Below are 72089 nucleotides of genomic sequence, written 5' to 3' on the forward strand. Positions count from 1 at the left end.
AGACCAAGATCACCCTGTATGTTGTGTGAATGCGAGCATGCCATCCACCGATGTCCATTCTTAGATGAGGCAAAGAGAGTTTTGGAAGATCGCCTGGTTTCACCGTTGCGACTTCCTCCTGGATACCAAAAACTCGCGCCTAATCCCTCGATAGTTGAAAATCCAGTTGACCCGCTCAAGTGGTCAGCTGAAGTGTCGGTCATTGAGAATGAACCTACTGAATCCAGACCAGACGAAAGTCTAAAGGTCGAAACGGCAGTTGACCTGGTTCTTCCTTCAGAGGTATCATCGTCCAATGACTCCGTCATTGAAGACCCATCTTCAAATGACACCCTCACTAAAGAGGATAAGGATGACACCGTCCATATTCTTTTCATCAACACAGACTCTGATGAGCATCAGGGCAATGCGCCCATTCCTTTATCGCAGGAAGGAACATCGTCAGAGTCGTATCCGGCCGTATATTCGGTCCCACCACCAAGCAACCTAGTTGTATCCTTTGATTGGAATCAACTAGGCAGACCCCGGTTACCAGCCAGTATCCCATTCAGAATCATAGTCCAAATCTACAGAATGGTGATGGCTGGAACTATCATTGATGAAGGGGCATCTGTGAGTATCCTTTCCTCTGTTGCTTGGAAAGCACTGGGTTGCCCGACGCTTTTACCTGAGATGAGAAATCTATCAGGTTTTGATAAAGGAACCAGTCACCCGTTAGGGATTCTCCCCAATGTTCCAGTTACATTGAAAGGGAAGACAATTCGCATGAACATCATGGTCGTCCAGGGACCCTTGGCATATAACTTACTCCTCGGACGAGACTATATATATTGCATGGAGGAAATAGTGTCCTCGCTCTTTAGAGTCATGTGTTTTCCGCACGAAGGAAGAATGGTCAAGCTCGTAGACCAACTTTCATTTCCAGGATCACGCATTGCAAATAGTCAAATACCATCCCTTAACGGTTTATTCACTCAAGGAATGCCACCTCCCCCGGTTCTACTTCCCGATGAATGCGAGTAATTCGAGAAGAAAAGAATGGGGACCCAGGGGGCATGCACCCTGGCCTGCCTCGGGCAGAGAAAACCTTAGGTATAAAGTTAATTTCCGCAGAAGAATGGACTAGTCCATACCCCGTCCGGCAGTGGAAAGGAGGGTTGTTCTAGGATAAAATTCTTTTGTCAAAGTTATGAAGCGAAGCGGTCGCTCCCTTTGTCTAAAGAGGTGGGCTCTGCTAAGGAGGGGCTCTATTTTTGACAGCAAGAAGCACCATCTTTGAATTTCAAGCCTCACCCATTAAAACAACGGGTTTTAAAGGATAAGTAGGGGCAGTCTTCAAAGAAAGAGAGGAAATTGCTGTAACAAGTGGGCACCATCCTTAGCAACCTAATGATAGACATCGCCGAAAAGAGAGTTAGTTTGTGGCAGCAAACAAAACCATTTTTCGGATAATAAGTAAGAGGGCAGTCTCTAGAAATTATACTTTATACCTGGGGGCATGCAAACCTTTTGGAGTGCAAGCACGGGACGACTATTTATTTTTTTAAATTTTTAGGTCCTCCCTCTTAAACCTGTAGGTCTAACCCGTTAAACTCGTAGGATTAGCCGTTTCCAGCTTGCATAAAGAAAGGATGAAGGGCAAAAGTTAAAACCTGCCAAATTGGAGTAATTAGTGAGGTATTGCTCCTTAAATAAGATTACCTCACCTAAAGCATTCCTTGTATTAAGACTGGTATAGAATCGAGCAGTTTTTGTGCGGAAGTTCATGCTCATTAAAAAATAAACGCAAGAATCGAGCAGTTTTTGTGCAGAAGTTCATGCTCGTTAAAAAATAAACGTAGATTGTGAGCAATCTTTCCCTAGCAGTTCAAGCTCATCCAGAAAAAATGAACCGGTAAACCACCTCGAGAAATGTGACCTTTGAAAGCCATATTAAAAACCTTTGGTCGTGTTTATATGCCATCACCTCCATCCGTTCATTTGGCCAATCGTTCACCTCCATATGTGTGTTTACCCATTTTGAGGAACAGCTGCGAAGAGTGATTTCATTTAGCCATCCTTGTGACACTGCCGTGATTGGAGAATTCCAACCTGTACCTGGAATCTGCTGCTAGCCCTGTTCATCACTCGTTCCTCAAAAGACGAGTCTTCTTTGAGCTCTTTTCACTGACTCGTAAAATATGAAAAGTTTGCCGAGTTTTGGCCTTCCAGCTAGTTAAAGCAACCAGAAAGCTATCCCCCCTCTAGATTTTAATCTTTTTGGACCTGAGGGATTATTGCACAAAAAGATCGAGCGCTTGTTTTGTTCGGCTCGTTAAAGCAAATCGAAAACTCATCCCTTCTGTATTGTTTTATACTTTTTCGGACTTAAGGGATTAGAAAACAAAAAAGGAATTATGGAGTTAACTTTTCGTACCTTTTCAGACTCTCTAAAAATGAAAAGAGCCGAGTTTTCTTTGTCGTTAGACTCGTTAAAATGATTAAATAGTGACAAACTTGTCTTTAGACGAGAACGAGTTTCCCTATCGCTAGGCTCGTTAAAACATAGCGATGGGCTTGCCCGAAGGGCAGGTTATAGAACAAGCATATGTTATCCTCCTCAAGCTTGACAAAAATAAAGAGGTACCGGTCAGCAATGACTGGGGAAAAATTGGGAGAACCTCACAGCATTAATGGTAGCAAGTCGCTCTTGAACATGACACTTTGTCCTCCGTAGCACTTCGGGTTGGGTTGTTTCATTCACCGATCGCAGAATCATGGTCCTCGCCACACCATCCACAGTTGGGGTAATGCTACCAATCCATCACATCAGTGTCGTTATATGTTCAAGAGATGTGGTTCTGTAAAGAGTCAACCGTGTTCCACCCACTACCATACATTATCCTTCATCCACTTCATGACCGCCACCCTGAATCATACATCACAGTTTGTTTTCACCTCATCACAATCACTAGCTCCGTTCCGTGTCACTGATGTGGGATTCATTAAGGCCCTCCTTTGACGGATCGCTCCTTGTCGACATCAGCTCATTATCCAAGGAGTTGATCTAGGAACACCCCCCTCAGTACTTTGAAGCTTGCATGCCTCAATGGCAAGTTTCTCACTTCCGGCGACAGGTATACATCAATGACCTTCGACCAGAAGATTTTGCATGGTGGTCGACGCCAAGTCCTTTATTCCCACCATGTAGATTGTACTGCCGTACCTTGAGGGTCATCATCCTTATCGGTGATTCCTCTCGCGCTTGTTAACGGTTTACAAAATTGACCGGTAATCAAGCGATGTCTTTCCATGTTCGACTTCAAGAAATTCTCACATGGATTGACTTGTACATCGAGTGAAGATCGGAAGAGATTGAAGACCCCGGATCTAGTTTCATCCATCCGGGCTGCGATATATATTCAGGACATAAAGACATTTGATATGTACATCATTGCAGCAGATGATCACCCTTTTCGAAGGATGATAAATTCGGCAGAGAATTATCAGTCTAGAAAAAGATGATAAATTCGGCAGAGAATTATCAATCTATATCAGACGATCGTCTGTTCTATGTACCAAAATGTATTTATAAAGCTGAGCATGGGAATGCCCGCCTCAGCCAGATCATGAAAAATGTATGAAAAATAATGTATTGTATTGTATCTTATTACAAGACACTTCTCAGCAGATTGAGCGAACTTCGGATCCTCTCAATAAAGCATTTCACCCGATAAACGACCTCATGCTTTAGGGGGCATCTGTTATAGACAATTTTGTGCCTTACAGCAACAAGCATGAATTGTGAATAATCCAAGGGATCCAAAGTTCCCTAAACATGATGTTCCTACCCCTAGAGGAACAAGGTCAGCAAGCCAACAGCTCTCAGATCAGTTCTCCACTTGAAAACACTCAAAAACAAGCAATCCTGAAATCAAAGCAGGTGCTCCACTAGGCTTCTGCGCTAAAACACAAGTGCTCCATGGTGTACCTGCGTTGCAAAGCAGGCAGAACAAAGCCCACCTGCGTTGGGCGAGTTTGGACATGTGGCACAGTGAGTCATTGCCTTGGAATCTTCCAAAAATGACACTTGGATCAGGTATTTCGCCTTGTGATGAGTCAGAGGCTTTGTTTCTCCAAGTGGAAGCAAGGTTCACCAAGTGGACTCAAGAACTGAAGATCAACTAAAGATTAACTGAAGGGAGAGAGGACACAAGGCAACTACACATCAGTTGCAAGCTGACTCATCCTTTCTCAATTCATCTATATATTGAGCTCTCTCCTATGAGCTCAAGAGGCTGGAATTTTGTGCAAAGTAATGATATGCTGTTGGTTTCATTCTTGAGTTATTGGGTGATTGTTTGAGAGAGGTGAAGAAGAGCAACTCTTTTCTGCTGGGAGGTGTTGCTGGGTTGGAGCCTGCAATGGTTGTAATCCTCTCAGAACCTTTTCTTCTACATTAATAAAAGCTATTGAGGTTCTTCTATGTGCTCTTGTTTCATTTATATATTGTGATGATTGCATATTTGGTTTACACTAATCCATGAACCAGTTATGATTGCATGCCTCTTGTAGTCTCCTTCTTTGTTGTTTTGCAGGATCTCTCTGTAGCTGGGCGAGAAGAAGGACAAAGAGCTAGGAGTAAGTGGCCAAAGAGAAGAGTTTGGATTTGACATTAAGCGCAAGGCAACGGTTAGTGCTTCCTCCACTCTCTTTTGCTTTCATAAAGAAGTAAACTTTCAGTAGTTTGTCTTACAGTTGTTGCTAAGGAACTGTCAGCCTTAGAGTGGGTTAGGGTCATCCGAGTCGGATACTTTTCCCTACAACACTATCATAACCTTGCCTGATTCCCAATAGGAGATTCTTCTACAGAAGTTTCCGCCGATATTCATGTTGTAGATTCATCTACAGCTAAATCAAAATCCGATGGGAAGAAGAAAGGAAAGAAGAAGAATAAAACGGACAAAAATTCAAAGGAAAAACCTGAAAAGGCGGAATCCAACGATGAAAAGCGCAAACCTCGTTATCCTTGTCTCATTTGTGATGAAGAACATTTTACAAGAGACTGCCCTCATCGTGCAGAGGTTGCGAAGATTGTCAAAGGCTCGCAAACTCCTGTTGTCTTGAAGGATCCATTTCCAAGTCAAGACAGCAAGATGATAGGTTCTTCCTCGAGTGCCAATGAAGAACCCATATTGATGATGTCCCATGTAAGGATTGCGACTCGATCGCAAGATTATGGTAGTAAAAGTCCTGTTGATGGTAAAGAAGCAGAATCTTCTCATTCTAACCCATCAACCTCAATTCCCGGTTCCGATCCACTACAGATCGAGAAACCTAACCCGAACTTGGTAATCAAACCGCCCGCCAAGGGTATACTTCGAAAGTCATTTTTCAATCCACATGCGAGAGCGGCTCAGAATTATAACATTGTTGAGGATTTAGCTGTTTCACCCTCAGCAATGTCGGCTTTGGAAGTGCTGCAATCATGTCCAGCACAACGTAAATTACTTTTGTCGGCTATAGGAGCTGTTGACGTTTAGGACCTGAACCTAATAATTTTCGATTTAGAAAATAGTACACCGCGTTTGCCTCATCAAATGGCTTTCCAGATCCCAGTGATAGTAAAAAACAGGCCCATTCATCGGACTGTAATTGATGAGGGAGCCTCAACGTGTATTATGTCGATACAGTGTTGGAGATCGCTTGGTTCTCCTTCACTAAATCAATCCCCGACAATTCTTAAGGCCTTTGATGGCCGTGGGTTTCATCCTTTTGGCATTCTACAGGATTTGACTATAGGGGTTGAAGGAAAAACCGTTAGTCTAGATGTGGAGGTGGTTGATTCCCCTCTAGATTACAACCTTCTCATGGGTCGAAGTTGGTCTTATGCTATGACAGCGGTCGTTTCATCGGTCTTTCGAGTAATTAAGTTTCCATATAATGGAAAGATCGTAACAATAGACCAACTGGCTTACTTTTCTTCCGACCCAGCCTCTTTTGAGAGTATACAACATGTCGGTAAAACGACTATCCCATATAAGGATGTTGGAGTAGGATTAGTTAAAGATGCCGGTTTACTGGGAACTTTTCCTTTTCCTCCAATAAACGCATCGTCTTCGTTTGCATCCATTCATATGATTACATCAGACACCATTGTTTATGATGATCCTTGGATCATTCCTTCTGAATCTGAGATAGACTCATTTGGTGATGCTATGCCTTTGAGTCCATATGAAATTGCTTATGAAGCCGTGCAGTCGTTTGCCAACCCATCTTCAACCGAAATCGACTTAATGAATGTGGTCCGTGAAGAATCACTTTTCACATCAAGCTCGGATTCAATCACGTTTTCTGAACTTGTTCACTCTGATGAGAAAATTCGTGAAATCCTATGTGTAGATGATTTACCATGGGAAGATATCCATCACAGATCTTCATTTTTACCCAAGAATGATCGTTTTGAAAATGATTTTTCATCAATTTTTACGACTGAGTATGTCAAGGAACCTCATAATCCAATGAAACATCCTGATTCAGAGTTAAAGTTGGGAAACATCTCTCGAACTATTCCTATTGACATTTCGGTTAAGCCTGGAATTGTTGAGAACATTCATATAGGTGCCTCGTGTACAGAAAATGAAATTCATATATATAAGGCCCTATTTCAAGAATTCGGCGACGTGTTTGCCTAGTCCTATGAGGAAATGCCAGGAATTGATCCCGTGATTGTTGTTCATGAGATCAAGACTTACCCGGACGCTAAACCCGTCCGACAACGTTTGCGTCAGATTCACCCAAGAAAAGCTGCTGCAATTAAAGCAGAAGTTGAAAAACTGTTGAAAGCAGGTTTCATTTATCCGATCCCGTTAACGGATTGGGTATCGAATATTGTTCCGGTTAACAAAAAGCAGGGAACAATAAGAATATGCATCGATTATAGGGACATTAATCGAGCTTGTCCAAAGGAAAATTACCCAACTCCCTATATCGATCAAATCATTGATGATTGTGCCAGCAGCGAAATATTTTCCTTCATGGACGGTTTTTCCGGATACAATCAAATCAATATTCTACCTGCCGATCAACCAAAAACAGCTTTCATTTGTCCATGGGGGAAATTTGCTTATTGCAAATTACCCTTTGGGCTCAAGAATGACGGAGCAACTTTTCAAAGGGCGATGTCTTATGCATTTCATGATATCAAGCACATTGTGCAACCTTATCTCGATGACTTGCCTGCTCATTCCTTACATCGAGCTGATTACCTCGTCCATTTACGAGCAATCTTTATGAGGTGTAGGCATTATCGGATTCGGTTGAACCCACACAAATGTGTCTTCTGTATAGAAACGGGTAGATTGCTTGGGTTTGTAGTTTCTAAAGCCGGCATTCGCGTTGATCCCTCGAAGGTCGAAGCTATCATCAAATTGCCTCCTCCTTCGAGTCTTCTCCAACTCCAAAGTTTGCAGGGGAAAGCAAACTTTTTACGATGATTCATTCCTAACTACGCCGAGGTTACAAAGGGTTTTACACGGTTGTTGAAACAGAACACTCAATTCTATTGGGATGAGATAGCTCAGAAATCTTTTGATGCACTCAAACACGCATTGACCCATGCACCGTTGTTGCATCCTCCCAACTACAACCAGGATTACTTCTTGTATCTCGCCGCCTCTCATTCCACCATTGGAATGGTCTTAGTTTAGGAAGATGAATTCGAAACAGAACATGTGATATATTACCTTAGTCGAACGTTAAATCCAACTGAGCTAAAATACTCACATGTGGAGAAATTGGCATTGGTAGCCGTTCAAGCTATCCAACGTTTTCGTCACTACATTTTACTATGTAAAACTACAGTAATTTCGGATTGCAACCCTATGATCTACATTTTGACAAAGCAATTGCTAGGGGGCAAGTACTCTAAAAGGATCGTTATCCTGCAAGAGTTCGACTTGGAATTTGAGGAATCCAAGTCTAAGAAATCTTTAGTTTTTGCGGAGTTAATGTGTGACTTCCCGCGTGCTGACATGGAAACTGTGGTGGAGGAGCCCATTGCGAACGAATCCTTGTTTCTAATTAGCACTTTAGATCCATGATATGGGGATATCATCATTTATCTCCAGACCCAATCCTTTCGGCCAGAAATTTCAAGGTCGGAACGTCAGAAAATTCGATTCCAGTCCCAACAATACATAATTATTGGAGATACTCTTTATCGCCGTGGGGCGGACTCTGTTTTTCGACGTTGCTTAACTCACGAGGAAGTTGAAAGGGTTCTAAATGACTGTCACTCTGGAGCGTGTGGCGGTCATATGTATGGGTATGCCATAACCCAAAATATATTGCGCGCTGGCCACTTCTGGCCGTCCTTGTTTAAAGATTGTATTAACGCGGTCCGAAAATGCCACAACTGTCAAGTGTTTGATCGAAATATGCGCACTTCACCTGCTCCTCTCCACCCTATAATTTCCGTTGGTCCTTTTTCCAAATGGGGTATCGATTTTATTACATTTAACCCTCACTCGGCCGGGGGGCATGCGTATATCATCCTTGCGATAGATTATTTTACTAAGTGGGCCGAGGCGATGCCTACATTTGAGGCAGACGACAAAATAGCTGCAATTTTCGTGTTCAATCATATAATTGCTAGGTTTGGTGTCCCACAAGCGATAATCACTGATCAAGGGCGTCATTTTCGAAACGTTATGATGACAGAACTTACAGGCCAGCTTGGTTTATGTCACGATAGCTCAACTCCTTATTATCCACAAGCTAACGGTCTAGTTGAGTCCATCAACAAAGTTTTAGTTATCATGATCCGAAGAATCATTGGCATTCATCGGTCAAATTGGCACAACATGCTATTTTCAGCGCTTTGGGCGTACCGAACCTCAATAAAAACATCAACAGGGTTCACTCCTTTCCAGCTAGTTTATGGTTTGGAAGTTGTGTTACCCATTGAATGCGAAATCCCGTCATTGCAAATGGCCATCGAGTTACTTCCAGCCACTTCCAAAGAGGAAAAGCGTTTATTATACTTGGCTCAATTAGATGAGAATCGACGTGATGCTGCATTGGCGATCGAGACTCACGCAAAATGTATGAAAGCTCAGTATGATCGAAATGTGACCCCTCAGAATTTTTCGGAAGGAGACCTAGTGTTATTATATGATCAAACTAATGATAAATTAGGTGCTGGAAAATTCGTTCCTATGTGGCATGGTCCCTATGTTGTCAAGCGAAAGCTAGCAAAAGGGGCCTATGAATTGGTAGACTTTGACGGGGACTCTTTAGGTAAACCCAGAAATGGTCTCTACCTGAAGAGGTATTATGCTTAAAAGATGGGTATGGAGATTTTTAATTAGGTTAGTTTTTCTTTCTAGCTGGTGTGTTTTAGTTTAAAAAGTGTGCTTAGCTTAGAGAGTGTTTTTCGTCATTATTCCTGCTTATCTTGGTTTTAATTTTGATATTGCAGATGTCGATGCCTCTCCAAACATACATTGGATTTGCTGATGCTGCTTGTCGTAATACATGGAACGTTTCTTCCGCAGCCTGGGTTATTTATTCTCCCTCTGACGAGTTAGTTTCTATGCATGGGGTAAGCCTCGGTCAAACAACGAACAACATTGCCGAGTATAGTGCAGTGATTGAGTTATTATCTGAATCTATTTCATTTGGGATTCGGAGTTTGATAGTGAGGTTAGATTCTGAACTCGTTGTATTACAGCTTAATAGAGTGTATGCCATTAGAAATCCAGTGTTACTGAGATTGTTTTTGAGAGTGCGTCTCTTAGAACGTGAGTTTGATTATATTGAATATCAACATATTCCAAGATCTTTAAATACATTAGCAGATGCAATTGCTTCTCGAATGTTAAGTAGACATTTGCAATAATCATACATGTAAATTTAAAACCATTCCATAACATGATTTACAAGTAAAGCCGGTAATAGTGATATATATATAGGAGTGTGTCAAAAATACATCGTCCTCGATCATAGGTTGAAAAACACCTTATGATCGGCAAAAATGATAAGTACAAAAAACAAAAATGTCATATGTGCCCACAATAGGTGATCATCCTATCACTAGTGATGATCTCTATAAGAAACCACTGCCCGGGCCACCTTGCAAAGGAACCTCCTAAAAGGTCCTGGGACTCCAATCACATAGCGCTGAAGTCAACGAGGAATGTCATCTATAGTGGTCTCGGGAATATCTCTTGTCAAATGCTCAAGATGACCCTACAACTCGGCCAAAACCTCTGGTGATTCGTCTTGTGGGGCTGGCGCGGGTACAACTGGTTGTTTCCTCTCGAAAGGCCGGAGAGCGGCTGGTCGCTATGGACCCACATCTGCATTTGAAACTTTTGCTATCAGTTTTGAGACGATGGAAAAATATATAAAAAATTAAAATAGGAAAAATGTTGAAAAGGATTTTACCTGAGTCATCCCACTGCTCTCCTGGTGGAAGAGCTATGTCTGGGTCACCACGAAAATCTACCCCAGCGTAAGAGAAGTCCTGGATAGAAAAGACCTGGTTTTCCACCCATTGGAAATACTCAGGTTTGAATCGAACAACCTCTGTCCCCTCGTCTGGATGACAGGCCATAACTGCAACCCATCGCATCAGTTTGGGCTCTCGAGGAAGCCCAACTCCAACAGTAAGGTGCTGCAAGATCAACATGGAACCCTCTCCAGGCCAAAACTCACGACCAAAGCCCCATAACCAAAGGTCTTTAGTCGTCCTTCTTTGGCCCTGGTCAGTTGGCCTTTCAAATTGGCCAACACAGCATCGCACCAGTTGAAGATGGTGCCTCGAAAGCAATCAACTGCCATACGCATCTGGGATCCGGTGGCAATATGTAATGCGGCAGCTCCGCAAAGTCTGGTGACAGTAAACGCAATCACCATGAGTTCAGGACGGGATATGGTCTTTATGTCTATCCCTTTGTCTCTAGCCTGGCTGTTGCAGTACTCTAGCCTGAGGCTATCGACAGACTGGCCACCTGGCCTAGTCCCAGATAGAGTCAAGTCTTCGCCTCTCTTCGGCAAACCAGTCAAGAAATATATGTCTGCCGGCTTGATCTCAAGCTGGTGGCCGCCAATGAAGAAGCACTGGTCCTGTATGCTCCACCTGTCAACCAGCCACTGTAAGAAATCCACCTGAGCTCTCATGCCAGGAATGGTCCAGAATTTGTACAAGTCGCATGCCCTCAAAGCATCAAGTGAAGGTTGATGATTCCATGGGGCAGCATCCACATCCTCATGCTTTCTTTCAGGCCAATCTAGCATGATGTACTCTCTGCATCAAGTAAAAAGATTAATTAAATTGCTAGGAATTATTTTGTTTGGTCGATTTTTGAGAATTTTTGGGTTAAAAACCCTCGCGACGGGGTACGCACCTCCAGGTTAGACACAGTGTGTGGGTACATGCTTTGTCTACATGGAAGGTGCGGGCCCCTGGCTTTTTCCCAATGGAGAAAAAGTCGGGGCCCGCGGGTTACCAGTGTTACACCTGCGGGCCCCCGCGCGCGGAATTTAAGCCTAAAAACCCTCCAAAAAATAAAATGCATGACTAAAACAAGAAATGAAATGGTTAAAAATGAAGAGTAAGTTGATGTGGAATACCTGGAGAAGACGGCGTTCGATTCCGACGGTTGGATTTTCCGCAATCTTCACGGGAAGTTTTCTGAACAAAAGCACTATTTTCTCACCCAAACTCAAACGGTAAAAATGAATTGTCAAAACCCCTTTTTATAAGTTTTTTGAGTAAATGAATTGCAAATTTGTTTATGTTTCACTTTGAAAAGGTATTTTGCGACATTTTTATCCATTTCAAACAGGTATTAGTAATGTTTGTGTTTTTGTGCAAGATAACAGGATTATCCAGGCGAAATCTATCATTTTCGACGAAAAAACATGTAGAGTCATCTTTAAGCCCTTTTCTGACTCCTAAAACGTGAAAAGATTTCCAAGCGTTTCTTTTACTCTCGTTAAAATGGAATTAAAAGACGGTCCACTTACAGCTCTTTTCTGACCGTAAAAACATGAAAAGATTGCCGGATTTTTGTCGTTTCAAATTCGATATTGGTTATAAAACGACGTGTCATTGATCGCTTTTTTACTTTTTCAGATCAATGGCACTAATTACGAAAAGTACTCCTTGGTCGTAAAAGATCAAGCAGTTCTCTCAAGTATTATTTTATACTTTTTCGGGCTTGGGAGACACAAATTTATGGAAAAGGTCAACCCTGGAGTCTTCTTTAGTTTTTTCGGACTCTCTAAAATTGAAAAACGCCGAGTTTCTCCTATACTGGACTCGTTAAAATTTCACAGTAAAGGACCTGTTCAATTACAAACATGAACGAACCACTCCTTCTTAGGGTTCGAATTTAAACTAAGTTGGACTCATCCGAAGGATGAGCTTATAATCAAGCAAATGTTATCCTCCCCAAGCTTGTCAAAAATAAAGAGGTACTTGCCAGAAATGGTGGGGGAAAAGAGAGAAAAATGAGCCTGATTGTCATACTTTGTAACCACTCTTGAACACGACACTTTTATTCACCTGGGTTGGGAAATCCTTTGCCTAACAGTTGATCAAACCACATTGAAAGTCTTCAGCCGGTTTCTGGGTATTAGCTTTGGGTCAATTGTCACCAAACCATTTGTCGTGTCGTTATGTGTTCAAGAGGTCACTGCCAATAAGCCATTCATTTGCAAAATATCTATCATCCATCTTGACCATCCCTGATTCAGTCCTTGCAACTAAATTTCTTCAACTTGATCTATGATTTCGTGTTGTGGGTTTGCCTACGACAGATCGCTTTCTATCGACTTCAGCTCATTATCTAGAAAGATGATCTAGGAATCGTCAGTACCTTGGAATCTGCATGCCTCAATGGCAGGTTTCTCACCTTCGACGATAGTTTACATCATTGACTTTCGATCAAAGGATTCCGTGACATGTTTGACATCAACACATCTATTCACATCTCATGGATTGTACTGGGTACTTTGAGAGCCATTGACATCACTGGTGGTTTCTCTCACACTTGTTAACAATTTACATCATTGACTGGTAATCAAGTGGTTTCTACCATGTTCGGCTTCAACACATTTATTCGCATGGATAGAATCGTACTATTTCGGGAAGTAGAAATGAAGACCCTGGATCTAGTTTCCACCATCCAGGCTGCGAGGAATTTTGTATTCATTATATTGTGGACTATTCATAAATAGATGGCTGCATCCATACTATGTTCACATGAGTCTATACTTGTGATGTACTACAAGATCATTCCTATATCAGAGCAGTAGATAGTTTTCTAGTTATTTTTGATCTGAGTATGGGAATGCCTACCTCAGCGATGATATGATCTCATATATATATCTTGCATTGAATGTTTCTACAGGTTCCGACCGGGATCTCCACAAGATAATCCTCGAAATGATAAAGTACTTCACTCTTCCTATATGATAAATGAAATCCTCATCTACTATAGACTTCGCACTTTAGGGGGCAATCTGTTACACAAAAAAATCGTCACCATGACTATTTGCAGTCAGTATGGGTCCATCATCACTTGTACTATCCTCCTAAGCAAGTCTAAGACCTTAGCTCTTTAAGTCAAGCTTTGAAAATAAGAGAAAGACATTGAAAATCAATAAAAGCTCTGGTTCCGCACTTTCTCCTGCTGTCACCTGCGGGCTCGCACCCTTTGTTCGTGTCAACTGCGTATTTGCACGCTCTGTCTGTAAAGGGTTGGGTGCGTACCCCTGTGAAAGTCAAAAGGCGCAAAGTTTATCTTAAAAAACTCACTTTGGGTAAAATCTAGAAGATTATAGAAGCAATTTTGACGTGGATTGTTCGCTCTGAGGTGGTTCATGCATCCCAAAAGAGAAGGAGCTAATCCCTTGACTAAAGGAGCTATCCCTTTGAAGGAGAACCTAGTAACTTCCTGTTAGAAAATTATATATTACGGAGCAATGGAACACATATAATATTGCAAAAATATAAACACAGAAAACGCACAAAACAAGAGAGACACAGATATACGTGGTTCACCCAGTTTGGGCTACGTCCACCTCGAACAGCCAGTCCTTCCTTTCTATTATCCAGCAAAATGAAGAGATACAACCTACAACAAAACCGCTGTAATATCCTCTGTTTTCTCTCACAGTCTCACCTCTATGTTTCTCGCTCACCGAATACACATCTATATCACAGCCTCAAATACAATGCCCTCATATAAAGAGAGGGGTTGCCTTCTAGGGCAAAAAAACCCTAAACTAAACATAAGTTCTACCGTCAGATCATCCGCCTAATGAACGGCTCAGATTGACTAGAAACTACTATACTTTTACAAGGCAATTTTACAGCTGTTTTTAGCTTCGGGGGCGCTGCCCCCGAAACCCCCCGCCAGGGGGGGGGGCTCCATAAAGTCGCTGTCGCCCCCCCCTGGACCCCCCACGGCAGCGATTATTTTACGGGCGGCATTGCCGCCCCATTTTGAACTGGGGGTCCAATATGCCGGTACTATAGAAGATAATCAGGCTCCACACCCAACACTTCCCTCAATTGCACTATAAATACAGGAATTGGGGTGAGGACTAGAGAGGTTAGAAGCTGAACATTTTGAGGGTAAATGCTGGTGAAATTAAGACTTCCTAGTTGAGCTTAAGAGGAGAGATCACATACCTTTTTAGTTCCATTGGGGAGTGAGTGAAACTTGTCAAACTAGAGGAGACTTCTTGTTGGACCTTGGGAGGAGCTTGTACAACGTCAAGGAAAAGGTTGTAAAGTTCTTCTTTTGAATTAATACAATCAAACTCATTTTTCTCAACAAGTATCTTATGCTATTTGTTTCATGGACTCCTTGACTTTCATGTTAAATATGTTTTATGCAATTGGTTTTTCAGGTGCTATTTAATTTGTTTTCCTTGTTTGTGTTTGCAGATTCGCGAAAAGGAGCCCATTTGGATCAAAGGAGAGAGGGCATCCACAAGCTTGCATTGGACCTAAGGTAGGCCCTAAAAACACTTGTTTGCCATTGTTTATTGAAGCATATTTAGAGAAAGATAGTGTCTGGTTGGTTTGCTTGTCATTAGGTCTTCTTTAGATTCTAGGAAGGTCTATCTTGTCCGCAAGATCGACTCATTTCGTGTGACATGGTCTTTTAAAGAAACCTTATTTACATTCCTTAAATCAGCACACAATCTGATTTCTCCTGTTTTCTTCCTAGTGGGCACTAAATTAGAGACCCATTCTGAAAACCTGATAGGTGCAATTATCCCTGATTCATGCATTCTTTTGACTTCTTTTTCAATTAAAAGGAGTAGTACAGGGTTAAAACTTCTGAGTTTTTTCTTTAATGGTTTTTGATTGTCTTTGAGGGGTATTGCATGTTGAATCACAGAGGTATCGTAAGATTTCAGATCTTCATAGCTCCAGGCAAAAACATCCTGGAATTCTTTGAACAGTTCAACATATTTAAGCTTTTGGTCAAGGGGCAGAGTTTTGGATAGTTTTATCATCTTAGGATTTTCTTCAGTTCCTATGTTACAGTCCTCAATGTCTGCGTTTAGAGGCTGCATTTTGGGTTTCTTTGGGATATCATTAGAATCAAAGAAATCTTCCAAAGGAGTTAATCCTTGGGGCAAATAATTATCTTTTAAATCAATAACTTCAAATTCTCCTTCAATAACCTCATCAATGTCTATTTCTTTGAGATCTTGCAACTTTTCATTGCTAAATTTCGTTGGGTGAAGTATTTGAGTTGCAGTTTCTGCTGAAATGTCTGTCTGAATTTTATCTATTTGATCAACTTCACAAACAGTGTCTGTGTCTATAGTTGTGTTGGAAAATTCTTCTTTTAGGGTCAAGAAATTGTTAATCTGAACATCATTGTCAAACACTTTCCATTTCTTTACATAATCTGGTATGGCTAGCCTATGCCTAATCTCAGCTGTAAACTGATGATTGGGTTCAAAAGGTAATTTACAAGTGCTGGCAAATGTTGCCAAACTGCGAGCATGCAAATTATGTTTCCTTGGAATTTTGGCAAGCTATTCTTCTAGAAATGTATTGAGGATCTCAACTGCTGCTCTTCTGTAAGATCTTAATTTGGGATCATTTGTGAGGAAGTTTCCCTTTATATGTTGAATCACCAAATCAGAGTCTCCCAAAATTGATATCCTGACTGCCCCTAAATTTTTGATCAATTTAAGTCCTAATAAGAGGGCTTCATATTCAGCCATATTATTGGTACATCTAAAGTTCAACCTGTATGCATGCCCTTCAGCATAATCATTCTCTAGATTGTATACCCAAATTCCTGCTCCTGCCCCTAATTTATTAACTGATCCATCAAATTATAAGTACCAAAGGGTCTCATTGTCATGCGGAAAGAGTCAATTTTGCGGACGAAACCGACCTCCCTAGAAGCTAAGGCTTTCTAGTGAGAAACAAAACAATCAAGCACTATCTTTCCCTAAATATGCATTTAAAATAAAAGCAACCAGGTGTTTATGGCATACCTTTAGTCCAACGCTGTTTGTAGCAGCCAAGCCTCTTCGATCCAGATGAGCTCCTTCTCCTTGAAGCCTGCATTCACTAACAAGAAAACGATTACATAGCACCTGAATAACTCATATAATAAAACATATTCATCATAAAGATCAAGGAGTTTATGAAACAAATTATATATAACAACTTGTTGAGAAAAATGAACTTAATTGTATTAATTGGAAACAAAAGAAACCATTACAACCAGTGCCTTGGTGTTGTGCAGGTCCCTCCCAGGGTCCAGCAAGAGTTCTCCTTTACTTTGATCAGCTCACCCACTTCCAAATGAAGCTAAGAAAGGATTGGAATCTCTCCTCTCAAGCTCTAAAAGGGAGTCCTAATTTCAGCAGTATCTACCCTTAGGAATGTTCAGCTTTCAACCTCCCCTCCCTCTGGCCCAATGCCTGTATTTATAATGCTTTGGAGGAAGTTAAACAGGTCCACCATCAATGGGATAAGCCCCTCTTTCAAAGGGATAGCTCCCCTCTTCATGGGATAAGTTTGTCTTTCATTGGGATGCATGAACCATCTGGAGGCGTTCAATCCACATCAAACCATCTTCTAGAATGCTCTAGAATCGACCGCAAGTAAGTTTTTTGAAGTAAAACTTGCGCCTTTTGACTTTTACAGGAGTACGCACCTACCCCTTTACAGACAGAGCGTACAAGTACGCAGGTATTATATACTTGAGGTGCGTACACACAGGTAAGAGTAAGAGAAACTGCGTAACCAGAGTTATATTGACTTTTAAAGACTTTCTCTCCTTTTTTGGAGTTTGACATGAGGAGAAGAGGTATAAGACTTGCCAAGGAGGACAGTATGATTATTGATGGAGCCATACTGACTGCAAATAGTCATGGTGACAAATTTTAGTGTAACAGATTGTCCCCTAAAGTGCGAAGTCTGTAGTAGATTAGGGTTTTATATCATCTAGGAAGGGTGAAGCACTTTATCATTTCGAGGATTATCTTGTGGAGAGCCCAGTCGGAACCTGCAAATATTAAACACAAAATACATATATGAGATCATATCATCGCTGAGGTAGGCATTCCCATACTCAGATCAAAAACTTAACTAACAAACTAACTACTGCTCTGATATAGGAATGATTTCACAATACATCATAATCATAGACACATGTAGACACAGTATGGACGCAACCATCTATTTATAATTAGTCTACTGTATAATGAATACAAAACTCCTTGCAGCCTGGATGGCGAAAACTAGATCCAGGGTCTTCATTTCTTCTTCCCGAAATAGTACGATTCTATCCATGCAAATAAATGAGTTGATGTCGAACATGGTAGAAACCACTTGATTACCAGTCAATGATGTAAACTGTTAACAAGTGTGAGAGAGACCACCAGTGATGTCAATGGTTCTCAAAGAACCCAGTACAATCCATGAGATGTGAGTAGATGTGTTGACGTCGAACATGTCACAGAATCCTTCGATCGAAAGTCAATGATGTAAACTGTTGTCAAAGGCGAGAAACCTGCCATTGAGGCATGTAGATTTCAAGGTACTGACGATTCCTAGATCATCTTTCTAGATAATGTGCTGATGTCGATAGAAAGCGATCCGTTGTAGGCAAGCCCACAACACGAAATCATAAATCAAGTTGAATAAATGTAGCTGTAAGGACTGACTCGGGGATGGTCAAGATGGATGACAAATATTTTGCAGATGAATGGTTTATTTGCGGTGACCTCTTGAACACATAACGACACAACAGATGGCTTGGTGACAATTGACCCAAAGTTAATACCCAGAAAACGGCTGAAGACTTACAATGTGGTTTGATCAACTATTAGGCAAAGGATTTCCCAACCCAGGTGAATGAAAAGTGTCATGTTCAAGAGTGGTGATAAGGTTTTTCTGAGACAAAGGATAACAAATAGGCTCATTTTTCTCTCTTTTCCCCCACCATTTCTGGCAAGTACCTCTTTATTTTTTACAAGCTTGACGAGGATAACATTTGCTTGATTATAAGCTCATCCTTCGGATGAGTCCAACATAGTTTAGATTCGAACCCTAAGAAGGAGTGGTCCGTTCCTATTTGTAATCGAACAGGTCCTTTACTGTGAAATTTTAACGAGTCCAGTATAGGAGAAACTCGGCGTTTTTCAATTTTAGAGAGTCTGAAAAACTTAAGAAGACTCCAGGGTTGACCTTTTTCGTAAATTTATGTCTCCCAAGCCCAAAAAAGCATAAATAATACTTGAGAGGACCGCTTTATCTTTACGACCAAGGAGTACTTTCATGATTAGTGTCTCTGATCTGAAAAGTAAAAAGCGATCAAGGACACGTCGTTTTATTTCCAATATCGAATTTGAAACGACAAAAATCCGACAATCTTTTCATATTTTTATGGTCAGAAAAGGGTTGTAAGAGGAACTTCTTTTAATTCCGTTTTAACGAGTGTAAAAGAAACGCTCGACAATCTTTTCATTTTTTAGGAGTCAAAAAAGGGCTTAAAGATGACTCTAAGGTTTCACTTTTTCGTAAGTTTTAACGAGTTCGAAAAAGGGATAAAAATATTCTCATGGTTTTCACTTTTTGTAAGTTTTAATGAGTTTGAAAAAATGATAAAAAGGTACTCATATAGCCGACTTTCAATTTAATTTACGAGCAGGAAAAAACAGAAAGAACTCGACATTTTCATTTGTTTTACGAGAATGAAAGATAGCAAAATAATCTCGGGATTTTCATGAGTTTAACGAGTCTTGAAAATAACTGAAATTGACTCGAGATAGGTTTCATTTTTACAAAAGCTTGAAACAGAGAAAAACTATGCTTCAAAATAGTTTCATTTTTACACAAGCTTGAAATAGAGATAAAACTGTGCTTGATGCCCCCTAAGCATAACTGCTAGAGTGCATGCCCCCCTAGCTTCATTTTATTCAACTAAGTACAAGCTGGATGGAATGAAGGTTCATTTACGAGATCATTTGAAAGACTCGACCTAAAACTGAAAGACAATTATGCAAAAACTGAAATAACTAACCTAAATATACAGCTTAACATTTATGAGATCTAGTCAAACTCTCGACTCAATTAGAGGAGGATTTGTTTCATTTTTTAACGAGCTTGACATAGGAAAAGAACTATGCTTGGATTCGGTTTCATGTTTACGCAAGCTTGAAACGAAAAACTATGCTTGTTATAAGTTCGCATGCCCCCAGCATAATGACGCAAAAGGAGGTACATTTTGTCATGCGGAAAGAGTCAATTTTGTGGACAAAACCGACCTCCCTAGAAAACAAGGCTTTTCTAGTGACATACAAAACAATCAAGCACTATCTTTCCCTAAATATGCGTTTAAAATAAAAGCAACCAGGTGTTCAAGGCATACCTTTAGTCCAACGTTGTTTGTAGCAGCCAAACCTCTTCGATCCAGATGATCTCCTTCTCCTTGAAGCCTGCATTCACTAACAAGCAAACGATTACATAGCACCTGAATAACTCATATAATAAAACATATTCATCATAAAGACCAAGGAGTTTATGAAACAAATTATATATAACAACTTGTTGAGAAAAATGAACTTAATTGTATTAATTGGAAACAAAAGAAACCATTACAACCAGTGCCTTGGTGTTGTGCAGGTCCCTCCCAGGGTCCAGCAAGAGTTATCCTTTACTTTGATCAGCTCACCCACTTCCAAATGAAGCTAAGAAAGGATTGGAATCTCTCCTCTCAATCTCTAAAAGGGAGTCCTAATTTCAGCAGCATCTACCCTTAGGAATGTTCAGCTTTCAACCTCCCCTCCCTCTGGCCCAATGCCTGTATTTATAATGCTTTGGAGGAATTTAAACAGGTCCACCATCAATGGGATAAGCCCCTCTTTCAAAGGGATAGCTCCCCTCTTCATGGGATAAGTTCCTCTTTCATTGGGATGCATGAACCATCTGGAGGCGCTCAATCCACGTCAAACCATCTTCTAGAATGCTCTAGAATCGACCGCAAGTAAGTTTTTTGAAGTAAAACTTGCGCCTTTTGAATTTTACAGGAGTACGCACCTACCCCTTTACAGACAGAGTGTACAAGTACGCAGGTATTATATACTTGAGGTGCGTACACGCAGGTAAGAGTAAGAGAAACTGCGTAACCAGAGTTATATTGACTTTTAAAGACTTTCTCTCCTTTTTTGGAGTTTGACATGAGGAGCAGAGGTATAAGACTTGCCAAGGAGGACAGTATGGTTATTGATGGAGCCATACTGACTGCAAATAGTCATGGTGACAAATTTTAGTGTAACAGATTTCCCCCTAAAGTGCGAAGTCTGTAGTAGATTAGGGTTTTATATCATCTAGGAAGGGTGAAGCACTTTATCATTTCGAGGATTATCTTGTGGAGAGCCCAGTCGGAACCTGCAAATATTCAAGACAAAATACATATATGAGATCATATCATCGCTGAGGTAGGCATTCCCATACTCAGATCAAAAACTTAACTAACAAACTAACTACTGCTCTGATATAGGAATGATTTCGCAATACATCATAATCATAGACACATGTAGACACAGTATGGACGCAACCATCTGTTTATAGTTACTCTACTCTATAATGAATACAAAATTCCTCGCAGCCTAGATGGCGGAAACTAGATCCAGGGTCTTCATTTCTGCTTCCCGAAATAGTACGATTCTATCCATGCGAATAAATGAGTTGATGTCGAACATGGTAGAAACCACTTGACTACCAGCCAATGATGTAAACTGTTAACAAGTGTGAGAGAGACCACCAGTGATGTCAATGGTTCTCAAAGTACCCAGTACAATCCATGAGATGTGAGTAGATGTGTTGACGTTGAACATGTCACGGAATCCTTCGATCAAAAGTCAATGATGTAAATTGTCGTCAAAGGCGAGAAACCTGCCATTGAGGCATGCAGATTTCAAGGTACTGACGGTTCCTAGATCATATTTCTAGATAATGTGATGATGTCGATAGAAAGCGATCCGTTGTAGGCAAGCCCACAACACGAAATCATAAATCAAGTTGAAGAAATGTAGCTGTAAGGACTGACTCGGGGATGGTCAAGATGGATGACAGATATTTTGCAGATGAATGGTTTATTTGCAGTGACCTCTTGAACACATAACGACACAACAGATGGCTTGGTGACAATTGACCCAAAGTTAATACCCAGAAAACAGCTGAAGACTTACAATGTGGTTTGATCAACTATTAGGCAAAGGATTTCCCAACCCAGGTGAATGAAAAGTGTCGTGTTCAGGAGTGGTGATAAGATTTTTCTGAGACAAAGGATAACAAATAGGCTCATTTTTCTCTCTTTTCCCCCACCATTTCTGGCAAGTACCTCTTTATTTTTTACAATCTTGAGGAGGATAACGTTTGCTTGATTATAAGCTCATCCTTTGGATGAGTCCAACTTAGTTTAGATTCGAACCTTAAGAAGGAGTGGTCCATTCCTGTTTGTAATCGAACAGGTCCTTTACTGTGAAATTTTAACGAGTCTAGTATAGGAGAAACTCGGCGTTTTTCAATTTTAGAGAGTCTGAAAAACTTGAGAAGACTCCAGGGTTGACCTTTTTCGTAAATTTGTGTCTCCCAAGCCCGAAAAAGTATAAAATAATACTTGAGAGGACCGCTTGATCTTTACGACCAAGGAGTACTTTCATGATTAGTGTCTCTGATCTGAAAAGTAAAAAGCGATCAAGGACACGTCGTTTTATTTCCAATATTGAATTTGAAACGACAAAAATCCGGCAATCTTTTCATGTTTTTACGGTCAGAAAAGGGCTGTAAGAGGACCGTCTTTTAATTCCGTTTTAACGAGTGTAAAAGAAACGCTCGACAATATTTTCATTTTTTAGGAGTCAGAAAAGGGCTTAAAGATGACTCTAATGTTTCATTTTTTCGTAAGTTTTAACGAGTTTGAAAAAGGGATAAAAATATACTCATGGTTTTCACTTTTCGTAAGTTTTAATGAGTTTGAAAAAATGATAAAAAGGTACTCATATGGCCGACTTTCAATTTAATTTACGAGCTGGAAAAAACGGAAAGAACTCGGAATTTTCATTTGTTTTACGAGAATGAAAGATAGCAAAATAATCTCGGGATTTTCATGAGTTTAACGAGTCTTGAAAATAACTGAAATTGACTCGAGATAAGTTTCATTTTTACAAAAGCTTGAAACAGAGAAAAACTATGCTTCAAAATAGTTTCATTTTTACACAAGCTTGAAACAGAGATAAAACTGTGCTTGATGCCCCTTAAGCATAACTGCTAGAGTGCATGCCCCCCCTAGCTTCATTTTATTCAACTAAGTACAAGCTGGATGGAATGAAGGTTCATTTACAAGATCATTTGAAAGACTTGACCTAAAACTGTAAGAAAATTATGCAAAAACTGAAATAACTAACCTAAATATACAACTTAACATTTATGAGATCTAGTCAAACTCTCGACTCAATTAGAGGAGGATTTGTTTCATTTTTTAACGAGCTTGACACAGGAAATGAACTATGCTCGGATTCGGTTTCATGTTTACGCAAGCTTGAAACGAAAAACTATGCTTGTTATAAGTTCGCATGCCCCCAGCATAATGACGCAAAACGAGGTACATGCCCCCCAAGCTTCATTGCATTCAAAGGTGGATGAAATGAAGGTTTAATTTCAAGATTTAACTTGAAAAGGGAGTTGTTTCATTTTTTAAGGAGGTTGACACAAGAAAAGAACTATCCTCATAACCCTTGTTTCATTTTTTAAACGAGCTTGACACAAGATAAGGAACTATGCTCGTAACTACTCTCTACAATCTACCTAACAAGGAACTATACTCTAAAAACCTTGATTCATTTTTTAACGAGCTTGACACAAGACAAGGAACTATGCTCTAAAAACCTTGATTCATTTTTTAACGAGCTTGACACAAGACAAGGAACTATGCTCATACCTGATTCATTTTTTACCGAGGTTGACTCAGTAACAGGATCTTTCCTCTAACCCATTGATTCTTTTTTTTAACGAGGTCGACACAGTAAAAGGAACTTTCCTCGATTAACTGATTCATTTTTTAACGAGGTTGACACAGGAAAAGAACTATCCTCACGACAGTCTGTTTCATTTTTTAACGAGGTTGATACAGGAAAAAACTATCCTCGTGGACACCTATTTCATTTTTTAACGAGGTTGGCACAGGAAAAGGAACTATCCTCGTGACAGCCTATTTCATTTTTTAACGAGGTTGATACAGGAAAAAACTATCCTTGCAACTGTGATCATGGTTTCCAACTGGAAGAAAGACATGTCAATGGACACACCTTGATCATGGCTTCCAAGAGATCTTCATCAGAAGGAAGAATAGTTCTCTGGAAGGAACACATGTCAAGGGACTCAAAAGGGATAAGAACATCGCATTCAAGTAATCCCATAGAGTTTTCCATGTCAATTACCGGATCTAAATCAAAGGAAGATGAGCAAATAGTGAGAGGCTCACTTACATTGGTAACTAAAAGCATGGGACCAGTTGCCACATAATTAACCCGTGGCAGGGTAGATACTACTTTAGAATTAGGAACATTTAGGGGTGTCATATTATTGGTAGTTGAAACAAGACTAGGGAACGAAAGCTGGTCTACAGTCACAATATTTCCATTGTGAGGGAAAGACATCACGCGAAAGAGTGTCGATACAACAACCTTCATTGCATAAACATAGTCTCGCCAAAGGAGTAAATTGAAATCCAAGGGACCTCGAACGACCATAAGATCAATACAGATAGTTTTACCTTCCAAGGTAATGGAAAAATTAGGAAGGATCCCTAAAGGTTCACTAATGGTTCTGTTAAAAGCTTTCAGATTCTGCGTAATAGGCGCAAGCTGAGGGGAACCCAAAGCTTTCCAAGCAATTGAGGATAAAATACTAACAGAAGCACCTTCATCAACCTGTGTGCGATGCATGTCCCTACCACCAACCTTGACAATGATTTGGAAAGGGATGGAGGAAGGAAGACGAGGTTCTGTCAGTCTATTCCAATCAAAGGAAAAGACCTCAGTACTTGGAGGGGGTTCTGTAGAAATAGGTGAAATGCCCCCCAACATAGAAGAATCCGATGTAACAAAAAGAACCTGAGTGGTATGAAGTTCACTCTCTAAAGGGAAAGTGGGATCGACCGAATGTGAAATTGAATCGACCACTTGATCAACTAATGAATCATCAACCTGAGTAACATGAGTTTCACTCTCCAATGGAATAGTGTGATCGACTGTACTTGAATTTATATCAATCACTCCGTCAGTTGACGGTAGGTTGGGAGAAAGTTTACGGTAACCAGTTGGAAATTCTTGCTATGGAACAGTAAGGTTTTCCAACAATTTTGAGGCTTCATCCATGTGAGGGCAAATGTGAGTTTGATGACTCCCTTTGCATAACTTACAAGGAAACCTAACTTTACCCTTTTTCCCAGGAACCTGACTATCACTGGTTGATGGATCAATGGAAAGTTGATGAGATTTTTCTAACCATAATTCCAAGACCTTTGGAATACCAGGACAATTGATAAGGAAGTGGTCACCCTTACAAAGCCTACAAGGGTATTTGGGTTTACGATGCATGTCGGAGTTTTCCTCAACACAACTAACACTTACAGTTGCGGTTGGTTGGTTGACTTCTTTCTTATCTTGCTTCTTCTTCTTCTTCCCTTTCTTCTTCTTCTTAGCCACCTGGTTACTAGCATCGAGGCTTTTACCAAGCAAAGAGGAAGAAATGGAGGAAGGAAAATTAGGCGAAGAAGGTAAAGGGTCAACTGAAGGTTGGTGATGTTGAGATGGTGAACTCTGTTGAGGTGAAGCATTCGTTTGAGGTGGAACAATTGGAGTATTTGGGGCCAACGAAGTTGAAAATAACCATATCGGTAAACCAATTGTAAATCCAGGTAATGAAAAAGTAGCCATGTAAGGCGGACCAACATTTCCAAAGTAAGGAAAAGTACTAGGATTCTTGTTAAGAGGGGTTCCTTGGTCGGTAAATTCCGGAACATTTTCCATTATATCCAACTTCAGTGAATTTTATTAACAATTTAAAACTAAAATTAACAACTCACAATTCACACCTAACAATTAAAATTCACAATTCACACCTATGGTCTCTAAAAGTAAAAACGAACAAAATAACACGTGCTATCAAATCTAGGAGTCAAACCACACACAAACAGTAACTTTCCGTACCGAAAACACTAGTTGGTGATGAAATCCAACCTCGCAGAATTCAATACAGAAATGGCGGTTGGAACAGTTACCCCGGAAACCTGCTTAATGAATAGACTGGCACAAGTTCCTCCACTTAACCGTCTCGAGTGAAGAGAACCCCCCAAAAAATCCAAGTGTGTCTAGCCGACATCTGCTCCAGGTACAGTGGGATCTTCCCACCACTGTCACCTTAGGAAGAATCCTAAAGAATATGGTCACTAAGGTTACCAACCGAAACAAATATACCTGGGGGAACAGTCTACGATCCTATACGCACGCAAGGGCAGAGTAGCAAGCTCAATCCCCTTGAAGGCTCCTTGACATAATCCAAGGTTTATCAACAAGTGACCCCAGGGTCCTCGACAATGGTTAATGCGAGGTTTACCGTTTTTAATACGTGAATATCTGGCGTCGTTCCCAATGAGGAAGGATTGATTCCCACACTGGTTCGGACACGATCTCGTGCTTCTCCTTTAAGAGGAGCTTTCCCAAAGTATAAATGCAACAATTGGATTTCTTCCTACCACAAGATACAGCTACTTGTTTGTTTTACTGTCTTGGAGAGCTAATTACTCCCTACTCCAAGACACTAGCCTAAGCTATGTTGGTGTATCAGAGCCCTAGAAAATAAAAATATTACTAGATGAATTTTAATTAAGCGTTGTGGTATTAAGGCTGTTATTACTCAAATGGGTAAATGGATACGAAACTAATGGTGTTATGACCCAACTCAAAACTGAATGCAATCGAATATGATAATGTAATCTTTTCAATTCGATGAATCCTAACTAAAGTAAGGAGAGAGTTTCCATTCACTTCCAACAATGCAAAAAATTGATCACTAAGAGAAAATATAACAAATTCTCTAATGCACTAATTTCATCAAGAAAAACTAATGCAAATCAATTTCTAAACATTTTTATTTTTATTTTTATTTTTGTATAAATTCAAATCAAATAAAATTGATCTAAATCTACGATTGATTTTTCAGAATGTAAACTATGCAATTGTCATCTATGTACAATTCACTTGAAAAGTATGCAAATGTAATCTATGCACATTTTTCATTCATATTCTGAAAATGAGAATTCTAATTATGCAAATGTGATCTATGCAAGAGAATTCTCAAACACAAGATGATTCTAATGTAATCTAAGAACCAATCAAGTGCAAATCGAGAAAATTGGGTGAGAGTTCCAAAGATCAAAAATAAAAACACTCAAAGGCGATTAACACTCATACACAATTTAGCCCCCCCCCCGACGAATGAGGGGGAAATTTTTTTGCAAAAACAAAAGCAAAAATATGCAAAATTGTGAAAAGACTGAGACAAACCTCCAAGTAATGACCAAAGGAAATCAAATTAAGAATTTCTCAAAAAAGAGACTCAAAACACCCAAATGATAAAAGCTTAAAGCAGGAATGCCAATGAAATTAACCAAGGAAAGTTTTTGACAGGGAACAAGTAGGTCTGGGCAATGGCTAAAACCTATAAACAAATTCTAAACTGATAAAAAAGAGAAAAATTTAAAATTTTTCAAATTTTTGACAGGGTACGCAGGAAACCTGTTTACACAGGTGCGTCCACGCTCTGTGCACAAAGAAAAAGTGCGTACAGGTACGCACTGTGCTTAACTCAGAGGGTGCGTACCTCTCCCAAAACTATGAAAAATGAAAACTAACTCAAAATTAACTAAATTCACCCAATCCCACAATCATCAAGTCAAAAACAGAAACAAATCAACGTTTCTCAAATCAAAGTATCAATCAAAAGAGAAATCAATCAAATCCATGGATTCCCCCGTGGAGTCGCCATTTTGTCATGCGGAAAGAGTCAATTTTGCGGACAAAACCGACCTCCCTAGAAGCTAAGGCTTTCTAGTGACAAACAAAACAATCAAGCATTATCTTTCCCTAAATATGCATTTAAAATAAAAGCAACCAGGTGTTTAAGGCATACCTTTAGTCCAACGCTGTTTGTAGCAGCCAAGCCTCTTCGATCCAGATGAGCTCCTTCTCCTTGAAGCCTGCATTCACTAACAAGCAAACGATTACATAGCACCTGAATAACTCATATAATAAAACATATTCATCATAAAGACCAAGGAGTTTATGAAACAAATTATATATAACAACTTGTTGAGAAAAATGAACTTAATTGTATTAATTGGAAACAAAAGAAACCATTACAACCAGTGCCTTGGTGTTGTGCAGGTCCCTCCCAGGGTCCAGCAAGAGTTCTCCTTTACTTTGATCAGCTCACCCACTTCCAAAAGAAGCTAAGAAAGCATTGGAATCTCTCCTCTCAAGCTCTAAAAGGGAGTCGTAATTTCAGCAGCATCTACCCTTAGGAATGTTCAGCTTTCAACCTCCCCTCCCTCTGGCCCAATGCCTGTATTTATAATGCTTTGGAGGAAGTTAAACAGGTCCACCATCAATGGGATAAGCCCCTCTTTCAAAGGGATAGCTCCCCTCTTCATGGGATAATTTCCTCTTTCATTGGGATGCATGAACCATCTGGAGGCGCTCAATCCACGTCAAACCATCTTCTAGAATGCTCTAGAATCGACCGCAAGTAAGTTTTTTGAAGTAAAACTTGCACCTTTTGACTTTTACAGGAGTACGCACCTACCCCTTTATAGACAGAGCATACAAGTACGCAGATATTATATGCTTGAGGTGCGTACATGCAGGTAAGAGTAAGAGAAACTACGTAACCAGAGTTATATTGACTTTTAAAGACTTTCTCTCCTTTTTTGGAGTTTGACATGAGGAGCAGAGGTATAAGACTTGCCAAGGAGGATAGTATGGTTATTGATGGAGCCATACTGACTGCAAATAGTCATGGTGACAAATTTTAGTGTAACACTCATGTTCATAGTCAGTATTAGGAGCCTCAGTAATTTGCTTTATGGGAGGATATGGTTCTTCAGTTTCATCTGGTTTGTATTGAATGTCTTGTATATTATTGTTCTCAGCAATTTCTTGAATGTGAATATTAGAGGTTTCGTTTGAGATTTCTTCTTGTTCAAATGTTAGAACGTTGACATCAGCTGGAGGATCAATTTCAGCATTATAGAGAATGAAAGAGTCCATGTTAGAGTGCATGGAATAGATGGGAAAATTCCGGGGTTTCTCCTGACTGCTTACCACATATTTCATTAGAGTTTCTTGATACAATCTCTTTGGTTGACCAAATACTAAAATGGTAGCATAGGACATATCCAATTGTAAATATCCTTGGAGCTTTGCACCCCAAGATCTAGACAACAACATGCCATATTTTGGTGGAATATCAGCTACCACTACGTCCATTAAAATGGTCTTTGCAGGGTGTTGGACTAACGATACACATAAATCTTTGATAAATCCTAGACATCTGACCTGGCTAGAATAAAAAAAGAATAAGTCTTTGTATGTCCTTGTAATATCTAGGTCCAACTTCTCCATTACAGATTTAGGCATTAAGTTATGAGAAGCACCAGAATCAAATATGGCATTATGAAGTATTTTATCATGAATATTCAGACTTACATAGAAAGTAGGAACCCCTCCATCTACTATTTTTCCATTTACCTCAGGGTCAAAAAATAATTCTGGTTGATCATCAAAGATATTTACTGAATCTTTGTTCTCTGAAATTTGGAGTGATATGTTGATTTGTTTTCTATAGACGTCATATTTAGCCAATTCTATCAATGGAATGGCTATCTTTAATTTTCCTATTTCAGTCTCAAGATTGAAAGGTTTTTCTGTTTGAATTTTTGCATTTCGATTAGTGAGATTTTCTTTTTCTGCTGTATTTTCTGTGTCTTTTTCTTTTCCAGAAGTGGTGTTGTGGGCTGAAGTTGCTTCTATGTCAATTTCTGGAGGTTCATCCACATTTTCTTTTGAAGGAATGGAAGTTGAAGGCTATGTGTTAGGCGGTTGATTATCTGATATTACTTGGATTAGGGCCTGTTCTAGGAAGGGCTTGTACCGGTGTGTTATTGCCCTTAGCTTTTTTAGGTTGCTTGGTATATTTTTGTTTATTAGCCTCAGGGACATCTATTCTTCTTCTCCTCAGATTGTATTGCTTGTGAACCTCATAGATGGCTGTATCATATCCCTCCCTAAAATTAAATGATTCACCTGTTTGAGTTTGGAATTGATTAAGAGTGTGAGCTTCTTTGTCATCTTGGGTTAAGAAAATTTTTTGTTCACTATTGAGGCCCATTAAGTTAATTTGAGTATCTTATGTTGGTTCACCAGAAGTTGAAGCTTCAACATAATTTTCCTAGAATGGGGGCCTAATGTTTTGGTCAGGCCCAGTCTTTCCAGTATTGGGGCCCTGGTTTTTCCTAAAGTTTGGATTTCTTCCAGTATTGCTCAGTTGACCATCCCAAGGGGATTTCCTCTCATTTGTTTCTAATCTATCACCAAGTCTATCCATGCCTTTGATAATAACATCTAATTTATGTTCAAATGCAGAAGGTTCTTCTTTGAAAGGTGTCCTCCTTTCAGCTCTAGCTCGAGTTCGTTTAGAAATCAGGTTGGCCTCAACGCTGACAGCTATACTCTGCATGTCTTCTAAGCTTCTAGGAGCTCTTTCCCTAAGCTGGTATGCCATATCGGAATCAAATGCATCAGGGAATTTGATCAAGGCCAAATCTGGAGGAGCTTTGAGATTTTGAGGAATAGCATTGTATACATTATTAAATGGTACAGTAAGCTTGAACAGTTTCTTGTGGGCCTCTTTTGAAGTTTTCATATTCTGATAAAATGTGGAGAGGATCTTTCTTCTTTTCCCATCTGTTCAAGAAAGTCTGACAAAGAGCTTCTGGGTCATTTATAGTGTTTGCAGGGAGTGCTCTAAACCAGGTCCATACCTCTCCAGTTAAACTTTGAACAAAGACTTTCATTCTGACATCATCATCATCAATCTCATAGTTTTCAAAATAGTTTGTCATCTTCTTAGTGTGTTGTTGAGCTGTGTAAGTGCCGGTACCATCAAAATAGGTGATTTTGCTTTGATAGTCTTGAGGCATAGCCCCTGGATTTGCAGGTAATTACAGGGGAGTATATCGGTTTGCCATAATTGCAGAGATAAGTGTGACAGCTGGAAGAACATGGATAACAGTGGAAACATATGCTGTAGATGGAGGAGTGGGAAGGATGGTTTGAGGTGCTGATGGTGAACTAGGAGAAGCTGTAGTAATGGCAGAAAGGATTGGTGATTTTCCAGAAGTAAGCTCAGTTTGGATAGGGTTCTGCAAATGTTTGTCAAGGGGTGAACTAGCAGAATGTTCTTGGCTCTCTTGGCTTCTAAGGATCTTAGGAATGAGATTAGGATTCTCAAACACAGGTGGGGGATTTGGATCAGGATTTGATCTGGTGTAACGGATCTTTTTCTTTGGAGCCAGCTTCTGAGTATGTTTTTGGTTTTTTCTTGAAATATTTTAACAATACAACTTTAACAGTATCTTGTAGAAAGTTTTAAGTAGGGGGATTATGAGCTTTCCTAAAGATCTATTGAAACAAGGAACTGATCAAGTATTTGAAACAACTGTTCAAAACATAAACTAGACTGGAGATAGACTGAAGCAACATTTATCTACTCCTGCAATTGCAAAGCAAAAGCAGTTTCAAAGGATACCTGGCCAAATTCAGGCTCCATCTGTAGCTTATGAAATAGACAACAGTAACAAACAATTATTCAGGTTCCCAGGGGAGTCGCCAATGATGTTATCACTCAGGTTGTTCCCTAAAGTTGTAAGAAAGGGAATACGGCCAAGGTAACCACAGACCAATCTTTTAGATACAGATTCTAGCGAATATGCATCCATAGAGGGCTCTCTCTTTATGATTTAGCTTTGTTTTGAGGTATATTAGGCTAGCTATGAAGTGCAAGGTTTTTTTTTTGAGTTTGGTTGGAGGGATGGAGATTCAAATAGAACAGTGAGGTAAAACTGAAGAGTTTCAGTCCATTGGGCATGATGGAGTCAAAGAAGGATAGCTTCCTGGATTAGGTTTCTTATCAGAGGAGGTATCACAGAGCAAGGTACTCAAATATGGAACAATTTATAGGCTGGAATCAGATGGAATGGATTCAATTGGGTGAAGGGCAGTTAAGAATCCTTCATCATATTTGACAGAGGGAAAATGGATGATTACTGCTAAGGAGCAATTAAGAATTCCTTAGCAAATATTCAAGATGAAAGAATCAGGGGAAACAGGAGAAATTAAGAATTCACTGTTTATTCTAATTCTGAAGAAAACATAGAAAACAACAAAGATTGAAGACAGAGTGTAGTCAAGCAAATTCTGAATTATTCTTTTTCTTTATTATTGAGATCATGAAACATAGATGATATAATAAACATAGAAACTGTAAAACACAAGTTAGAAGGGACTTATTGATCCATAAGATGATTCAAGAATTTTGTAACATGGTCCTCAACGTCAATTCCTCATTCAGTAAGCCAGACAAAAATGGTTCCAACAACCTTTTATTCTAGAAAATTTCAGTATTACAGTCAAAATCTTTGAACACCCACCAACCAACCCCAAATACTTCGTCTGGGGGAGTATTTATACAAAAATATAAAAAATCTTACAAAATATCTGATAGAAATAATATCTGGTGATGATTAATGTGTTTTACAAAGATAGAGACAGACAGTCTCGAAAACATGGGAACAATAAATTGATGCAATAAGTTCCTTCTTTATGAGATGTACCGGAGGTAGGTGCTGCGAGTCAGTTCACGACCGTCTTCCACTGATACTCTGTGTTGGTTATTCTGCCTTAGCTGGACTTTCTTTGACCCTGATGTGATGCGCTTTGACCCGTAGGACTCTAATTCATTTATGTTCTCCGCATTATAGTAGATGGTCCAAAAGTTCAATTGAACAAAGATAAGTTTATATAATCTCTAACATACTTTGCCACCATTGTGGTACCGGTAATTTATGTCTCTGAAGCTTCCTAAAATTTTCATCAGTCTCTGTGTATCTAAAGAAATTAGGTGGGATGGTGAATAGATGCTCTACCTCTTGCTCAATGTAGAATAAATTTTCCAGGCTGTCGTATAGGGTTTGGCCAGATGGAAGTGCCTTCTCTCCTGAAGTACTTGATGATGTATTAACTTGATCAAAAACATATTTATTCAACTTGTGCATGTAATCTACATGTCTCATCAGACAATCATCACTCCCCAAAGGACTTGGCAGACCTTTTTTATGCAAGACTGTAAACTTTCCTGTGAAAGAATCAATCTCCACCTGCATATCCTGGCATCTCCTTTCCAAATTTTGCATCAGAGTTCTCATGGTTAGAACTCTCTTGATTTCTAGAATGGTGCCTGTTCTGTCTCTGATTTCCAGTGCCTCTAGTTCTTCACTGGTCTTGGTGTTCAAAAAATGTATTAGCCAGCTTGTTTAGGCATCTGTCCCAATAAATCCCTTGCCTTTTGAATCTCCACTTGGGCCGCTCTTACTAGGTCAATTTGCTCGTAGATGACTTGGATAGATCTCCACACATTACTAAGGGATTGAGTGATGTTGGTCCACAAAATTCCTTTGATTTCTGCCAGACGTTTATCCAGAGATAGATCCTTTTCTAATGCTCTCACTTTGTTCTCCAATGTTTTGACCTCCCTTGTTTTCTCTGCCACATTCATTTTGGATTTATCATAATTCGTTTCTACCTTTGCCAATTTCTCTTTGACCAGTTTCAATTCTGATACTTGCAGCTTTAATTCTTCCATGGCTTTTATCAGTTGTTCTGTACTCATATTAGTATTGCTGCCTGGTGCTGTTGCTGTTGATGCTGGGACAGTGGGAGGCAATGTTGCTATAAGTGTGGAGGGGGCAGTAGTGACTGTTGGGACTACTTCAGGTGGTTGGGAGGTCGACTCTCCCTGCTTTTATTGTAGAGCTTTCTCCAATGCCTGCTCTGTCTCACTCAATCTCTCATTCAGTCTCATGAGCAGGTCCATCATGTCCTCTTCATATTTCTGTTGTACAACTTCTGCAGTCTGTGGATGCATGGAAGGAGGCATTTTAAGCTGTTTTCTCAATGCAGCGATATCCTCTTCTTTCTTATTCATCAGTGCCTTTATGCCTTTGGTATCTTTGGGATCATGTCCTAGTTCAATGATAATTTCTTCCAAGGTTTTGATCCTGTTGCCCTTTGCTAGAGAAGAAGATTTCTCTATATCTAACTGGGCAGAGGTATTATTCAAGGAGTCTTGTAATTTATGAGCTAACATAGCTTTATCAGCTAATGTGGAGTATACCATTTCTCCAGTCTGCTTATGAATCTCAATTTGGTCCAAGGGATGAATATCCTTGGCTAAGACCTCCAGATTTGTCCTGATGTAGTCAACTTTTGATTTTGGTCGTTGCACCTTGGGCTTAAAGTAAATCATTATCATCTTTCCTTCTTTTATGTCATATGTTGACATTAATATTTGCTGCTTTCTGGGGGCCATCTTAAGATACTGGTTATAAATCTGCAGCCTTAGTGGGTCGTTTCTAGCCTTTATCTCTGTGAACGTCCTTTTGATGTCAGAGGTCTGCTTACTTGGTGGCCTAGTGGATGAAACTTCCACACTATGCTGCCTTTCTAGTTCCTGCCTATGTGAGCTAGTTGATGTTTCCACCACCGGGGATGTCTGCTAGCTAGCTATCTTTTCCCCTTTTAAACTTTCAGTTGTTTCTTCAAAGATTTCCTCTTCTGACAGAGGATCCAATCTTTGCCTCTTTGCACCCGGTTGTTCTGCAGGACCACTAATAGGTGTGGTCTCTTATTTATCTCTCTTCTTGCCTTTTTCCTCATTTAGAGGAGTCTGCAAAGCTGGGATCTCTGCTGCTTTGGTTTGGACCAGAGGAATTTGCCCCTGCTGATCAGTCATTGCTTGCTGCTTCGTGTCTGCCACTTCCTTGCCCTTAGAAGACCCTATAACTGGTGTGCTGGTTTCTTGTACAGGCTGCTGTGAAGTTCCAGCAGAGGATGTACCCACTTTGGTTTGCTGAGGCAGCTTGAAAGATACATGTCCAAAAGAGTCCAGGTCAAGGGTCTTTTCAAGATCTTTCATAGCTCTTTCCATCTTTTCTTGTTCAGTAATTTCTTCTATTAATGTACCCTCTACCCACTCATCCTGATTAGAAAATTGTTCAATTTCAGGGATCCTATGATGTATATAAGCCAATAGCCTGTTTCTTACTTTTTGGTCACTTATAAAGCTATTTGGGTCAGATGGCACCCACCAGAAACTTTTCTTCAATTTAAGGTCTTCCCGTAATATCTTATCAGCATCTTCGCATGCCTCCCTATTATGGATGATAAAAGGGCCTAACTGGTTTTTTATTCTCGGCTGAGCCTTTTTATTTTCATTGCAAAAGTGGGTTAAATCTGCATTGATAAGCTTCCTGAAATACTCCAGTGCAAATAGTCTCATGGGCACATATTTGGGCAGCTTGAAAGGGCACAGTTCATAGCCATATATTCTCATTTCCGTATGATTTTGGTAGAGGTACCAGTCACCTATCTTGTATTGTCTGGAAAGCTGTAAAATCTTCTTTATATCACCAGAGAGCCTAGGAGGAGGAGCTCCTATCAATAGAGTGGAGGTTGGATGTACAAACAAGTCAATGAATTCACAGTAGGTATAAGGGGATTCACAAACATTGTGGAAGACCAAGGTCCAAAAGATCATAGATCTCCGCTCTCCTTTGGAATCCAATTTCCTGATGGGAAATGAAAAGATGTTTGGCCGATAATATAGTAGAAGGTGGTATATGAATGAGGTGTACTTGAAGACTCCTTCTCTGTCCAGATTTATGGATTGCTCATTGATTTTATTGGCAATGAAAGAGGCATAATCATATTTGACAGCAGGGGGCTGTCCTGGAGTAAACATTGACAACATAACTAAGTTGGTCTCATCAACAAATTCACTGGTTTTGAATCCCAAGATAAAGGATATCATGTCAAGAATAAGCCTGCCAGTTTCAGTGAACCAGGAATGCACATAGGGAGGTGGGCCTCGGGGCTGACAATATGGTTTCATGAATAATTGAGCAATTCGGGTTATTTTTGAATTGGGAAATTGAGAGCTTTGCTCAAGCAAAAATCCCATGGAAAGAGGAGGAAGGGGCTGAGTGGGATGGAAGTGTAACATCTCATTGATACATTCAACAGTTATGTAAAAGAGAACAGTTTGAGATGGGGTCATAACTGCTTTACTGATAGGGTCATAGTTGGCACAACATTGGTGAATAATATATGGGAACACATTGACTGAGGGAAGGTAATACCAGGGAAGATTAGATTCCCATATTCCATAGATATCAGAGTTGCTCAAATGACTATTCCTAATTCGGCAAAATGCCTGGAGATGGTTCATGTCACCAGATAACTCTTTTATTTGAAAATCTTTGTCAGCCAAGGGTAACCAATCCAGGTCTTTATGAGGTGCATTGAGGGGCACGACGTTCAGGGCCACAGGAGTTTCCATGTTTGGTTCTTGTGTTTTCAAACTGGAGGTCGGGCTTCTGTAGAGAAATGGGCAAAACAGTTGTTTTGGGTGTATTTCTGTGAGAGCTACAAACTGATTTTACTTGAATTTGGATTTTTGGGTAAAATTCACAAAGGCAAAAACTAAATTACCGGTTCGGGAAGTGAATTGGGGTAAATACCTGTTTTTAGAGGCAAACCAAGTACTTCGCAGGTTGACCGACGAGCTGCAGAGCAGGAAGCTGAGATTTTCTTGGTCGGGTGGCGGACTGGACGCTTGTGCAGTTGTCTAGACGTAGCTTGCATGAAAACAGTTTCACAGTAAAAATGGGTAAAAATGACAGTTTCGCGATAATTTTAATGAAAATTGGCTTTGGCGGGGGTTTTTTGGCTTTCACTGCATGCTGACGTCACGACGATGGGACGTTTTGTCGTGACGTGGGGGGGTGGTAAGCGGTTTCCCCCTGCACAGCTTTTGGGGTGGAGCAGTTTCGGGCGGGGAGGCAGTGATCACGGCGGGAGCGCGACGCATGTCCCCAGTACGGCGGCAATACCGTCGGCTCCCTGGGAGTTAACGGTCGGATGAAAAAGGGGTCGCGATATGTGCGTCAGCTGTTGGATGAACGGGGCCTAGATCTGACGGTTGACGACATTGGGATATGGCAGACGGTTAATGTGCGGGGCCCGATCATTTTATTGGTTATTGGGGTTGTGGTTAAGTTATTAATTAACCAGATGTTAATTAATTCTTTGAATGGCATGATAACAGGTTATTAAAAGGTTTCAGATAAACCTTTCAATTCCTTTTGTACAGTGATATATGGATATAGTTTAGCTGGGGGGCGGGAATAATAAATATTTGGTTTTCTTTAATGTATTAACATAATACAGGAAAGTATAGGGAGTTATATAATAATGTCAATAGTTAATATGAGTTTATGAAATAAATGGCGCTAAGTATAATGTTAGCAATTTAACACTTGACACTTAGGCTGAAGGAGGTTTACACAAGAAATGTGGCTCTTCCTCCTAGGTAAAATAGACTTTTACTTAGGAATTTGCTGAAATATGGGATGAGTGATTTTAAGGATATTAAGCAGATCTCAATACCTTTGGGGGAGGTTAATAAGTGATTGGGGAAAAGATGAAGGGGAGTTAATCATGCTTTGCTTGATTTGTAACCAAACAGTTGCCATGGTACTTGTGATAACAACAAGATGATCATCTTTGAGAGACAAAACCTATCACAAGTTTCTTTCAGCAACACAAAAACTGCCTACCCAGCCTACAGTACCTAACATTTTTTCTTCTTTTGCCATTGGGTGCACTTGGACTAGCAAACCCTTTTCCATCCTCTTTTCTTTGCATGATAAGCCTATCTAAGTCTGCACTAATTTCTTCCAAGGGCTCAGATTAAACTGTTGAGCTCCTTTGCTTCTCTACCTATCTACTTATCTGCCAAGCTTAAACAGTTTGGACATATTTTATCCTCTATCTCTAAAATAGGAAATTGAAACATGAACTAGCCAAGATTAAGCTGTTTGGCCATTCATCAACTGTGGTAAGAGTTAACAAACTACACACAATCAGATTATTGCAAAAATAGAATAGTAGTGGCATTTTGAACTTGCACACTTTCCTGGTCTTTTGTTTGGGGTTCATTTTTTCATTTTTTGACCATTTCATTCTTTTTGCCCTTTGATACTTCTTTTTAGGGCATATCCTCTTTACATTTTTTCAATTTTTTGATTTTTTCATAATATGGAAACCTTTACAACCAGAAAAGGTATGAACATATTGCAGAGCTAATCAAATCAATCATGAAATATGGCACCTATTGGTATAGGAGCATAACACTCACGATCAAGGGAGTGTGACCACCTGGCCTGACATAATGGCCATCATAGCTTCCAATAATCAACAACCACCTTGCAAGGACATCCTAGCTCATGTCTCGTGAATTTTATTCATCAATCTTAACTGATATAAATCTTATAAAGATAATATCAGAATCCTCTCCAGATTCACTGTTAATACAAGGGTAAAGGAAATTTTCTAGCTCAAGGCACTAGCCAATACCAACTTTGGTATTTGTGACCCCTTTGCGGGGATGCACCTACCCTGCCTTGTTGGGTTTCTGCCTTGTAACATAGTTCAAGGATCACAAGACTTTCCAATCTTCCTACTCCATTAGACACACTTTATATGTTATACATAGTGAATGGAAAAGAAGCATTATAGAACACACAATTTCGCAGAAGGAAGAAAAATCTTAGCCAGCTCAATATCAAAATCTTAACCACTGATTAACAAAGAATAACAAGTAGTGTAATGAATTGTTCCGAGTTATTTATTTACAAGCTGTAAAGAATGTAGTGGAATGGAAAATATTACTTAGGCAACCCTTCAATATTTTCTACTAATATTTTTGTGCATGTACATATGAAATTAAGAGCATTGTTGAATACAAAGTTTCCTTCTCTTGCCTCCATTTTGACAAATCAATGTGAAATCAGTGTCACTTTGAATCTCCTTTCCTGTGTGGATGTTTTGACAAATCAATGTGAAATAAAAGTCACTTTGAATTTCCTTTCCCATGAGGGATCACATCCACAATTGATTAGTAAAAGATAATCTACTATATATTATGTTCAAGAAACTGATTACAATCTACAGTGGAAACGAGAGCTCAATTCTTATTCTGAATTTGAATACCTCAGGACAACATACGAGATAAAAATACATATGGCCTTAGTAGCTATAAAATAATCACTCCATCATTACAAGACCACCTAGATTTCGGCACTTAATCTAAATAATGGCACTAGTTGCAGTTCTTATTTGCATTAACACCATGGAAAAGCAACAATAATGTTTCAAAGCACACTTACTGGAAAATTTGTAACGTTCCGAGAATATTTAATGATAGCATCTGAAACTAGTAGATATGGTGGGGAAACTAGGGAACCCAAATCTTGGAAGATATCTCATACCAAATCTGAGAAAAAAATAAAAAAAGGGAAAAAATCAAAATCTATAAATCAAGCAATGAATTGTTTACAAATCAAATACAATTCCTTTAACTAACAGTTAAATTGTGGTGATATATTTAAATATTTAGTAAGAGGGGAACTTCAAACCATGGAATATTACCTTTGTCATTACTGTCATCCCTCAGTGACTGAGATTACAAATCAATACTTATGGAAATATTGTAAGAAATTCTGTGAAATAGTAAAGCATAACCTCTATTTTCAAGCAACAAAATCAAGACATTGTTACATCAAGAGCCATAATTGATACATAATCAATGAATCAAGTCCTTGTATGGCACAGGCTTGTTTCACAACCTCTATTTTCTCAATAACAAAATCAAGACATTGTATGTGGTTATTGCCAAAAGGAAACTGCGTTCTAATTTGGAAGAGGATCTTATCAAAAGACATGGATTTATTCAAAGCTACAAAGCCTAATGGGTTACCGAAAAATAAGTTGGAATATTGGATCATGATACTTAAATTGAAAAAATATGATTTCCTTTTAGAAACATTACAGTTATACAATGTTTTTTGAAAGCATTAGAATTTGAAATTGGGCCTTTCTATCAAGACAAATTTTCATTAACAGAATGTACTTTCCTACCTGAAACATTGTAGATATCCAAGAAAAACTTGAAAAGCATAAGAGAACTTAACATAATGTACTTTCTTTCCTTCCTTAACATTCTTAAAGAGTTGAGGTTCCCCAAGTCATCAGGTAACTTTTGAAGGAAATGACAGTTAGTAATAGTCCAATTCACAACTAAAGATGTGTCACAAATACGAGGGGGCATCTCCTCCAAATCACAAAAGTGCTCCAGGTTAAAATCTAGCATTATTGGAAGCTTAATGCTCGACTGGGTGTTATTGAACCCAGACATTTTTCCAATCTTCACTAAAAGCTTAAAGATAGCTTCTCTAAGTTATACATGACTTTACTATGCTCTTGAAGTGGGGGCACATGCAACCTCTCCAAGTGAATAGTCTTAAACTAAGTGAAGATAAGGCCAATAGATCATTCAGTGTGGATCTCTTTCACCCATAATTAAATACTATGTCTCTCTTGAACCCATAATTAAATACTACTAGGACTTTCAAATTTTTCATGGAACTCAAAAATGTTGGAAGAAACTATTTTCTTCCAGAAAAGAGTAAACTAAAGCCTCTACTTGAGGACAATTGATGTCACACCACTAATACTTCTCCATGGAATCTGTATAGGTAAACCACAAATATAGAATTCTATTAGAATATTGTGTTTATTGAACACACAAATGAAATCATTCATTTCTTTAAAATGTCTTTTGAAATCAAAATTACCAAAATTACATATTGATAACCTAGTCGGTGTAGGATAAAATTCACCCGTGTCATTCACAGAAAGCATGAGAAAAAACCTAATACTATATATAAAACCAAGAAAAATTCAAATTCATCACTTCTAGGGACCTCGTAACCACCCTGCCAATACACAAGTATGTTCCTCTTTGCAGTTAGAAAAATTACCCAAATTACAATCTGTTTACTCCAACCTATGTTGGAAAGTTATAGAAGGATGACTAGTGCAATCAATCCATTCCTTTTAGCCCTAGATTTGTTTCATTTTAAAACAGAAGTATACAAATATACTTGTCCAATGTCTATGCTTTAACCATTCACCTTAAGATGTTTTTACAATATAATTTACTAAGTCTATTTAATATGTTCATTATCATAAAAACCAACCTAAATCCATCTTAACTCCACATCTACCACTCTTAGGGGGATGAAATCTATTTATCCCTCTGAGCACTTGGTAGACGCGGAATTAAGATGGATCTAAGATGATAGAATTTCCCCTTTAAATAGTCTATGCTCACATGAATACCATGGTATTACCATGGGTCAATACCATGGGTTATCATAAACCTAGAGCTTAAAAATTACTATTAGTAATTTGTAAAAATTAATAGTTGATTTTTATTTTATTTTTTATTTTAACCAAGCTAAAATGTTTAACATACATTAAATTACAACATTCATATCAAATATTTTTTCACTCTATGCTAGCTTGCATATCATGATATTTGATACCTCCCGGGGGTTAGTAGATCCAGACTAAAGACGGATCTATGTTGGTTTAATTCCCCCATTTAAATAGGCTACATTCCAGGTGAATACCATGGGTCAATACCATGTGCCATTTTGGTGAATACCATGGGTCAATACCATGTGCCATTTTTATTTTTATTAATACTAATATTAGGGTTAATAATGTTTTTTTGCATGGTATTAATAATAATCTAGCCCACGGTATTTGTCCCATAGGTTTCACCTAAATATAACGCATTTTTTGAGTGTTCATAAATATAAGGTGACTTATGGAGTAAATATAAAAAAATGTTTTATTTGTTTACCATACCTCTCGTTTATTTATATTTTTATTAATTTACCATACCTCTTTTACAAATATGGTATTTGGCCCATAGGATTCACTTAAATAAAACCTCTTTTTTGAGCCTTCATAAATAGAACGAGAGTTATGGACTAAATATAAAAAGAGGTTTTATTTATTTACCATATGTCTAGTTTATTTATATTTTTATTTATTTACCATACCTTTTGAGTAAGTATAAAAAGACGTTTTATTTATTTACCATACCTCCACTAAACTTATATTTTTATTTGTTTACACCCTTGCATGTATATAAGGTGACTTATGGAGTAAATATAAAAAATGTTTTATTTATTTACCATACCTCTCATTTATTTATATTTTTATTAATTTACCATACCTCTTTTATAAATATGGTATTTGGCCCATAGGTTTCACTTAAATAAAACCTATTCTTGAAAATTAGGGCGAATGGAAGGTTGTAACTCCTAATTTCAAGGGCTAAATTTACCTTTTTTACCCTCTCCCTTAAAATAAGGTGGGCTATTTGAGGTGATTTGTAAAAATGTACTATGATACAAAATATTCGCCCACTAAAAATTTAAAACCCCTTAATTTCGCCAAAGGTCGAACATTCGCCCCTAAAATTTTCCATGTTTGGGAGGTAAATTCATCAGAGCTATAACTAGTTTAACGAGTCCACCCGCTACCCCCACTAGTTCATGTGGTACAGTAAGAACCACATCGACATTGACATCACACATTCCCACTTTTGCAGGTAGAAGAAGGTATCTTGAAGAACCTTTACAAAGGTGTGAAATAAATGTTAGAGAAAAACCAACATCATTAATAAAAGTTGTCATTTTTCTCTCCCATTTAATAAGAGAACAATTTTTTTCACAAGAGCTTGAAACAAATATTGGAGAATAAGAAGATTGTTCCTTAGGAGAATTGGTAATTGAAGAACCAGTTGAAGAAAATCCAACAAAGGAACAACATTCTCCTTTTGAAGAATCAATGTCTAAAGGAGAATGAGAGATAATACCTCCTAAGAATGGACCTGGAAGTTGTTTATGATGAGGGGTAGGTAATAGACCACCACCACCACCACTAATTAGTGGAGGAAGATGAAGACCTCCACTTGGAGGTGGAAGAAGAGTTCCAAATGGAGGAGGAAGAGGAGAATATGGAGATGATGATAGTGAAGAATATGAATTTTGTTTTCCCATTGAAGATATAGATATTAATGTCAATATGAAGAATATTTCTGCATTAGTACTTCCAAATTTCCATGGATGTGAACTGAAGCCCCATAAACTTTTATTTTTTAGTTTGAAGGGCTATGTAGAAATTATGATTATTTTCAAGATGCTTAAAACTTAAATATATTTCCAACTAAATTAGAATATGGGGCTTTATGATGTTTTATGGGATTAGGAATAAACTCTATAAGATCTTGGGATGCAATGAAACAACTTTTTCTAGAAAAATATAAAGATTATTGTATTGAACATGATCTTAAGGAAGAAGTTTTCAAAATGAGTCAAAGAGAGGATGAAAATATTGAAGACAATGTAGAAAGATTTGTATATAATGTAAAGAGAGAAAATAAACATAAACTAGGATTTGAAACTCTCAAAAATATTTTTCTCTGAGGAATTAGAGATGAGTGGATTGATCTCTTGAAATTGATGAGTAAGGGGGATGTATCTCAACTTATTTTTAAATTAATTTGTGAATTATGCAAGCGTTTATCACAAGGAAGAGCCAAATATGATAAAGGATCTTGGGATCCAACTATGGCTAGAGTAAGTAAATCAACATCTAGTGCATCTTGTAGAGCTAAACTTGGTCACTTATTAGAAAATTTTAAAACTGATATTCTTGGAAATTTAAGTGAACAAATTGATATGATAAGACATAAAAACAGACAAAAGGATGAAAATGTTTCATTATCCAGATTTTTTCCTAAATGTAGAAAAAACATCCTCTGAAGGAATTTCCTTTAGGTAACATCAAAATTTATGTTATTTGTGTTGAAAATCATGTGACAAAGGATTTCCCATCTCTACCTAGAATTAAATAAGTATATTAAGTGGATAATGGAGCAAATGAAGCCTCAAAACAACTTCTTTTTTTTGTAGCACTAAGAAGATCTTGGCAACCTCGACAACTGGGAACTATTCAGGATCCTACTAAGGAATTTCATGCTTATCACCAATATCCAAAACTTAGTTGGAATAGACACTTACCTTGGCAAGAATGGCCACTTGAAACCCAAAATCAACCTTGGAAACAACGATGGTGAGGGGCATATGGGGGAAATAATCCTTGATATTCCAACAATATTACCCATCATATCCTCAATCTCCACAATATCAATCCCAATAATCATATCAACCTCCTCCACAATTAAATCCACATTCACAATTAACTTCTAGCCAACCTCTTTAGTTACCATCAACACAACCTCCACAAATACCTACCCAACTACTTGCAAAACCACTTCCAAACCCCAACAATAAAGTAGCTCAACTTGCTTACAATGTTGAGTTGTAAAATTTCCAAACCTATATGATTGCCCCTCTTGATCTTAATGATATCCATCTTAGGTCAGGAAGAGTACTTAATAAGGATTACCAGGTAATCTTCAAAGATAAAAATGAGGAGGAATTTCTTAAGAAAATATATGATACAATAATAAAATCCACTATTCCTCTCGTAGATCAACCTTCTGCATCTTCTCAAACTCCTCCTTTTTTAGAAAGGTTAAAAAAAGATGAGAATGTAGAAAAACAATTAATACCATTAGTTTATAAGATGTTAGATGAATTAAGAAACATTTGTATTTGAATTCCATTATTGCAAGCAATAAAATATATTCATATATATGCTAAAAATATAAAGGAATTGTGTATAAAAAACCCATGGAGAAAGAGGAAGGAACCACATAAAGTACATCTCATTAGAAAGTTAGCATATATAATGATGGGAAGAACTCATATTGTAAAAATTCATATTAATAATATTGTAATTCCAAACACATTGGTTGATCTAGGAGAAACTATAAATGTAAAGACAAAGAATATAATAGATGAATTGCAAATAAGAAATCTTCGATATACACCAACTGTTTTACAAAGAGTAGATAGATTCACTGTAAAGCTAGAAGGAGTATTGGGAAGATATTCTTATGCCTTTAGACTCTTGTTAATACCCAATTTATTTTATGGTTCTTACACCTAAAACCAACCTAGGAGGACATCCATTAATATTGGGAAAGCCTTTTTTAGCCATGGCCAATTCATTTATTAGTTGTATATTTGGAGATATGACAATTTAAAATGGAATCACAACAAATAAGTTTACACTTGATAATCTTTCCAAAACAATTACTGGATTAGAAAAGATTGAATGGATTAATGATGAAATAATACAACTTGTTCTAACCATTTCACAAGCAATGACTTTTAAACAAGATGCTAAATAAACCCAAATAATGACTATGATTTTCCTCATTATCTTGGTGAAAAAATACAAAATTGTTATGTGGATATATTAGATAAGGATTTTCAATAAAATTACTACAAAAGATTTTTCATCATATAATTTTATGTTATCATTAAATTATGGCAAAATTTTGGTAGTGTTCTTGTAGACATTAATCTTGGCAAAACCTTCAATACTAATTATAACCTGGAAAAGTCTCGAAAATAACAAATAATAAATATTCTACAAAAACATGCCTCTACTTTTGCATGGGAATATACAAGTATTAGAGGTATCAACCACACACACACACACACACACACACACACATATACATGAAAATGTTATACCAATTAGGCAACCGAGAGAAGGATGAATCCTAATTTGAGGGAAATTGTAAAGGATGAAATACAAAAGATGTTAATGTAAACTTCATTTATGCAATTTTTGATAGTCAGTAGGTTTCACCATTGGTAATTGTACCAAATAAAAGTGGTAAGTGGCAAGCTTGTATAGACTATAAAAAGATAAAAAAATGCTAACATAAAATATTATTTTCCACTTCCTTTCAAAGATCAAGTATTAGATACATTAGCAGAAAAATAATAATTTTCTTTTCTTGATGGTTTTAGCGGTCATAATCAAATACAAATTTCACTAGAAGACCAAGACAAGACTGCATTTACATGTACATGAGGAACATATGCTTACAAAGTATTTCCTTTTGGACTATGCAACACCCTTGCTACATTTCAAAGAGAACTTCTAGGTTACATCTTTTCTGAATTGGTTCATGATTTTGTTGAAGTTTATATGGATTATTTTATAATATATTGTAATACTTTGGAAGAAGCCTTATAAAATCTTGAAAAATCTCTTATAATATGCCAAGAAACTAATATTTCTTTATGTCATGAAAAGTGTCATATCATGCTTAATGAAGGAATTGTTTTGGGACATTATATTTCATGTAATGTGATTAAGGTTGATCTGGAGAATATTGAAGTCATTACTGAGCTCTCAACACCAAAGACTCAAAAGGATGTAACAATTTTTACCAGACATGCAAACTACTATACAAAACTTTACAAAAGTAACTTCCCCACTATCTAAATTACTCACTAAAGATAGTGAATTTTGTTGGAACTCCTCATGTCAATTAGTTTTTGATACATTGAAAGAAAATATCTTTGAAGCACCTATTCTAAGAGGAACAAATTTGTCTCTCCCATTATATATTTCTACAAATGCTTTAGATACAACTTTAGGAGATTTCCTTGGATAGAAAGAGAAAAAAGCGACTTATTATATCCATTATGTGTCTAAAAAATTTGACTCTTGTAGAGTTAAATTCTACAATTATAGAAAAGGAGCTTCTTACAAAAGTTCATGCCATAAATTACTTCAAACACTACATAGTTGGGTATGAAACTTTTATCCATTATGTGCATGCCACTATTAGATACTTAATGAACAAACCTATAACTAATGGTATAATTACTAGGTGGCTCTTGTTGCTATAGGAATTCAATACTACTATATTGGATAGACCTTGAAAGGAAAATAGTTGATTTCCTTTATATAATCCAAAATGAAAATACATTAGTTCCTATAGATGATAGCTTTCCTGATGAACATTTATTTGCAATTTCTACTAAAAATTCTTGGCCTGCAGATGTTGCTAATTATTTGGCTAGAGGAAGCTACGTCAACAATTGACATCAAGAGAAAAACAAAAGATCACCAGACAAAGTGCATCACACTCCTAGATATATGGAGAAGTATTTTGAATAAGACTTGATTTAATCTTCAAAAGGTTTGTAAGAGAACATCAAGTAATGTATATATTAAAACCATGCCATGATGAGCCATGCAAAGGACATTTTTCCAACTAAAGAATTGCAAATAAAGACTTTTCAGGATACCATTGACCTACCCTTTTCAAAGACACCAAGGGATATGTTAAAAGATATGATAATTGTTAAAGAATAGGAAATCTAGTTCAAGATGATGAAATTCCCTTGCAACCATAGGTAGTTATGTAATCATTCAAAAAATGGGCTCTAGAATTTGTAGGGATAATTGCTCCAGTATCCAGGTAGAAAAGGTATATTCTTGTTTGTATTGATTATGCAACAAAATGAGTAGAAGCTAAACTGTTAATTCATGCCATTGAAAATGTTTTTTAAACTTTCCTTTTGAGGATATATTTAATCGATTTGGTGTCTTGTTGGAGCTGTGATCAATACCCTCCAAAAAATTTCCTACATTAGAATTTTGAAGCGTACATATGATCTCATGATCTGTCATCCCAAGTTGTTCACGGTCACTTGGTGATTACTTGATGTTTTTATGAGTATCAAAGCCACTTGTTTACACACGCTCAACCTTTGGTGCACTTATGAGTGTACTTGTTTTAGAAAGCTTGGAAGTCAATGCTCACCCTTGCAAATAAGCATTGTGCAATTCTCTAGAACAACTCTTGAAAGTGTTTCATTGTGAAGTACTCGATAATAGTTCCCACACAGTATTTAGAGACAATATATTATGCACTACTCCTAGAAAGTGCACTGCACAGTCCATGCCGACAGTCAGTGTGCAATATCATTTGACAGTCCCTCACACTTTGGTTGTAATTATACTATTATTCTAGTGAGTTTTCTCGACTGCCACTTTTGCGCAACTTTTCTTTCACAAGTGTCACTTTCACCTTTGTGAATGTCATTTTTTCTTGATTTATCATTAAAAAGTGTCACTTTTGTGTTCTCTTCGCTATAGAATATTTCTCTTTAACTTTACTTAGCTTTTGCAAGTGTCATTTTCACCTTTTCTTACTGTCGCAAGTGTCACTTTTAATTGTTTTCACACTTTGGAATACTAACAGAGGAAGAAATACCGCACTCTTCTGCATTAGATGATCTTATATATTATAATAACATGTATCAGACACTCTCTCATAACTTAGCGAACTTTCCAGCTATAGTCGACACTTGTTTTCCAACTTGTATTCTAAGTGTCGCAAAGCTATGTTTTAACTGTCACACTTATAAATACGTGTCTCTTTGTTGTTGTTTCAAGGTATGCATGATGATTTTGAGTATTGTGCATCTTATCCGCTTATGTTTGATTGAATTCATATGTTTTATCCTATTTGGAACTTTCTTGTATATTTTCTCCTCTCTTTTTATTTAGGCTTTTCCCTTGCATTAACATCTTGCACACTCAGATTCCTAGTTAGTGGATGAGCACATGTCACATTTATAGTCAATAGTCGTGCATCCCTTACCCTCTAAAAATGTGCACTGTGCCATCCTAAGGGCCTCCTCCTTCAAAAACCATTACAAAATCTTGAACTGTAGTCTCTCAGTCTCCTTCCTACTTACCCTTGAAAACTGCACCCAAGACTCAGCCCTGCTTGCCTTCCTAGCACATGTCACATTCACAGTGGGAAGTGGAGCCACTCCTTGACCTTTGCAGTGGGAAACTGAGCACACCCTTAGCCTTCCCCTCAAGAACTGTGCATTTCACAGTTACAGTGAAAAAGCATTCCACCCTTATGTCCTACACTTGCTCATTGTGCCTAGAATGAGCTCTTCCTTTCTCCTTAGTGCATGACATAGTTCTAGTGGATAGTGTAGCCTCTCGTAGATCACTTTTGAAGAAAAATGCACTCTTACTTAAGCCTGCCTCTCAGTCATAGCACGTGGCATAATTATATTCAGCAAGCCATCAACTTTTGTTCACTAAACTTCCCCACTGCGCAAAACAATTTCTCATAGATTTCCCTCCTAGTGCATGGCACCGTTTCAATCAGTAGTGGAGCCTCCCTGCACCCTTTCAGAAGAAATATGTGATATTCCTTCTCTTTGTCTCCCTTGGGTAATTGCAACCCATAGGCACCTAATCATTTCCATTTTCACTTCACACACATGCTCCTCTCTCTTTCTTCCGTTAGCGCAATGCACATTTCTACTGCATAATCACTCATATTTAGCTTCTTGCAACTGCACATTGTGCCCAAGCAGGCATGTCCATATGAGCCCTTGCACATACTCATCAAGTAAATATCTTCCATGAGAAAAGAAAATGTAGAATAGAAGTTTTTTGGACTGATCATGCCTTGTCATGAGTGAATTTCATCTATAGGTGTACCATCTCAACATGGCAAGGTGATGCTCAAGAAGGATGTCAAGGAGAGGATACAAGGAAGCACTTGTAGAGAAGAAACACAAAGAAGAAAAATCATGAAGACCTAAAGAAATCTTGGACCATGACATAGTGATGGCATCTCATGTTTCCTTGGAAGGTTCCAACTATGGTTCAGACCCTTTGGAGGGTGAAAATGAAGAACAAGAAAAGATCTATCATGAAGAAATCATAGTCAAAGCAGCAAGGAGAGAAAATTGGCATTTCCACATCATCTTGAAGTTCCATGTCAACATTTCCAAGTCATGGCTTGTATAAGTTTCATCGTAATTTCATATGTGTCAATGTGTCTTACCACATCATTTGTTGATGTAATGATGTAATTTTCAAAATGACAAAATGCAAACATGTGCAAGTCCAAGAGTCACATGTGGAATATGAAAAGTCACATGTGGACAAAAGAGTCTTATAAAAGTTAAAAGGTCACTCAGGAGTCCAAGAGTCATGAGGGAAGGTCAAGATTTATGGGGATATGTAAGGTCATTCTCTTGTTATAAATACACCCTCATAACTCAGGCAAAAAGATTTTGGAGGTTGGGATTTTTGAGAGCTAGCGTTAGCTTCTCTAGCTTGGCATAGGAGAGAAGATCATTCTTTGAAGAAGCAAGAAGTGACTTGATGTTCCACTATGGGAGCTAGTGGGTCACCATTGTAATTGTGTACTTGGATCTTTCTCTTAATAATCAAAATCTCATTGAGCCAAAACACTTCCAAACATGTATCATGAATGTTCTTAGATAATTCTTTAGATGTCTATGGTATATGTTATGTTCATATGTACTAAAGAAATTGAACTACTTCATTGGATTTGGTGCTTATTTTGTTGGATGTGTGTTGCATTTTATGTAGTGATCATTGTGTCTATGTGAACTAATTCAATAGATAAATAAAGAGTCTTTCCTTACTCTCATGTGCCTTTCTTAGGATAGTGCTATTACTTTCCTTCTAGAGACTCACTCTTCTCTCCGCTCTCGTGAGGGTCTCCTTTTACACATTGCAATTGGTGTTTCATAGTGTCAGTTTGCTTTATGATTTCAAAGGTTATGTGCATACTCTCCTATGTTATTCATTGTAGCTAAGGAAAACCCTGAGTTATGGTGGCTAGGAAGATACTCCATATGGGGCTGCTAATCCAAACAATGTGAGGTATAATTGGGATTTCACATCAAGGAGACCCCCTGTATGTTGGTGGTATCCAACACCGTCAACATTTTGGCACTAGAAGGAGGGATAGATGAAAAGATGAGCCCATTGAGTCTATTTTGAATCTCTTATCTTGAATGGCTCATCTCCAAATCATAATACTGGGGTGCTTTTCTCAAATATTAGATCTTAAAATCCCCACGAGAATAATCATTAACTTTTCTCAATTTAAGTTTGATGTGGGGGTGAAATAATTGTCCTTAGACACTTATTTTGATTCGTTCACTTTTCTACCTCTAATTGGATTCATTGTAAATATGTTCAGAGCAGGTTTTTCATCATCGCCCTTAAAGGTTGTATTAAGCAATTGTGTCATACATTACCAACCTCTTCCATCCATTCATTCAAACAACTTTTTAAAGAGCTTCATGAAGCCTTTGACAGGTATGATTATCATGATGTATATAAAAGGATCAATCAACTTAGAATGAAATGTGATGAAACATTAAAGGATTTTCTTGATTTTTTTCTTCATATTTGTTATGAGTTTTCAGAAGAAGATGTGGATTGGGATTTCATGGCTGAAATGTTTCATTATCTAGTTCAAATCTCTTTGAAACAATTCAAATCAAAACCCTTGGATGATTATGCTCTTCCAACTTATGTCGACCATGAGACACCCAAAATATCAGATGAGGAACCTACCACTCCCTTTATTCTCTATCCTCCTCCATTTTATGTTGGAATCGAGAAATCTAAAAATCAAATTGTTGATCCATTTATCTTACCTATATTTCTTTACCATGATCAAGGTATCACTAGGAAAACTCCAAATTCTATCTTAATCAAATGAAACCTAGTTTGAAGGTTGATCCCATGATTTCCCCAGATCACATCAATGTACATAATATTAAACTTGAATTTGATCCAATTGAAAACATGATTTCCTTCAGGGAATCCCTAAAACCTCTACCATCTATGTCTCATGATTCCTTGTTTCTTGATCCGCTTGATCAACCTACTTCAAGCACTTTGGATTTTAAACCCGTTGTTTCAAGCAGTAATCAAGAACAAGGTAGTTTCATTTCAAGTGTGAAGGATCAGAGTGTTGAAGATATGTCCTTTCTTTATTCTCTCTCTCAAGATGATAATCTCACATTTCTGGCTGATCACCAATCTTGTAATCTCGATAACCTGTCAAATGATTCTAGACCCTTCGTTCAAGTTGATAATTTTGACAACCATCACCCTGACATCCATGTTTCCACTAATGCATGTGGTGATGAGTTCTTAAGTAAATAAAATGATATATTTTCTTCTTCAGAATACTTAGATTTGCAAGGTATTGATCCAACATCTGTTTCTCATATTCTAAAATATCCATTTATGGGTTGGGATACTCTTTCAATTTAGAATGATCTTGAAATTCCTTTGATTCATACGTCTTCAGAAGATAAACCTGAAGAGGCAAGTTCTCATGCTTTTGAATCTTTGTTATACCCGATTGAAGAAAATAAAGGTCAATCTGAAGGTCACACTGGTATGCCTTTCTTTGACTATTATGCTAATGAAAATAATCTCATAGAGAATAACATGCATGTTGATATGTTGTTCTTACAAGCTCAGTTAGATTCAGTTACAACTGGTTCTTCTCCTCCTGAGTCTTTTCATCTTTTCTCACCTCTAACACACTATTCGTTGTACCCAGATATGTTTGATAAGTTTGTTACACTAGGAATTTCTCTAAATTCATTAGATATTTATCTGGCTGGTCATGATTGCAATCAAGTGCAATATGGTGTGATCCTACAATCAGAGGATGAAAATCTTGAATCCATTATTTATGATATGTTCAACTGTAATCCTTCATGATTTAGGAGGAATATGTTACATCTCAAATGATTAAGGGAGTTTTCTAATTGATGCATCTAAATTCTCTACCCATCAAGAATATGACATGCTTAATCTTAAATATGATCAAACCAGTGGCATTACTAATGTTTTCAATGATGCATCTGACAATAGTGGTGCATATCTACGTGTTGGTGTTTTTAAGCCACCCAAATTCGACAATCCATCATCAGAAAGTTCAAAGACCTGTCAGGAAGTAAAGGCACTTCAACCCCTGCTAATGGTTATGTTAGTTTCTCAATCCTATTCAGATCTCTGAACTAAGTTGGATCCATATTTTCATGCATAATTCTTTCCTTAACATTCATCGATTGGATGTGAGCTCATTCTTGAAGGAATTTTAGCATTTCCAAGTTAATCCTCTTAATCCTCAAGATAAACTTTCTAATCAAATAAATGTTTCTTTTTTGGTTAGTCCATTTTCATGTGAATCCCTTGTATCAAATCCAGGATTGGTGTTGGGTCCCTATAATACTAGTGATTACCCCATTACTATTGTAGTTGTATCCCTTATTAATATTGTTGTGCCCCTATTGTCCCCATATTTTTATTACTGTGCCCCATAGAATCCCTCTATTGTTATTTTTGTGGCTTTATATTATTATTGTTAGGTCGGCCGGGTTATATTGTGACTCTTTAGACTCCTATATATAGAAAGGAGGTTTTGTCATTTGAATCATCCAAGAATTTCTCATTTGTGTAATGTAAAGGAGGTTGCCCCCTCGTAGAGGCTGAATTCTAAGGCATTGATCTCTCTTTTCTATCTTTTTGTGAGCTGGTTTCATAACATTTGGTATCAGAGCTTTGGATTCTAGGGTTTCGCTGCTCCAAACAGGTCATTGTGGCATTTTCGCTATAACGTTTTTTCTGCGACGTTTCAGAAGCTAAAACAAAAACCCATTTGAGAGGAAATCATGTTGAATATCGGGTCTGAATTTCAGAGCTTTTCGCACTATATTTGCGGAGCTATGATCTGAGGAAGTTGGTCTTTTTACACACTCCTGAATTACATTCCAAACATGTGACTAGGGAAAATCGTCATAACTTTCTCTTTGAGCATCGGATTGAAATTTCGTAAGAAGGTACAGAAAGAGGACGGACTTTAGTTTCTTGTATATATTTTTCAGAGCCAAAGGTCGAAACAGTGACTCGTGGGACGTCGTACAAGTTCGATCTACTGAACTAGTCTATAATCAGGTCATCTTGGGAGATTGTGCATAACGCTTCCTTGGAGAATCCAATTTGGATCCGACTGGTGGCATTGGAAAGAGGACATAGAGGGATACTACAGGTTGCAATTTTAGAACTGGATGATCCGAAATTGCAGAGATACATCAGATTCAATATCAAGCTTCTACAAAGTGAAAAAAGGTGTGTAGTTTTTAAAATTTTTTTGCATAGGCTTGGTTTGAAAAATTAGTTTGAATCGGTAATTGATGCCCCGAGGAAAGAAAATGCAAAAACTTAGTAAGAAACCTGAAAGCTCTAGCATGACTCATGAAGAAGAGGAAGAAATGCAACATGATATATCAAAATTACGAGACCAAGTGCAACAAGTGTCACTTGCACAAAAAGCAACAGAATCTAAGATGGATGGTTTAAGGAAAGATGTAGAAGCTAAGATGGATGGTTTAAAGAAAGGTGTAGAAGCTAAGATGGATTGTTTAAAGAAATGCGTAGAAGCTAAGATGGATGGCATGGAAGCGAAGATGAATGGCATGGACGCTAAAATTGATGGCATGGATGATAATATGGAAGAATTGAAGATAAATATGAATAAGTTGCTACAAGAAATGGTCACTAATGGTGAAAGGGTAGTAAAGGAAACTCATGATGAGAACAAAAGAAATGTTAATCATGATTCCATAGACTCTAATGTTGGATCGAAGACCCACCATATTCCAAAAAGCGATATGAGGAAGTTTGATGGCAAGGATCCCGCAACATGGATACTACAAATGGAGCAATTTTTTGATCTCCATAATGTGAAAAACACACAAAAGGTACGTATTGTAACTTTGTATTTGGAACCAAATTAGTTTGTATGGTATCGATGGCTTTTCTCTCGTAAACAAATTGTCACTTGGGAAATTTTTACGGAAGAAATGACAACACATTATGAGGATACAAAAAGAAACACCTTTTTTAGCCAATTGATAAGTCTCAAACAAAAGGGTTCAATGATGGAGCACATTGAGGAGTTCCAAAAATTGAACATAAGGGTAAAAGATATTCCAGAGGAGCATAATATTGATGTGTTCATAGGGACTTTAAAGGACAATATCAAACATGAGGTTCGCCTTTGGGAACCTGATTCATTGGAGAAGGCATTCAGGTTAGCAAGAAAAATGAAAAGAAAAATTATGGCAACCAGGAAGCCTACCAGTCACAACTATAAAGATGGAAGTGTTGTTGCCCCTAGCCTTCCACAACCTATAAGGTTGACACCACAAAAATTGGAAGAAAAAAGAGCAAAAGGGCTTTGTTACAGTTGTGATAGCAAATACACTAAAGGTCATAAGTGTGCTGAGAAGAAATTGTTCTACATAGATTGTGAAGAGGAAGAAGAAAAGGAGCAAGAAGGGTCAAAAGAAGAGGATATACTCCAAGAAAAAAGCCTAGATAAAGAAGAAATGAATCCGACCATATCTTGTAAAGCATTGGTGGGAATTGCCACTCCTCAAACCATCAAGATAGAAGGACAAATCAAGAAGAAAAAGGTAATAGTGTTGATTAATTCAGGAAGTACCCACAATTTTATTCATTGTAAGGTAGCAAAAGAATTGAATTGCTTCTTATATCCAGCACCAGAGTGTCAAGTGATGGCTGCAAATGGAGGAACAATAAATTGCTCTAGAAAGTGCCATAATATCAAGCTATCCATGGGAGAATATGTATTGACTAGCCCAATGCTTTCCATTCCAATGGGAGGTGCGGATGTTGTACTAGGAGTCCAATGGCTACAATCCTTGGGTACAATAGCTTTTAGATTTCAAGAACTTTTCATGAAATGTTTTGTGGAAGGAAAGGAAGTTTAATTAAGGGGTATTGCAGGGAAACCGGGAAAGATAATCAGCTCTAACGGTATGACAAAGCTTCTAATAATTGCACAATTATGTTCGCTAGATGTTTCCACGTTGGAATCATCTATTTCTCCAGATCTCCAAAAAGTCTTGGACAATCATTCCAAGGTATTTGAGACTCCCAAAGGTCTCCCAACTATTCATGATCATGATTATGCTATTCATCTGATTCCAGGAAGTGTACCTTCAAACATCAGGCCGTACAGATATCCCTATGCCTAAAAGAGCGAAATTGAACGTATGGTTGCAGAAATGCTAAAGGCTGGTATAATTCAATCGAGTCAAAGTTCTTTCTCTGCTCCAGTAGTATTGGTGCATAAGAAGGATGGATCATGGCGCATGTGTTCGGATTATAGGGAGCTCAACAAGCTCACTATTAAAGATAAGTTTCCCATTCCTGTCATTGATGAATCACTGGATGAATTGCATGGATAAATTTACTTCACCAAGTTGGATCTTCATTCATGATATCATCAAATCAGAATGAAGATTGAAGACATTCTGAAAACAAAATTTAGAACTCATGAGGGTCATTATGAATTTTTGGTCATGCCTTTTGGCCTTACCAATGCACCTTCAACATTTCAAGGTTTGATGAATTCCATTTTCAAACCATTCCTTAGAAAAGTTGTGTTAGTATTTTTTGATGATATACTAATCTACAACAAGTCTTGGAAGGATCATGTTGAACATGTTGACAGGGTGCTACAATTATTGGAGGAGAAACAATTATATGCAAAAAGATCCAAATGTTTCTTTGGAGTACAAGAGGTGGAATATCTGGGTCATATTGTATCTCATGAAGGAGTTAAGGTAGACCCTAGCAAAATTAAAGCCATTAAGGAATGGAAAATCCCCACATCCATAAAGCATCTGCTAGGATTTCTCAGGTTGACAGGGTATTATCGCAAGTTTGTTAAGAATTATGGGAGAATAGCAGCACCTCTAACAACATTATTGAAGAAAGATGCATTTTCATGGACTCTAGAAGCAACAAAGGCCTTCGAGCATCTTAAAGAGATAATGTGCCAAGCACCGGTCTTAGCTACACCAGACCTCACAAAAACCTTTATTGTGGAATGCGATGCTTCAGGAAATGGAATTGGTGCTGTTTTAATGCAAGATGAAAGACCCATTTCTTTTGAAAGTCGTCCAATCAAGGGAAAGTTTTTACACAAAGCTATTTATGAGAAGGAAATGTTGGCAATACTCCATGCAATTAAGAAATGGCGACCCTACCTAATGGGAAGACACTTCAAGGTAAAAACGGATCATGATAGCCTTAAATACTTTTTAGAACAAAGATTATCCTCTGAAGAGCAACAAAAGTGGGTCACAAAGATGTTGGGTTATGACTTTGAAATCATCTACAAAAAAGGGAAGCAAAATGTGGTGGCAGATGCACTCTCAAGAAAGGATGAGGATGTGGAATCATTGTTGTGCGCCATTTCTATTATCCAACCAGATTGGATAAACGAAGCAAGGGAGGAATGGAAGAATGACGAAGAAGTGTGGGCACTTATTCGAAAGTTACAACAAGACTCTAGTACGTCTCATACATTTAGCTGGAAAAATGATTCGTTATGGTACAAATATCGCTTATACCTCTGGAATAATTCCTAGCTAAAACAAAAGATTCTTATGGAATTGCACACTTCTCCCTTAGGAGGGCACTCAGGATTTTTAAAAACTTACCACAAGGTTAAGAAGGAATTTTTTTTGGAGGGCCTTAAATCAGATATTCAAAAGTTTGTGGCAGAATGTTTGGTTTGCCAACAAAATAAAGTTGAAACAATTAAGACACTGTGTCTATTACAACCTTTATCCATTCCAAGCCAACGTTCGGAGGAGGTTTCAATGGATTTTATCACAGGTTTACCCAAGTCTGAGGGAAAGAGTGTCATCATGGTGGTAGTTGACAAAATTACCAAGTATGCACACTTTTTTGCATTATCACATCCATTTATAGCCAGTACAGTTTCTACTGCATTTATGGAAACAATTCAAAAACTACATGGAAACCCAAAGATTATTGTAAGTGATAGAGATCCCATTTTCACTGGAAAGTTTTGGACAAAATTATTTTCTTGTCTTGGTACTCAGTTAGCTCATAGCTCATGTTATCATCCTCAATCTGATGGGCAAACTGAGATAGTAAACAAATGTTTGGAAGGATATCTTCGTTGCTTTGTATCTAATAAACAGACACAATGGGTCAAATGGTTGCCTCTGGCTGAATGGTGGTATAACACTTCCTTCCATACAGCAAAAAAAATGACCCCATTTATGGCACTTTATGGATATCAGCCACCATCCATCACATCATATTTAAGAGAAAATTCTAAGGTTCAAGCAGTGGAACATCACATTGAACATCAACAACAAGTCCTCCAACTCTTAAATGATAACCTCGTGTTGGCACAGAATATAATGAAACAATAGGCAGATCAACATCGTAGCAAAAGAAGTTTTGATGTAGGTGATTGGTTATTCCTACGGCTACAACCATATAAGCAAATGTCCCTCAAGCAATCTAAGAAGGATAATAAATTATCACCAAAGTATTATGGTCCATACAAGGTGTTGCAAAAGATTGGTAATATGGCATACAAATTGGAGCTTCCTGCAGCTTCTCGATTGCACCCAGTTTTCCATGTTTCATGTTTAAAGAAAGTTATAGGTGACAAGCTCCTAGTTCAAACAATATTTCCAGAACTTGACGAGGAAGGAAAAATTATATTGGAACCAGAAGCAATCACAGAAACAAGAACTCGACAGTTACGAAATCGATCAATTTCGGAGTATCTTATCAAGTGGAAGAACTTATCCGCTGAAGATTCCACATGGGAGGATGAGAATTTTATACAGAAGCATCCAGCGCTACTCAAGCGTTGAGGACAACACTTTTTTGAAGGAGAGGGGCATGTTGGGTCCCTATAATACTAGTGATTACCCCATTACTATTGTAGTTGTATCCCTTATTAATATTGTTGTGCGCCTATTGTCCCCATATTGTTATTACTGTGCCCCATAGAATCCCTCTATTGTTATTTTTGTGGCTTTATATTATTATTGTTAGGTCGACTGGGTTATATTGTGACTCTTTAAACTCCTATATATAGAAAGGAGGTTTTGTCATTTGAATCATCCAAGAATTGCTCATTTGTGTAATGTAAAGGAGATTTCCCCCTCGAAGAGGCTGAATTCTAAGGCGTTGATCTCTCTTTTCTATCTTTTTGTGAGCTGGTTTCATAACAATTGGAGAGCATATCTTATATGGATCCACACAACTTCAAAGCCAATGATTTTGATCATCAAGATAAAGGTCATCTTTGGTTGTAGCAACCCACCTTGTTGAACTCTTCCGAGATCGATCATCTTCATATCCTTTTTGAGTATGTCACAAATTCAATCATATTTCTAGCACAAGCTCTCTTCTTGAGTGCTAGCAAACTCTTGAGTCATTCTACAAATAAAAACCCTTGTGTTGATATGAATACTTGGTTTGTTTGGATGCTTTATTCTAATCATTTTTCAGCTTGGTATCCTAATTGGTTTCCTGAATTTACAATGTCAGTGAATGTTTTAAATGGCCTATGATTGTAGATTACTAGCCTAGTATGTAATCAGATGCAAAGGAAACCGATAGATAATAAAGAATATTATATGTTAATCGACCAATATGATCATAACACTAGTGTTGACAACTATTACTTAATTAATCATTTTCTCACTAGGACATCTGATGATGGTTGTTTCACATTGGTTAATGTTGTGAAGTCTATTGAAATTCATGATTCATCACTTCACCATTTAGATAATTATCAAATAGTTGAGGTACTTCAGTGTGGGTTGATGGTTATGTTAGGTCTTAACCATATTGACAAGATTTCTGAACAAGATTATATCAAATATCTCTCACAAGATTCTCTTTGTGATTCAAATGTGTTAATTCAAAATTCATTTTCTCATGAGTCTCAGGGTTTTCAAACTAGCTATTTTTAATATTGAGATCCAATTGCTGAATGTTTTGAGTAATATTACTTGTAAGCTCCATTGCTATTAATAAGTTTCTATCTTTCTTAATGTTTGAAAAATTGAAAACACAAATGAATGTACATTCAGAAGAAACCTTTAAGGTTTGTATGATCATCATTTCATTCAACAAGGTAAAGTTTAATATTGGTTCAAACTGGTTAGTATAACACATCTTTATGCTGATAAGAAATACATTGAGTTCATTGTGCAAGCTTTTCAAGTTCATATATTTACTTTTGCACATTGCTTTATATGGTTTTTAATTGCTCGTGTTTCTATGTTTGTAGGTCAAGAGCAGTTATGGTGGTTACTTTGGAAATTCCATTACACTTCGCCTTGACCTTCTAGCCCGTTTGGATAGGAGTAGGTCTAGGTTCATTTTAGCTCTCTAGTTGCATTGCATGACCTTGCATTTTACCCTTATCTAGTCCTTACATTTGGTTTATTCATTTTGTTTGTCTCCCATGTTGCTTTTCAGTTAAGATTTACTTCTTCTCTACTTTTTCTTTTGTTTTATTGTTATGCCTTGTCTTTTCTTTCTTGTTTTTGTGTAATAAGACTCAGCATGAAAGAAACTCTTTCTTGGCTTAAAAGACAATGTGCCAAAGCTTTGAAAGGAAATTGCGATGACGACCAACCCTTGGCTAATCTTTCTTCCTCTTCTTTGTTTTAGTCTGCATATTTTTAAGGTCGATGATGTCTCAATGGAAAATATGATCCATTTGAAAAGAAAGAACTGAGTAGAACCATGACACATGTATCTATTCTAGGATCCTCATTCGTTAAGTCAAGATTGTAATTAAATGGTGTTTTCGTGTTGATCCAATCAAGTAGAGAAGGGAAAGGGGAAAATTGATAACGAGCATATCAATTTCAGAGGTATATATAACTGTATCTGAAGGAACAACCTATCTCTCAACGATTACAGGGAAAGATGACATGCTAGATGACTCCCAAGGAGTTGAGGAGAAATACCAAGGAGATGAGTTATGATAAAAGATGGGACTGCATGCAAACTCCATCGGATGCATAACCATATGGAGGGTAAGTATGGTAAGTAACATCTTTTTGAAGTACATCTCTTAGTGTAGCTTGAAGTACTTTTGATCAACGTTATATCATTATGTATTCAATAACATGCATGTTTGCAAGCACTAAAAGCCATTCCATGTGTTTCCTCTACATGTCTTGCTTCTTTTTTGATGTTGGACCAACTATCGTATTTTTGCATATTAGTTTCTTTGTCACGCTTGCTATCTCATTCTACTGATTTTGAAGGTGTGCCTTTGTGTGCATGAGTTATCTTCACGCTGTGAACATCGGTCGCACTCACCCACAAATTTGTAAGCACAACCGTGCAAGTGTCATCATGGTCATCTGAAGGTCTATCTCAAGTGTCGCACTTGTCAGTCTTAGCTTTAAGGCAATCTCACTGAGCGCATGTTTTGTCTTATTGGCATGTGTTGTATTGTCGTAAAAATATGCTAAGTGTATGACCACATTATCAGTCTGCACAAATTCACTTGCTTTCGACACACAACCATTTTCCTGAAAATTTTCTCGACTGGACAACCTGCTTTAGTCGGACCTCGACTGAGCTGTACTACGTAGTCTTAGCTCTCAGTGACCCTACTCTACTACCTAGAACTACACAGTGCTTGAAGCTTTCCTTCGAGTTAGATGTACTCTACAGTACTGGAAGTGAGTAGCCTGTTTGCCTTCCAGAACTGTGCAGAAGTTTCCTCCAAGCCTGATCCAAACTGTGCTTCCCACAAGATCAGTTGTCAAGCCTCCCTTTGGACTACTAGAAACCTGCACTACACTGAGACCCGTGGCTACACTATTCTCCAAAACTAGACATGCCCAACTGGTTTCCTTGTTGCCTGCCCCGCATTGCCTTCAGAAACTGCGTAGAAATGATCAACAAGGCCTCTCTTGCCTTGTTCTGCACTGTCTCCAGAAATTGTGCAGTCCTCTCCGGCATGTCCTTTGCTGGATTTCTTTGCACTACTCTAGGAAACTATGTAGAATTCCAGTTGGTCCCCTGAGTAGCTTGGCTTTTCCTCCCCTTGAAAACTACATAGAAACTCCCTCAACAACGTTTCTCTATATTCCCTCTAGAAATTGTGCAAAACTTCTCAACAGTCCCTTTGCAACCTTGCTTTTTCTTCCCTCTAGAAAATGCACAAAAATGCCCAGAAGCCCTGCTCTGTCTTCCCTCTAGAAATTGCGCAGAACTTCCCAACAGTTCCTCTGCAACCAAGCTCTATCCTCCCTTAGGAAACTGCACAAAAACTGTCCCCCTCGAGATCCCATCTTGCAGTTGACACTGGTGATTGTCACTGCCCGATTCTGCCTCCCAGTGATCACTGTGCAGTTTTTCCCGACAATGCAAATCGACCTCCGAAATCCTTCATCCCGACCTGAGTTGTGCTCTATGAAATTTCAGTGTCCTGTCCTCCCTCCTGGTCACATGGACCCCAACACAGAAAATAATGCATCATGCTAGACTATGATATTTTCGGATTTGATGTCATCCCATCATGAGTGAATTGCAAGAACAGTTACATCGATGGAACATGGTGAGATGATGAATGGGATGAAGAAGGAGCACATGCTAGAAGAATTGCTTGCAGTTGGATAGACGTACAAAGCACATTGAGCAGCAAGCGAAATGAGTACATGCAGGGAACCATCTTGCAGAGGCCAAGACCATTGGAGATCCCGCAAAGCCAAGCTATGTAGAGTTGCACACAAAGCACATCTAGAACACATCTATCACTCTGTTATCGTTCTGTGATTTTGAAGATTGGCAAGACAAAAGTCACAAAAGATACATCAAACCACTTAGGAGTCTAGGATCTAGCCCTCCTAGACTCAAAGAGGGCTCTCTCTGTATTTTTAGGATTTAACTTTATTTTCAGTGTTCTAATGTGTTAGGCTAGATATAAAAATGAAAGAGATTTATTACTTGATTGCTTGGTTGTTTGTTTGTTTGGTTGGGGTAGATCATATTTGAATCCTTTCCATTGGGCTATGGAGTCAAATGTTGGGTGGTAACATCAATTTTCCAGAGCATTTACAAGGCAAGCTAATTGTCTTTACTGGATCCAAAAGCAAAGTAATAAATGAGATGAAAAAAAGTGATATCAGTAATGATTAAAAAGAAGTTAAGTATTTTTTAATCATACATAAGAGGAAAACATTTAGATTGTAAAAAAAGATAGAAATAAGGTGCTCCAACAACATATGTTAATCTATAATTTCTTCTTTACAATAAGACTTAATGATGCATAATTAATAAACATCAATACATTCAATCACAGAGAGGAAGACATCACCAGGTTAACACAGTTCAAGTATCTCACAAACGATCCTTTTATTGATACCCAGCTTGAAATTACAATGCTCCAAATAGAAAAGATAGTTTCAAATGACTCGGGTCCAACCCCTAATACTTCTAATGCATAAATCATTTAACTCAAAACCTACAACGATTTCCGTATACACTTGGCAATCTGTAATTAATTACAACAAAATAAAATTGACTAGTGTAACCACGAAGTCGCCACGCTGAGAAAACTAGGACACCTGGTCCTCTTTTTCAGGGAAGTTGTTGCTGAGAAATTAATTTGGCTGTAGTGGCTCTACTGACATGGCTGGTGCTAACTCAGATTTACGTTGTCACTTCAATCATCTTTGTCCTGTTCCTCTTGATAATCGCACAGGTCACTCCATGCTTCTTCATCTGGAATCTTGATCTTAGTTAACCTCCTTTATATTTCATCAGCTTTAGTGTATTTTGCAAAAGTTGGTTTGACTACAAAAATATGCTTCAGTTCATGTTCAATGTAGATCTGATTGCAGATAGCTTCTAGCAATTCCTTTCCTATTATGCTGCCTTTGATATTGGAAAGATTTGCAGCATCCATGGCTATGCCCTGGAGTTTCTTGACATAGTCCTCTCTAGCCATGATTTTTTCATTTATGACAAACGGAGAAGGGAGACCTTTCCTATTTAAAGGCTGAATTCTGTTGAAGAACCTGTTCACTGTTAGCTCCAAATTTTAACATTTTTCTTCTAGTTGTACATTCAAGCTCTTCTTGGTCAGCACCCTTTTCACCTGAAGTATAATCTCTTTCCTGCATGCTACTCCTAGTTCTTCCAGCTCATACCTGTTCCTTGAATTTAGAAATTTGATTATCCTATTGGTTGTGTTGGCATGTCTCCCAGCTCTTCATTTGTAACTGAAATAACACTTCTTTAGCTTTCTCAACTAATTCTTTATGTTCAAAGATAATTTGGATGTTGGGCCAAATTTCATTCATACCATTGATTATGTTATTCCAAATAATCTCCTTAACTCTTCCTAGAGTGTTCCCAATATATGATTCTTTCTCTAATTTTTGCAACTTTTCAATCAAGATCTTTACCCTTTGCACCTCCACCAAATGATTACTTTCGGCCCTTTTTATTTGATCCCGTAGAACATTAAATTGGGTTTCTAATCTTTTAATCTCCTTAGCTTGAAGATTCATGCCCTCCATGGATCTGGCTAGTTGTTCTGTACTGCTTCCTATCCCTGTAGCAACAGTTGTTGGTGTGGCTGTAAGAAGAGCTGAGAGAGGAAGAGCTACCATAGTAGTGTTGGCCATCTATGCTGCCTTATATTTCACTTGTATCATTTTCTCCATCTCTGCTTCCATTTGTTTAATTTGGAGGGATTGTTCTATTATTAACTTCATCATTTTGGCCTTTTGACTCTCTGTTTCCTCTATCTCTTTGGTCAAGGGATCACGTGTTGCAGGCATTTTGAGCTTCTTCTTCAAAGCTGCTATATCCAACTCATTTTTCTTGATTACTTCTTCTGCTGCTTTCACATCTGAAGGATAATACCCAATTCTCACTACTAAGTCTTCTAAACACTTAATTCTATTTTCCTTTGATTGTGATGAAACCCTTTCCATCTTTAACTGAGATTGAGCATTTGACAAAGCCACTTGCATTTTAAACAAGTTCATAGAAGTACTAGTGAGAGTAGATGAAATCATTTCACCTATTTTCTTGTGAATTTCCAGCTGATAAATTGGATGAACACTTCTTGCATCAAACTCAAAAGAAGTTTTCTTGTAATCTGTTGGAGTTTTGGGTTCTATTGTTCGTGCTTCCAAAAATGCCATGTGCATCTTGCCCTTTTCTGAATCAAAGGCTGAGAGAAGTCTGCCTTGAGAAGTTTCACTCTGTTTCCAAAACTGAGCATAAGTGCTCTTTTTCAATATCTCATTCCTGAACCTCTTCCTCAACCTCTTGTAATGTGTCAGGCATCCACTCAATCTGGTTCATGTATTTTTCAATTTCAGGCCTTTGAGTGTGAATATAGGCTGTTGACTTGTTCTCCACCCTTTTCTTGGAGATGATGCCCCATGGGTCATAGGACCATGTAAAACTGTGGGTGAATTTCATTTCCTTCAATCTCTTATTTTCCTCCTCCCCTGCTGCTCTGCTGTTACAAATGAAAGGACCAATCTGGGATTTGATCCTAAATTGTGACTTTTTCTTGGCTGCTACAAAATGCACTTCATCTGCATTGATCATTTGTTTGATGTATTCAAGTGCAAAGATCCTCACGGGGAGGAACTTTGGTAGATTATAAGGGGAAAACTCACATCCATATACTCTTAATTTAGTGTAATTTTGGTACAAGTACCAATCACCTGTTCTTTCTTGGTCTCTCAACTGCATAATCCTTCTAATTTCTTCACTAATTCTGGGTTATGCAATGCCACTGGGGAGGCTCATTGCTGGGTGAAGAAAGATCTATACAAATGTTTTTTAGCTGAAGTCCTTTTGGTCCTTCATCACTAATGTTGTCCAGAAAATAATAGATTGGGGTTCACCTTCCTCATTGAAAACTGGAACCTGTCTTCCTGAAAATAAATAAACATATATACCAAAACTGAGGAGTACTGAAACACTTCCTCTGTGAAGAAATTGACAAACTATTCATGAATAGCATCTGCTAGAAATTGATTGAAATTGAAGAGGACAGAGGGCTTGGATTTTGTTAATAAAATAGACAAAAAACCTATGATAGCTTCATCAAGCCACTAATCTGAATAATAGCCAAGTAAATAAGAAAGAATAGTGAAAATGTGTCTGGTTCTGTCAGGGAAAACAGAGGACGAATAAGGAGGATTCTTATTTGGCAGAGGTGTTTGCTCAATCATGAAGAGTTCTAATTTTTTAGCTCTCTTAGAAAAATATAGTTTCTGATACATTTCAATGAGAATCTCATGGGAAAAGGGAGTAGTTCCTTCAATAATAGGAGTCTGCATCATTTGCATAATAGACTTGGCATCAATGGTAAACAATATATGTCCTGTTGGGGCCATCACTGCCCTTTGCTATGGATTGTAGCATGAGTGGCATTTTCTAATTAATTCTGGGCAACTATGGGTTTTAGGGAAGATATAGAAAGGTAAATTAGTGTCCCATAGGCCTATGTCATCCACTTCATCGACAAATTTATCCTCCCACCAGCAGTAGATGTCAAATAAATCAAACTCTGAGAGTGTTTCATGTATCTTAAAATCCCTATCTGCAAGTGGTATGTGATCCAAATCCAATGGTGGGTGCACCATTGGATTAAACACCTCCTTTTCCTTTTTCTTTGGTGCCATGGTTGTCTTAAGCAAAAGTTTTAAAACCTGGACTGCTGAATTTGTAACAGAAGGGGATAAGAAGAAATGGGGATTCACAAAGGAAGAAAGAAAAGGAATAAACCAAAAGAGGGATTCGAGAAAGGGAGTGTGTGATCACTGTAGAAAAATAGATCTTTCTGCAACTGTACTGCTGTATGAGTGTGCTCACCGCTTTCATTGTGTATGCCTGGATGAATTTGAATTGCACCTATGAATGAAGAGAGAATGTTAAAATTTGTAAGTGGCATGAAATGGTGATTTTGTAGCTTTGGGGTGTTCCTATTGGATTAGCCTGACTTGGCATGGGTCCATTGGCTAACGGTCAAACCAATTGAATGCACAATGTCGGGAATGGAGGTCACAATGGTAGAGTGGTTTAGTTAAAGGCATAAACCATTTTTCAGGGGCCTTGGGAGTGGTAAGCGGAATGAGAGGGGGGTGAAAAATCCTAAGAGTGTGACTTGTTAGTGGATTGAAAACACTAATTTCGGATCCCCCCCGCCTCAAGATTAACTTTTGGACGGTGAGGGGTGTCCAAAAAAGCATGTGGGCCCTCGGATCATATGGAGTAAGTGGAGATTAGGTGAGAGATGGGGCGGGTAAGGTTGGATGTGATGGGTAAGTGATTGGTGGGGTAGGGAAATACATAGGGGGGTGGACTATAGGATATAGGGGTATAGAATAAGGTTAGGAAACATAACAAAAACCCCTTCCCCTTTTAATTTCTTTTCCCGACCTTAGGAAAAACATTGAGATGTGTCACCTCACTTTAAAAGAAATTTTCAGGTCTTTTTCCCTTTGATTTTTTCTCAATTCTACCTACCCTTATTTTTGTAGTCTAACATCTTTCTTTTTTCCTTTTGCAGGGTGCATTTGGACTTGTAGACCCTTTCACTTTTTCTTTCATTTCTAACCAACTCTATCACTTATTTCTCCCATTGGTCCAGATTAATCAGTTGAAACAATTTTATTTCTACCTAGCAATTGATTTGCCAAGATTAAACTGTTTGGTAGATATTTATTTTCTATCCTATCAACAGAAATTGAAATTTGTTCAATCATGCTTAGACTATATGATTTGAACAACATTTGGGGTTTTCTTTTTCTTCTTATTTTTTCTCTTTTGTTCTTTTTCTTCTCTTTTTGTATACCCTCTTTTCATTTCTTTTCTTTTCTCTTTTTTTTGTGAAATCACTTGAATCTTGATATCTATGATCAATTTGAAATCTACAAATTGTGAAATACTCAATCACCTTGAGATCCTATAAATTATAGGACCCTAACAGTGGATCCAGTTGGGGATGGCACTTCTCAGCTTGAAGTGTCAAGAACACATGACCAGTAGCCTTGAATCCTTCAAATATTCATTATCTTCAATCTGATTTCTTTTTGTCAAATGCATAATCCAACTAAAAACTTGAAATATTGTGATATTTACAATGGAGTGAGGAAATCTGTGTACTCAAGGAAACTAATGTTTCAGCATCCTACCATTGACAGGACCTCTTGACAATTCTATTTCATCTAACTCTTTTAGGAAAAATGCATTATTCCCTCTGAAGCAAAAATAATATATTGACCTTTCCAAAGATTTTCAAATTTACCATGTTTCCCTTTGTCTTCTCTTCTTGAGTCCCATTTTATCACTTGTCTCACAGGTTGAAATCATCAGCTTTAGTTCTTTTATAAAAAAAATTCTTTATGTTTTCCTGGACAACCCGAGTTCTATTGTATACCTCTTCTCTGGACTGTTGTAATTGAATTGCCTGATATATCCTTCTTTGTATATCATTTTCTTGACTTTGTATCTCCTGCATGATCTTCATAATCGGTACTCCCATGGAAGAAGGAAAAATTGCATCCATCCCATAAACCAGTTGGAATAGGGACATGCAAATTGATTTCTATGTAGTCAATCAGTCAGCCCATAATGCATAGATCAATTTGTTGTGCCATGAATTTTTATTGTCCTCCAGAATCTTCTTAATGATGTTCAGAAAACTCTTGTTGGAGGATTCAACCAGCCTATTACCTTGAGGGTAATAAGATATTGAATGACCCAAAGAAATATGGTACTTATGATAGAAATCCACCATTTTTTTTATTTGAAAGCTATAGCACTATCAGTGATCAATTTCCTAGGAAAACCAAATCTGGAAAGGATATTGGTTTCAAGGAATTTTATAATAACAAAATCAGTAGCAACTCTAAAAGGGATGGCTTCTATCTATTTGGTGAAGTAGTTTGTGGCTGTTAGAATCCATTTGTGTTGGGAAAAGGATGGAGGATGAATTTCACCAATGAAATCCAATCCCCATTGTTGGAAAGTACTTTAAAAAAAGATGGGGTTTAGGGTCAAAGGTAGTAATTTTCACTTCCCTTTGAATATTTGGAATTTATGGAAAGCGGTCGCCATCTTATGGATGTCTGGGTAAAGTGTAGACCAACAGTAACCTGCTCTAAGGATTTTATTAGCAGTTGTCTTCCAATAAAGATGGCCTCCACAGTCACCTTCATGGAATTCTTGCATAACTTTGTCAGGATCATATTTTAACAAACATATGAGTAAGACACCTCCAAAATCTTTCCAATATAATGTACTATCAACAATGAAAAATTTGAGTGCTTTCAATTTAAGAAATCTAGCCTTTGTTTTGGATAATCCAGGAGGAGCATTTAAATTAAACAGAACATATAAAAGGTCTACATACCAAGAGGAATTTAGATATGCCTCATCTATTGATGGAGTCACAAGTTCCTCAAGATCATCCAAAGCAAATACCATGTTGATGTCTAATGCATTGAAATTTGATTCAACCATCAATTTGGCTAATCCTTGTCCTTTGATCAACTTGGTGGGCTTGATTTCTATATCATATTCCAGAATCACAGCTATCCATTTGCCTCTCTTCCCATCAGGTCCATTTTGTGTGAGAATATCTTTGACAAATACATTAGGCACATATGAGAATGAAAAATGTAAACCCTGAAATATTTTATTGCTTTGACTAGAGAAAATGCTTGTTTTTCCATGATATTGTATTTTAAAGAAGCATCTCTCAGAGCTTTGCTAAAGAATGCTATTGGTTGTTCATGTCCTTCATTGTTTTTCTGTAATAGTACAGCAACAATAGTATGTTCAGATGCAAAAGAAAAGATGATAAAATCTTTAGTGAAATCTGGGTTGATTAAAACTGGAGCTTCTATTAATGCATGCTTGACTAGATCAAAAGATTGTTTGGCTTCAACATTCCATTTAATTTATGTGTCTTTCTTGAGCATGTTTGTTATATTTCTGAGTAGTTCAGCAAGATTTGGTATGAATCTTCTCAAAATATTGATTTTTCCAATAAAAGATTGAAGTTCTTTCATGTTTCTAGGATGACTGATTTTAAGGATACCTTCAATCCTACTCAGGTCAATTCAAATTCCATCCTTGGAGATGATATGGCCTAAAAGTTTTCCTTCTTCAAGACCAAACAATGTTTTCTTGGGATTAAGGGAGATACCAAACTTTCTACATTTTTCAAATACTTTTCTTAGATGTGCTAGGTGTTCTTCATCAGTCTTTGAAAATACAGTGATGTCATCAAGATAAATCACAATGAAATGTCCAATTTCATCTTAGAAAGCAATGTCCATTTCTCTTTGGAAAGTAGCCCCAGCATTCATTAACCCAAAAGGAATTTTTACATACATGAAAGTTCCCCAAGGAGTAGTAAAAGCAGTTTTATCTTGATCATCAGGATGTACCAAAACTTGATTATACCCTGAAAAACCATCTAACAAGGAAATCCTACTAGAACCCACTACCCTTTGCAATATGTGATCCATCTTTGGTAAGGGATAGTTGTCTTTAAGGGAAACCTTGTTTAAATTCCTAAAGTCAATGCACAATCTTATTTCACCAGTGTTCTTCCTTGTAGGCACAGTATTGGATATCCATTTCGAATATCTAATTGGAACTATGATCTTATGCTCATACATTTTCTTGATTTCCTTTTCCACCAAAGGCATTAGGATAGGGTTTATCCTACACAATTTCTGTTTGAATGGTTTTTGGTCTTCTCTAATTGGAATTTTATGTTGTATAATGCTAGTATCATAAGCTTTTAAATCCTCATAGCTCCAGGAAAACACATCTACAAATTCTTTGAACATAGCTATATACTTTTGTTTAGCCATGAGAGGCAGTGATTTTGACAATTTTATGATTTTGGGGTTCAATTCACTTCCTATGTTGCATTCCTCAATGTTTGTTCCTGTTGGTTCCATTTTTGGCTTTCTAGCAACATCATTAAAGTCAAACAACTCTTCCAAAGGGGCAAGCCCTCTAGGTAAAACATTATCTTTGAGTTGTAGTACTTTGAATTCTTCTTTTTTTGGATCTTTATGTATTTCAGTTTTATGTACAATCTTATTTACAGAAATTTTCCCATCAGAAACAACAGGTTGCTCTATATCAACATGTACCTCAGTTTGACTGTCTATTTCATCTTCCAAATCTATATTACTATCCTCAAATTCATCTTTTGATTGTAGAAAACTTTCAATATGCTTATCACTTCCAAAAACTTGCCAGTATCTCATGTTATCAGGCACTGCAGGACGGTGCTTTACTTCAACTGTGTATTGCTTATTTGAATGAGGTAATTTGCAAGTGCTGGCTGAAAAAGCTAATCCAATGGTCAGGGAATTCTGGAGCCTAGGGATAACAATAAGATCATACTCTTAAAAGGTTTTAAAAAAATCAATCACAACATTTCAGTATTCTCTCAATCTAGGTTTTTTTGCAGAATAGTGTCCTTTAATTTGTTTGATGATGAGTTCAGAGTCTCCCTAGACAAAAATTCTCTTAGCACCTACCTTTTAAAGCAATTTCAAGCCTAATAATAATGCCTCATATTATTCTATGTTGTTTGTGCATAGAAAATTTAGTTTATAAGAATGACCTTCAACCTGATTACTTGTTGAATTGTATAACCAAACTCTTGCTCCTAATCCTATTTTACCAAATGAGCCATCAAAAGTCATATTCCAGTGAGGTTCGGTCTCAGGATTCTGTTGCATAATGGGTACTTGTGTGTCATGTTCTTCATTGAGTTTATTTTCTGCTTGATTGACCTCCGTATCTATGTCTTCATCATTGTCATTTTACAATATGAAGGAATAAATATCAGTATGGACTGAATAGAGAGGATAGTTGTCTAGATTTTCTTGGCTACTCACCATATACTTCATTAAGGTTTCTCTATACAGTCTTCTTGATTGACCAAATATTGGTATTGTGGCATATGTCATATCCATTTGAAGTGTTCCTTGTAACTTAGCTCCCCAAGATCTTGATAATAACATACCATACTTAGGAGGAATGTCTGCTACTACTATATCCATCACTAAACGTTTTGCTGGTATCTGGGCTAGCGTGACACAAAGGTCCTTAATGAGACCTAGACATCTAACCTTACTAGAATCAAATGAATATAGATCTTTGTATGGTCTAGTGATTTCAAGTCCAAGTTTTTCCATAACAATATTTGGCATGAGATTATGTGATGCACCTAAATCCAACATGGCATTATGAAGGATCTTGTCATGAATATTAAGGCTGACATAAAATGGAGGAACACCCCCTTCTTGAGGCTTGCCATCAACTTCTGGTCCAAACAAAAGTTCAGGTTGGTCATCATTCAAGTTCACTATATCAATGTTTTATCTTATGTTGAGTACCTTTAGAATCTGGGACCTATACATATTTTTGTTTACCAATTCAATAAGAGGAATAGAGATCTTGAGTTTAGCAATTTCGTTCTCAATACTGAAGGGTGC

Source organism: Pinus tabuliformis, chromosome 1_1 (assembly GCF_031772625.1).
Source record: "Pinus tabuliformis cultivar Carrire ecotype Pingquan chromosome 1_1, CPIR1, whole genome shotgun sequence".
In the NCBI taxonomy this organism is placed as follows: domain Eukaryota; kingdom Viridiplantae; phylum Streptophyta; class Pinopsida; order Pinales; family Pinaceae; genus Pinus; species Pinus tabuliformis.